General features: G+C 40.4%; 3 protein-coding genes across 4 annotated transcripts; 1 reads left to right on the plus strand and 2 right to left on the minus strand.

Annotated features, from left to right (window-relative positions):
* The first annotated feature begins 3,931 nt into the window (after positions 1-3,931).
* On the plus strand, positions 3,932-6,329 carry lgsn (lengsin, lens protein with glutamine synthetase domain). 2 transcript variants are annotated; one of them, XM_072660190.1, is made up of 4 exons: positions 3,932-3,965; positions 4,079-4,694; positions 4,782-4,944; positions 5,106-6,329. In XM_072660190.1, the coding sequence occupies exons 1-4, from the start codon at positions 3,932-3,934 to the stop codon at positions 6,288-6,290; spliced, it is 1,998 nt and encodes a 665-aa protein (XP_072516291.1). In that variant the 3' UTR covers positions 6,291-6,329. The 2 variants fall into 2 exon arrangements, with proteins under 2 accessions (XP_072516291.1, XP_072516290.1); XM_072660189.1 differs by having other exon boundaries at positions 3,932-3,961; positions 4,060-4,690; positions 4,775-4,944.
* A 624-nt stretch (positions 6,330-6,953) lies between these two features.
* On the minus strand, positions 6,954-28,570 carry myom2a (myomesin 2a). The gene is made up of 39 exons (XM_072661125.1): positions 28,521-28,570; positions 28,327-28,431; positions 27,260-27,352; positions 26,784-26,919; positions 26,212-26,363; positions 25,938-26,030; positions 23,089-23,177; positions 22,956-22,997; positions 22,335-22,499; positions 22,057-22,218; positions 21,266-21,407; positions 19,952-20,145; positions 19,222-19,278; positions 16,439-16,566; positions 15,836-16,019; positions 15,551-15,568; positions 14,899-15,073; positions 14,653-14,774; positions 14,301-14,318; positions 13,788-13,975; positions 13,500-13,626; positions 13,151-13,329; positions 12,880-12,994; positions 12,565-12,724; positions 12,101-12,207; positions 11,965-12,009; positions 11,722-11,858; positions 11,395-11,539; positions 11,215-11,274; positions 10,774-10,841; positions 10,515-10,628; positions 10,011-10,098; positions 9,881-9,919; positions 9,468-9,573; positions 9,030-9,193; positions 8,787-8,823; positions 8,659-8,681; positions 8,393-8,448; positions 6,954-7,460 (listed from the first exon to the last, which is right to left on the minus strand). Exons 1-39 carry the CDS (start codon positions 28,568-28,570, stop codon positions 6,954-6,956), a joined length of 4,590 nt encoding a protein of 1,529 aa, XP_072517226.1.
* Positions 28,571-31,269: 2,699 nt separating this feature from the next.
* On the minus strand, positions 31,270-59,644 carry ly75 (lymphocyte antigen 75). Its single transcript, XM_072660806.1, has 35 exons — positions 59,294-59,644; positions 57,519-57,887; positions 55,467-55,640; positions 54,604-54,759; positions 53,875-53,991; positions 50,504-50,647; positions 50,208-50,408; positions 48,756-48,910; positions 48,339-48,446; positions 48,141-48,229; positions 47,606-47,775; positions 46,318-46,523; positions 46,060-46,202; positions 44,628-44,709; positions 44,459-44,530; positions 41,953-42,076; positions 41,670-41,705; positions 41,375-41,544; positions 40,828-40,895; positions 40,654-40,730; positions 40,369-40,505; positions 40,170-40,275; positions 39,664-39,818; positions 37,815-37,944; positions 37,485-37,708; positions 37,179-37,338; positions 35,951-36,109; positions 35,662-35,784; positions 35,313-35,498; positions 34,991-35,217; positions 34,618-34,798; positions 34,158-34,316; positions 33,865-33,978; positions 33,345-33,500; positions 31,270-33,030 (listed from the first exon to the last, which is right to left on the minus strand). Exons 1-35 carry the CDS (start codon positions 59,391-59,393, stop codon positions 32,855-32,857), a joined length of 5,154 nt encoding a protein of 1,717 aa, XP_072516907.1. The 5' UTR covers positions 59,394-59,644; the 3' UTR covers positions 31,270-32,854.
* Positions 59,645-60,403: the final 759 nt, after the last annotated feature.

Genomic DNA, 60,403 nt, shown 5'->3' on the forward strand with positions numbered 1-60,403 from the left:
ATGTGAGAGACTTTGCTGCGAAATTGCCATTTTGAAACGGCTGAGAAGGTGGAAATCAGCCTGAATGATCATTTTACATTCAGAAAACAGTAAAGCCACTTCATTCCACCAAGGCGTTGATATTTTCCTACTTTAGGGCAGATGGTCAGTCTTGCAGATTGAAACTTGGTATGATTTTATTCTCGCATTTCAACGTTTGTAGCTAACAATTTGTAGGAGATGCTGAGCCAAGTTAGCTAGGGAATTCTCAAATGAACGTAGCTAGCCATGTGTTCATAGAAACTAGACAGTTAGCTAGCTGTGAACTGTGTGTGACTTAGACAAAGGGCAGAGCTCGCAAGCCAGCTAACCTCACTCACAAAAGACACAAGAGCCGTAGGAAGAATTCGCTAACCCAGATTTGTGAATGCGGCAACAAGGCTAGCAACCTGTCGGCCTGATACGGGTGACGACCGACGATACTTAGCTAGAACCATAGCTAGCTAAAATATAACTATATATAAATTACATCACACTACTCATTACTTTAATAGAGCAGGTTCTCATTTAAAAGCTAGACTAACAACAATTAAACAACACGTTTACCCTATATTACTGCTTCGGCGCTCGCTAGCACTAGCTAGCTAGCTAATCTTGGCTAAAGTAGGCTAAAGCACAAAGCTTGCTAGCTAGCTAGCGCTATAGCAGAATACCGCGGCTCTAAACGAGATAATAAATACGACTCGCTGTTACAGAAAATACAGAGATATAGCTAGCTAACCAAGACTGGATCAAGTTAGAAAGTTTAGAAACCGCCAACACATTTCACACTCGTCTTTTCACGCCAGGGTCGCGAAGCTAGCTGGCTAGCATTCGGGCTAACACAATGACCTCGTTTCGAAAACCATTTCGCAAAACCTAAAAGGCAGAAAACATGACGGAATATGTCATGGATAAAAGCACCGTATTTAAATAGTGTCGTTTTGTACTTACTGGAATATGCTTACTCATTGAAGATTGTAGCTTAACCATAAAGCCGGTCCCAAGAAAGCCGTAAAATATCTGAAGTGGGTTTTCACCATACAGCCGCAGCGAGAGCGTCGTGTCTAATAAGCGGCTCTCGGCTTTAACCAGTTACAGCTAGCCTGGGTCGTGCTTGCAGTAACCGCACCCTGGATCTAGGGGAGGGACGCATTTCACAAAATCAGGTCACATCGCTACTGTAGCGACTTTCTCTGCGTAGGAAAGAGCAGAGTGGGTTTGATGTGCATTTCACTTCATTCAACCTTCATTCTTTCACGTTCAGGTGGATCAACATCATCTTTTTCACGACTGAAATGAAAACAGTGGCGCAAAAGCCCGAGCATCGCTGAGACTGGCATCCAGTGCCAGACAATAATGTGGCACAGCGAGGAGGAGAGTGGCCACTGTGCCACAAGTTCAGTCATGTGAAATATCATGTAAAATAATATGAATAAATCACTGCCTCGGATTAGATGGAAACTGACTGACTGCTATATCGAGGGGAATGATAGGAACGAATTATTATATCGAGGGGACGATTTGTCAAATGATGGGAACGAATTATTATATTGAGAGGACGATTTATCAAATGATGGGAACGAATTATTATATTGAGAGGACGATTTGTCAAATGATGGGAACGAATTATTATATCGAGGGGACGATTTGTCAAATGATGGGAACGAATTATAATATCGAGGGGACGATTTATCAAATGATGGGAACAAATTATTATATCGAATGGACGATTTATCGAAATGATGGGAACAAATTATTATATCGAGGGGACGATTTATCAAATGATGGGAACAAATTATTATATCGAGGGGACGATTTATCGAAATGATGGGAACAAATTATTATATCGAGGGGACGATTTGTCAAATGATGGGAACGAATTATTATATCGAGGGGACGATTTGTCAAATGATGGGAACGAATTATATCGAGGGGACGATTTGTCAAATGATGGGAACGAATTATAATATCGAGGGGACAATTTATCAAATGATGGGAACAAATTATATCGAGGGGACGATTTGTCAAATGATGGGAATGAATTATAATATCGAGGGGACGATTTATCGAAATGATGGGAACGAATTATATCGAGGGGACGATTTGTCAAATGATGGGAATGAATTATTATATCGAGGGGACGATTTGTCAAATGATGGGAACGAATTATAATATCGAGGGGACGATTTATCAAATGATGGGAACAAATTATTATATCGAATGGACGATTTATCGAAATGATGGGAACAAATTATTATATCGAGGAGACGATTTGTCAAATGATGGGAATGAATTATTATATCGAGGGGACGATTTGTCAAATGATGGGAATGAATTATTATATCGAATGGACGATTTATCGAAATGATGGGAACAAATTATTATATCGAGGGGACGATTTGTCAAATGATGGGAATGAATTATTATATCGAGGGGACGATTTGTCAAATGATGGGAACGAATTATAATATCGAGGGGACGATTTATCGAAATGATGGGAACAAATTATATCGAGGGGACGATTTGTCAAATGATGGGAATGAATTATAATATCGAGGGGACGATTTATCGAAATGATGGGAACGAATTATATCGAGGGGACGATTTGTCAAATGATGGGAATGAATTATTATATCGAGGGGACGATTTGTCAAATGATGGGAACGAATTATAATATCGAGGGGACGATTTATCAAATGATGGGAACAAATTATTATATCGAATGGACGATTTATCGAAATGATGGGAACATTATTATATCGAGGGGACGATTTATCAAATGATGGGAACAAATTATTATTTTGAGGGGACGATTTATCGAAATGATGGGAACAAATTATTATATCGAGGGGACGATTTGTCAAATGATGGGAACAAATTATAATATCGAGGGGAAGATTTATCAAATGATGGGAGAAAATTATTATATCGAATGGACGATTTATCAAATGATGGGAACGAATTATTATATTGAGAGGACGATTTATCGAAATGATGGGAACGAATTATATCGAGGGGACGATTTATCAAATGATGGGAATGAATTATTATATCGAGGGGACGATTTGTCAAATGATGGGAACGAATTATAATATCGAGGGGATGATTTATCAAATGATGGGAACAAATTATTATATCGAATGGACGATTTATCGAAATGATGGGAACAAATGATTATATCGAGAAAACGATTTATCAAATGATGGGAACTAATTATTATATTGTGGGGACGATTTATCAAATGATGGGAACAAATTATTATATCAAGGGGAATGATCGGAACGAATTATTTTATCAAGGGGCGATTTATCGAAATGATGAGAACAAATTATTATATCGAGGGAACGATTTATCAAATGATGGGAATGAACTATTATATCGAGAGAACGATTTATTAAGTTAGGAGAATGCTATTTCAAATACTGGGAATACTATATTTTCCTAATTTGACACTCCATAGTAATCAAAACACATCATATGCATTTACAGTAAGGTAATGTGCATCGTGCATATGAAGCCTGAATCACAGACAAGACAATGACTGTGATTTATTTTCTTTCTCTTTGCTTTTAAATGCATCTTTCTAGAAGTTTGACAAGCGGTGTTTTGTGGCCTGTGCAAAAAAAGCTGATCACAGCATTGTTTTCACTGGTGCACGCCTACACAATAGATCAGTGAACAGCCTAGACAGCTCACAGGCCTGGCCAATGAGAGGGAGAGTGTATTTCAGGCATAGGTTGTTAGTTGTGTAAACCACTCTACTGTGGATACACTGGGGGCCACAGAGGGAATGTTCCAATCAGTCAGCATTGTACTGGCGGCCTATAAAAGATGCGCTCGGCCATAGCTCTTGTTTCAACTTAGAGCTCACAAAATTTGAAACCACTGGCTTAAAGGAACTGAAGAGACGATGCAAAAATCTGAAGAGTCTACAGAGAAAGTACGGTCTTTCAGATTTCTTTGCGAAAACAGAATGCTGTGCTAGGTTTTTGCTGATTTCTGCATGTTTCTAACTATGAATCATTTCTGTTCATCTAGGAGACAGCCTCTACAGATTCAGACCAAGTAGATGGAGGCAATGTGAGCCACAGCAGAAAGAAGGGGGTGAAGGTTAGTGGTAAACACGTAGCCTCTTCAGACTGGGACAGAAAAGGGACCCCTGTGCCCATAGCCCAGACAACTTTTTCCACTCCAAGTCCTGCTGACAATCCCACAATCATTTCTATTGGGCCACACTTTCGGCCCACTGTCTCCACTGAATCCCAGGACCAGGACTATGCCAGTAATGATGAATGGGGTAGAGAAGGCCACCAGGGCCGTCCACCCGTCACAGAAGGAGGTGTTTCTAGACAAACAGTGGAGGAACTGAAGAATCTTTTAAGAGAGAGCTCCTTGCTAAGGGACGAAGGTCGGCCAGTTAGTCCCCACAGCCACACGCCCGGACAGAGGGTGGATTGCAGACCAGATGAGGTACCATCTAAGTCCTTTTCAACATTCAAACCTATTCTTGCAAGTAGCAGAAGAGCCTCAAGACCACGAGAAGGTGCTTCGTCTGGCTGGGATTCTGGTGGGTCGTCTGGGACCGACAGTCATACAAGCAGGACGTCTGGTATTAGGTCCCCCACCAGTGATAGAACCCACTCTAGAGACACATGGTCATCACAGTCAGGTCAGTGTGCATCTATTGTACCTCTACACTATCTGTGTTTTACTGAAGCGTTTTTAATGCTTTTAATTTTTATATGCTTCTTAGATAACAGGGACAATTCCCAGACAGAAGCTCATGGATCTCAAAACTTCATTTCTGAGCTTGAACAGATAAAGCAGCAGATCTCCAGGGAAAACATTGGCTTTGTCCGCTTTGAAGCAACAGATCTCCATGGTGTGTCTAGATCCAAGATGGTCCCAACTCGCTTCTTTCATGTAAATACCTCCCTGCTTAATTGATACTATTGATTGTATGACCTGTTTTTCAGTGTACATTAATGGAAGAAACTGATAGCTTACGTTTCCTATACCCTATTTACATTATGTGGATAAATGTAAGTTTGAGCATATTAATGATTCTGTTATTGGCAATGCAGGAAAAAGCTGTGTATGGTGTGCCCATGCCCAGAAGCTACCTGGAGCTGACACTGAGCCCAAAAGACAATGAGGTTGATCATTCAACTGCTGCCAATTTTAGCAGTGATGTACTTCTGGTCCCTGATCTCTCCACCTTCCGGGTCCTCCCCTGGACTGAACACACTGCTCGTATCATTTGTGATCCCTGCACTATCACTGGAATGCCACTGCGCACCTCTCCTCGTCTTATTGCTAAGCTGATGCTTGGTCAGCTTCAAAGCATGGGGTTCTCCTTCTATTCCTCCTTCACATATGAATGCTGCATCTTGGGAGCGCCAGAACGTTTGGGCCCCAAAGTCATATTCTTTCCTGCCACTACTTTGCTGAGCAATCATGACCTGCCCTTCCTACAGCAGCTGGTGAGAGGGATGTACCACATGGGCACTGATGTGGACAGCTTTGCCTCTGCCAGCGGTCCTGGACAGATGGAGATCTGCTTCAAGCCTAAGTTTGGAATCGAAGCTGCTGACAGTGCCTTCACCTTTCGGACTGGAATTAAAGAGATGGCCAGGAAGCATAACTACATTGCCACCTTCCTCACTGATGACACCATCTACAACTCAGGACTACTCTCCCACAGCTTATGGGACGCCAATGGCAGGAAAAGTCTTTTCCACTCAGGCGCTGGGGAGCTGTCTGATATTGGCAAGAAATGGCTCGGGGGGCTTCTCCACCACTCACCAGCTTTGAGTTGCCTGCTGGCGCCAGGGATTGGCTGCCGCAGTCAGTTTACTAAAGGCAAAGATTCGAAGCACCCCTTCTACGCCACATGCGGCTGCAATGACAACAGTTGTGCCTTTAATGTGAAGATTCATGGTGGGCGGGAAATGCACATTGACAACAGGCTTGGCTCAGCGATGGCAAACCCTTACATAGTTATGGCAGCCACCGTAGCAGCTGGACTGGATGGTATTAAGCGGAACCTAAGCATAGAACAGAGTCTTAACAGAGCTCCAAACCAGCAGAAACAGTTCACGATCCCGGTTAAACTGGAGGATGCTTTAGACGCCCTTGCAGAAGACGCTGTGATCCGTGGGTCATTGGGTGAGCCGTTTGTGCAGTATTTCATCGCCATGAAACGCCTTGAGATTGAGACAGAGGAGCTTGATGCAGACAGGAACAAAGGCCTGGAATATTTCATCTAGATAGATTTTCTATTTCATGTAGAAGTAGTACATGTAGAAGGAGAACAACTTGCACTCAAAATTATATCATATGAATGAATTGAAGGTCCATTTATTTACACAATGAAGACAAATAAAAGCTTCTGTTGATCCATATGGAAGAACTGTGTTTTCTGTTGTTTAGGAAAGCTCTCTAAAGATGCACAGACCACAGACATTCAGCAGAGAGAAGTTGATCACTGGTTTTTATTTGGCAACACAAAGCAATAGGAAGCTACAGAACAAGATGAGACAGGTAATGATGCCATTTCCAAAGATGGTGTCTGTTTTTAGTAAACAGCACTTTTTAGTGTCAACTTCATAACCTTTATATTTTTAGTTTGGAGAGTGTAACATATAAGAACACAAACTTGCAAGCTATGCTGGCCATTTACCTTGAGGGTGAAGACCATGTTTTGAGTTCTAAGCTGATCAAACAATCTACTCGAACCCATCAAACATGGCAAAAATGCAAACATGCATAAATGCAAAGGTCAATGGGTTAATGAGTAAGAGATCATTTGATTCATAAGTCAATGTAAGAAGACAAACTATATGGATATCAACGTTTCTAATGCAGTAAGCAATCTGTAAATGTTTGCAGTATCAGCATTTGAAACAACCTGGGCAGCAAAAGCATTTTGTTTACTTCTTAGTGGGGGTGGGGGACCTCATAAACCTGGGTGGGGTGGGGGATTTGGCACTCCTGGGTGGGGTTGGGGATTTTGGAGCTGGGGTGGGAGACTTTACGGATGGAGGTGGAGTGGGGGTTGGAGACTTAACAGAGGGGGGTGGAGTAGGAGTGGGGGTCTTCCTGGATGGTGCAGGAGTTTGGGGTTTGGAGGGTGGTGCAGGAGACTTGGGTACTGGGGTAGGCCTAGACATCTGTCCCAGTTTGGGTTCAGGGATCTCCTCACCCTGCTTGTAGACGCTGACAGTGATCTCCACAAACTCACCGCCGTATTTGTTCCGCACGTTGATGCTGTACTTGCCAGAGTCGTCCACGGTGACTGAATTGATGGTCAGGCTGGCAAACTTGCCACTCTCAAAGGTGATCTTGTTGTGGCCATCGGACAAGACTTCCTGCTCATTCTTAAACCAGGTGACCTCAGGCTGGGGGTCGCCCCACACTGTACATGTCAAGCTCAGGGTCTGCAAAAATGTGTTGACAATGTTACAAGGCTGAGTAAGGGCTGTGTACATGTGCCTTTTTAAATGACTAGAAAATGCATTCTGTATGCACATGACAAGGATGCAAAGTCTACAAAATTATAATGCATTGCAGAAGTGATAACATTAAGGGGCTTAGTTTTATTTAAATGTCAGACTGTATTTTCCTTGGCATAGTTTGGTACATGGAGATAACCATCCAGCATAATCAAAACAGGGCTGGAAAACGGGCCAATTCCAAAAACCCAGTAACAGTAACAGTCTTGACATGCCATATTTATGTCCCAAACATTTACATACACCCACCCCAGCTGAATACCAAACTGGAGCTAAACACAAAAAGGGAAAGTATTGGCATATTTTATTAATGGCAAGACTCAGATAAGTAAATGGGGGCAAGGCCAAAATCTGTTCAGCTTACAGAACATCATGCTATCTGGTAATTACAGTGTTTTGGTTACAGTGTTAACACTATGCTATAATGTGCAGCTTCTGTGAGCCTGTCATAGTGCTATAAACTAGCCAATAAATTAAGAGTTTATCATTTTTTCCACAAACCCTTAGTAAATCAATGTGTTTATTTTGAGGCATAACAGGGTTGTAGTAAATAGACTGTCGCATGTGTACTCACATGCTTACTGTTTATACAGCATAGAACAACTTTACCCTTTAATGCAGAAAGGCTTATTACACACTAAGGCATATTATTCAGTAACTACAGGCACTTCTGTACAAACTGGTACAAGCTATTCTGTGGTAATAGAAGTTTCTTGGCGGGCCATAGGCTGTTTAAGGGGTTAAAGTGTTCAATAAATGCAGTCTTTGGCACCACTGATATAACATATACCTTCAAATTAATGTACAGACTATGGTTACATTACTTTATTACTGTATTACCTAATACTAAGTATTACCTTATACTCCATAATGGTCACAACATCTGGCAGTCCACCCACTACTCTGCCACGATCTATAGAGAATGCGGGGAAGAGACATTTTTCGACACATATACATTGCAGTGTTGCAAAAAGCACATTAGATCAATAAATGCTATGTTCAGCTGAATATAAAAACACAAGCTGTGCAATATCACAGCCACCAAGATGGCCAGGCATCAGCTGGTTTAAGCACACCCTAAAATAGTACTTAAGATTAGTACTACACACTGAACAGTACTCACTCTTCTCAGCAAAGGCAGCAGCCCTGAAAAGAAGAAATCAGAGCTCATTAGCAACAACTCTGGCAAATGAATCTTGAATAGGCAAATAAATATCCAGCAAATTTTATATGTATGAATACTGCTCTTACTTTAGTCTCTGGAATTCTGCATAGGCATCATTGTAAGCTGGATGAAAGAAGAGAGTCAATAATTTTTTATTATTTACTCCAGTATTTTCAGTACGTTCACAATGTGTATTAAAAATGAGACAAGGACTTTTAGGAGTCTGAACTGAACGTACTGTATTGAATAAACAAAAGATAAACGAAGGGAGGTAGAGGCAGGCATTTAAGGTCAATACATAAAGCTGTAATGTAGTAATGTAGACTTGCCTTGTCCAGAGAGGTCGAAGGTACGAGTGTGGGAAGCTTTGCCGTCATTGATCTCAATAGTGTAATGGCCCTTCTCCCTATCAGTTGGCTCACAGATCTGCATCCAGGCCATCTCAGATGTGCCTCCAATCCTCATCTTTTCTGAGGAGGCGATCTTGCTCTCTCTAAAACCCAGAACAACACCTTTACTTAATTAAATCTTTTCTTTAAAAATTTTCTGTATAATTAATCTGACTGCTGTGAGGCAGTACAGCTTCATTTTGCTCATACATTAATAAGGGGAAGACTCCTCTGATATATTGAGCAATGTTTATGTAACATCTTGAAGTGGATTTATTTGTAATACACAGCGATTAAGCTATTAATACATTATAAATGACATGTCACAACAACATAAATAGATAGTGATGCAAATAAACTTGGAAAACAAGGGCATACTTGTGGAACCAGCTGGTCTTCATCTCCTCAGTGTAATACTTCATGTAGCACTGCAGTCTGATGCCCTCTGGAGTGCACTGCAACATCAGGTCAGAGGCAGACGAGCCTGCAACAAACCACAAAGTGTTTAGTAAATAGAGCCAGTGGACAGTGCACTGCATGATGGGTCAAAAATAGCCCTGTGTATATGTCTCGCATATGGACTTACCCAACACTCACTAAACATTCATTAAAAGTTTGAAACTGCATTCTCACAACACTGGTGTTAGATTGCTACAAACATTTGCTTTTTAAATGGTCATTTTAATACCAGATTAATACAAATAAGTTCATGTACACAGATGTACTATACTTGATGCTGATTTTATTAAAGATGCTAATATCCTTGCATGTGACTAAAAAAAACAACATACCAGCAATGTGTGCAATGGCATTGATAATATCTTCAAACACTGCAAAACAGGGAAAGAAACAATGAATTATTAATTGTATTCTCATTTTTATAACAGCAAATGCTGGGCTTTACAAATGTAAACATATTACCTTGTCCAGAAATGTCATAAACAGAGGTATCTTTTCCACGATCGTCGCCCAGTACAGCTTTGTAGATTCCCTGGTCTTTTCTGGAGAACTGTGTAACAGATCAAATGCAGTGGTCGAGGAGGAATTGTCATATCAAAGATACATTCAGAGTCATGTAAAAGATAAGTCATGTTGGTGTCAGTTGGTGTAGCATAGTGGATAAGAACGCCGCTTTCCTCATGGTACAGCAGGGTTCGATTCTCTGGCCAGGCAAGGACACAACACTACACTATTAAGAATTCTTGGGCAAGACTCCTAACTCTACATTTGCTTGTGTAACATGATTCAAATGTGAGGTGCTCTGGATAAGACCGTCAGTCCGTCAGCCAAATGCTGTAAATTAAATGTTACATGAAACCCAGAACAACCCTCTGAATCAGTAGATCTGAGATAAAAATAGAGTGCATGGACAAAATTCAAGGATTCTTCAAGGGTTCAAACTCCCCTTTTGAAAAAGCTGCTTACCAGGGGGATAGGAAGAGCACAGGATCCAGACATTGGGTTAGGTGGTACATCAAGAACAATTTCTTCATCATCTTTAAACCATGCAAATGTGGTCTCTTTCTTCACATTGGCCAACTACAAAACAAGCACATGAACAGCCCGCTCATTCTTTTCTGGTTCAGCAGTACATGTATTTTTAGCACCATAATGAACTTAATGTTTGTGACACATAGACCTTTATGTAAGAAAACAATTATCCTTTGTTTAAAGGTGTTTTTACCTTGCAAACAAGCATAACAGTGCACTCCTCATCCACATGGAAGGTCAGGTATTCTGAGAAATGGGGACCTGGGCAAAGCAAAATCAACAGAAGTTCAGGACTGTCAGAATTTTGACAAAAAAAATGTTGTTTGACAGCTTATATTAATCTAATGTTATACAACATATATAACTTTGTATTAGGTTACCAGAATTACATGGTAATATATCATCACTGTCAGATACAAACCCTTGTATCTTGGAGAAGAAAAAACGCCTTCATAAGTTTCAATGGAAATCAAAGTACAAAAGATTGTATTCCAAGACATTTTGGAGCATTTCTATTGGTCCATTCATCATGTAATTATAACACAATGTAAAGAACAGCTATGAGATGTAAAGTAAATTTAAATGTAAAAAACAATGTTGTATTGTGGGTAGGTGTGTATGCATCCTTTATAACCTTGTTTCCTAATATGTTCCTTTCTCTGGAATTCAGCCTCCTTCAGTGCAGCCTTGAAGACTGAAATCAAACAAATGAAAGCACTATTCACTCAGTGACACCTGCAAGGACACTTAGATAACATGCTTTATCACCAAAGCTTCAATGACAACCAGACAGTTTATTAACGCAAGCTCTCACCATCTCCCACCAGCACCAGAGAGCTTTGATTCTTGGCTTTTCCATCGTGGATCTGAAGAGTGTAGGTGCCCTCATTGGCCCTGGTGAAATGTTCAATGGTCATCTGAATAACTCCTGAGGAAGCGTCGTGGCTAATCTTGTGACCCTAAACACATACACACAAACAACATTTGCTATAAACTCTGCTTAAACACTGGTGAAGGAACTTCATCTTGATATGCACGTATATTTCCACATTTTCCACACAAAAATTTGAACAGTTGTTCTGTAGCATCACACAGTCACAGACAGCTTGAGATAAGATGAGGTCATGGAATTTGTCTGTACCTCACCACTGGTGACCTCTTTATCATTGACGATGAACCTATAAGACACAGCAGGGGACATCTTCTGGGCCTGCAGCCAGAAACGCACATGGCCCTTCTCCAGAACCTCATAGCTCAGCTCTGTCTTCAGGGGAACAACTGAAATTTAAAAGGAACAAGTCATTGTTAAAGACAGAATGTTTGTGCACCAGGCTAGAAATAAAAAGAGCAAAAAAAAACCCAAAACACAGATATCAGGGCTTACTTGGATGTCTGATGTTGTAACTGAGTTCAAGCATTTTGTTGAGTTCTAGAAAGAAAGGACAGTAGTTGACGTGGTTATTGACAAACACTGAATGAGCATTAAAGTGGATACACCACCATGTGACTGTGTCACATACCTTCCTCACTAATAGTGTGACTGGCTGATACTCCATTTGTGTCACTCACAGCCACAGAGTAGATGCCCAAATCTTCCTTCTCAGGGTTCACAAATGTCAGCCTGGAACTGGAGGCAACATAATCACAATCGGTGGTTAACCTCTGAGTTTGTTTGAAGACCTTGTGCCTTAGAAGGTCCAGTTATGGCTAATAATAGAACGTTATTAGTTTAATGATGCTTAGTTTAATGCTTTTGGGCTCCCCCTACAGTTGTGAAGTGTAATTTACTTTTTATACCGATGTTCACAAAGCTCCAAGTTACATAGTGCAGTAGCAGCTCTCTGAGCCTCCACATTCTCCCTATTACAAGTCAGTGGAGCATTTAAATATTTTACAGCTGTTATTTTAAGGTGACATTACTACACAATGCTGCTTTAACATAGTTAAGACATTTTAAAGAGATGTACAGTTAAAGGCAAGATACCGTCTTCCAGCAGCTGAAACAGTCATCCTGTTGGACTCAGTGATTTCTTTGTAGGATTTTGACCAAGTAAACTTTGAGTGCTCGGAAATCTCAGAAGCCTCAAAAGACAAGAAAACATCCCCAGTCTCTTCATCCACACCATATTCAATCTCCTTGGTATCTTTGAGGAAAGATTACAGAGAGGAAATAAATCAATGTGATTATATTGGCACAAGTCTTTCAAACATTTTTAACATTTTAAAAGCATAAAACAGGTTAATTTGTTGCTAAAATGAAAACTAATAAAGTGTTACAGCAGTCTATCTAAACAACTACCTGGCAGAGCCTTTACACACACAGCGTCAGACACATCGGAGGCCTTTCCTTTTCCTGATGCATTCACTGCACGTACTTTAAACACATACAAAGCTCCAGTCTCAAGACCAGTTACCTACAGGAGAAAAGGCAAAATACAATTATTATTTGTCAGTGTAAACTTAACACTAAGAGTGTTGATTTAACACTGGCAAATTTGCAGTGTAGGATATTGGTTCGTATAACATTACAGTAATATGAAACAAAGATGTTGAAAAAAGCTGTTCCTTACCTTCAGGTAACGATGGCTCACAGGTTCAGCATTCACTGTAACAAAATCAGAGGATCCTTTCTTGGCCATTTCCACAAAGTAACCAGTGATGGGGCTTTCACCGTTATACACTGGGGCCCTCCACTGCAGCAGGAGAGAGCTATCCCGCACCTCCCAGAAACTGATATCGTATGCAGGGCCTAAAGACATGAAAGAGCACAGAGGACACTTACTTGTATCAGTATCTTCTAATTAGTAAAATCATCATTTAATTTAATAGTTTACACTGGATTTAACTTGTTTTTCTCAAACAAACAACAAATGGGGAGCCTAACTCTGATGATATTGCTACAAGGCCACAGATACTCACCTGGCTCAGGCATGGTCCACGCCTCACAGGCAAAAGCCTTGCTGGGTTCGGATGCTAGACCAACACCAGCCAGATTGCCAGCCTGGACCTTAAACTCATAGAACACTCCAGCAGTCAGGTTCTCCACCTGTGTACAAAGAGTCAACAGAAACGTTACCTCAAGAGAAATCTGAGAAACTCATATTTACTAATTCCACTAAAGTATCTTTAGTGTTGCAAAACTTTGAATAACTGATACAGGATGATCTGATCTCTTTTCTGAAAGTCATAATGCCACAATGTGCTTACCTTATACACCCTGCTAGTGGCAGGACTGTGGCTGACCTCTTTCCAGTTCAGAGAGCCTGCCTCTCGTTTGTCCAAATAGTAAGAGGTGATCCTGGTGCCACCAGTGTTTTTGGGGCGTTTCCAGGCCAGGGTCATTGAGGATCCATCACAGCTGAGCAGAGAGATGCCATATGGAGCAGAAGGAGCAGCTGGAGAACAGAAACACAGTTTTAGTTTATGGAGCAATGGGAAGACTACATGCTATGGATGTGGAGTGTGTTAAGAGTGCAGTACTGTATCACAATGTGGGGCAAAACAAAGGGTATAATAATAAGATTAGGATTCAGTGACTGTAGCTGACCATTGCTGAGACAAGAGTGAATATGAGTTGGTCACAATTAGAGCAGTGCCACACCTCAATTCTTTATTGTGAACTATGACAATATTTGGTTCATAGGTGAGGAAATAGGGTTACTGAGGTCATTATTAACTCTACTACAGTTTAATTATGCTCTGTGACTAAAAAGTACATACCATAATCGACTCCTCCATCTAAATGAGATAACACAAGGATTTATATTTATCTCTACTTAATGATTGTGTTCTATCTATAGATTAGTTTTAAGCTGAAATCTGAACAATATTTGAAAATTGAACAATTATTATGAATTGAGCTTAAACTGATGACATTATTTTGGCAATTAAGTGTCAGCACTACATTTTTACACATGGTAACCAAGGTAGGATCAATATAACACACTGATCCTACCTTGACTGTAATTACATACAGAAGGATATCTGCTGATTCCCCCCCCCCCCCCCCCCCCCCTCTGGATCTACAGGATACTTGACATAGAAATACCACCAGATCTAGATGTAAACTTACTAAGAGCAGCATCAATGAAGAGGGGAGCAGACTCCTGAGACTCCTCACTCAGACCATAGGCATTCACTGCCTGGACGCGGAAGATATAGGTTTCACCTGGAATCAGGCCGTGGACCACAAACCTGTCCAGACAGTGGCAGGGTTAATGTTGAGCTGTTTACGCACTAAGTAAGCATCACAGCCTTCATGCATTACAAAATCCACAGGCTGCTTAGCCTTAATAACACAAATTTGTGATCTTAATACCTGGTGTGCTTGTAGGGTCTATGATTACAGGGCATCCAGACTTTGGATCCAACCACACAGCAATCCACATAGTAGCCCATGAGGTTTTTGAGGTTTTTGGGGGCTTCCCACTGCACAAACGCAGACGTTTTGGTGTTCCTGGAAGCTATCACCTGACCTGGAGCCGAGGGAACTCCTGCACAAAAGCCAAACATTATTTAGAACCTCAGAATTTACTCAGAAACTCAGACAAGTACAAAAATTCTTCTGCTTGCTCGTTTTGCTTTGTTTGACTTACCTTTTGTCCAAAAAAAAAAACAAGAAAACAAACAAACAGTAAATGACAAGGAAAGACTATCACACATTTTAATGCAAAAAAATATTGTGCACTGAAACAAACTTTTTAGAGGATGATGGCAGATGCTTTTAGAAGTTGTGGGAGAAAACAGTGACTGGAAATATCTCTGTGTTGTTCTCAAGCTGTCAAAGAAGTGTCTGTGTTAGGCAACAAACACCATATGAGTTTAGTTGCAGGTGACACTGCTAAGTTGTCACAGTTCTACTAACATAACTGTCTAAAGTAAGTTGTGATGTTCTTCCTCTCCAGAACTGAAGAGGAATGGGGAAAATTGGTGGAGATGTTATTGCAATTGATCCAAACATTCATACATACCAATGTTTGGGATGGAAGCTGAAAAACATGGCATGGGACACGTTTATCAAAGAAGCCGTTGAAGTTTCAGCAGGTAAAATCTTAGACTTCTACAGATCACATTTATGAAACTTTACAGAAGAGCCTTTTTAGGCTCTTAGAGGAGGTAGCTCATACATGGCTGGGTTTTCTCTATGCCTATTCACCTCATTATAAAATACTACGTTTTTTTTGGCCCACCAATGCAGTTTTATTTGCAATGCGTCAAGGTTTACGGGGTGGTTTTGATTGAGGAAACCTGCTTACCATAAGGATCCACTTTCTGGATGAGATCCGAGGGCTCTGATGGCTCACTCGGGCCGTACTTGTTGACTGCGATAACGCGGAAACGGTACTGTTTCTTGTCCTCCAGGTCATAAATGGGGTAACGGGGTGAGCGGATCTGCACACCTGTGTTGACTCTCTGCCACAAGTAACTGTCACCTACCGACTGAGAGGCAGGGACCAAGACAGCCAGAGTGAAGAGCACGTCAGCAAAAAGGAGGATTATTCCTGCAGGCTGTCAGCTGTGTAAACCACTTCAAACACACTCGAGCCCGAATTAGGTTCATAAAGCCGGTTAAAATTAATATGTGATAACTCGTGATTCCTTCCGACTGAAAGGCAAACTGTATATCAGATCTTAATAAATGAGTTTAGATGTCAAATACAGGGCATGGTGAGCATAATAACATTAAAGCAAATGATTTGTTAAAGAGGTGAAGGGTGGTACTAGTCCAGCCATCATATGATGATCTTTGGATTCTTTGTTGGGAGACTAGGTTAGTACTTTATGGAATTATAGTTTAAGTTACTGTATTACACACTCCATTCTTGTTACAGACTGAAAAGCTAAATATCCAAACACACCTTCTCGATGAGGTACCACAGCGGTGCCCGTCCACGGAGGCTAGGCGGTTTCCAGCTCAGAACAACATATGTTTGATTTATTTCTGTGGCATGCACTTCAGTTGGAGGCTCCGCCAACGTAACATACACTACATAAGGACACATCAAGGATTTACTTAAATATTTACATTTTACATACATATCTTACTTACACATTATGTACATCCAGATAAGACAAGGTGAATATTTGGTAAGAATTACTACTACATCAGTATGTTTAATCATATAACAATATCAATAATATAATAATGGAAATAAACCTGTTACACAGGCTTCAGTTGCAGTCAGAAGTTTACATGAACTCATCATGGACATTAACGTCATGGCAATATTGGCAAGATCTAAGATCTTAGAATGATTATCATAGATCGTCTTTCGAAGCCATTTCTAAACAGCTGTAGATTCTAAGATCTGTACACATGCTCACAAGTTCTAAGGAAGTGTAGCCACGCTGCTATGTTCTGAAAGAAGACCCAACCCAACCCTCTCAGATAATAAATGGAAATTGGTTCAGATGGTTGGGAACAACCCAAAAATCTGTCATGAGCTGCTGGAACAAGGGTGTCACTGTCTACAGTCAAGTGAGTTTTACATTACCATAGACTGAGAGACAGCTGACTAAGAAAGAAACCACTGCCCCAAAAACATCTTTAAACTTGACTAAGGTTTTGCAGCTGAGCACATGGACAAAGAAAAAGCAATGAAATGTAATGGCCAAATGAGACAACCATTGAGTTGTGTTGTGAGAGGTTATTTTGGAGGAGTAAAAATGTCATTCAACCCCAGGAACTGGTTATGGTTGCACCATGCTCTGGAACTGGTACACTGCACAAAGTGGATGGAATAATAAAGGTGGAGGACCTCAAACTTATGCCGCATAACCTCAAACCATCAGCTATATGGTTGAAACTTGGACTCAAAAGTTCCAACAGGACAGTGACCCCAAGCACACATCAAAGGAAGATGTGGAACAGATAAAGCAGGATAACATGCCTTTTAACTTTTGCCCAAAGTCCTTTTTTAACTCAACCTAACTAAAAAAATAAGTTGACTGCTTAAAAGTTGGTTGAACCAGGAAATCAACACATTTAATGAAACTCTCAATTGGTCATATATTGAACCAGAATTCTTGCAGAAGTTTATTAATAGGTAACAAAGTGGTCAGGGTACAACTTGCTAAGAGACATTTGGCCACATATTAGGTGTGTGGTGTGTCTTATTTGACCATGTTTATAATTTTCATCCCACAATTTTAACCTTGTGAAGAAAAAGAAAAATTAAACGATATAAGCCCAGAACTGACCATGATAAGTGCATATAAACCTCTAACCACAAATGTAAATTAAAATGTAGATTAAATGACTAAAACTGAGGCTGTGGAGCCACTGATACATATACCTCACCTACCTACAACGTACAGTGTAAGTTGAGAGGCATTTTAAAAATCAGTGATTCAAGTAAAACTGTAATCTCTGAAACTACCAACAAACATTCACCTTGTTACAATCTGGTATTTCATTTCTTTTAGGTAATGTTATTAAAGTGACTGCACTGCAACACAGTTTTTAAAAAACAGTTTTATTATGAGGATTAAATTAAAAAAGAGTTAACGTGTATTAAAAACATCTGGTAGTCTGCATAGTGGGTTCTTTATTGTTAGTTAGGGAATATGATGATTAGCTTTAAAAAAGAGATAGTTCTGAAAGTTCTGAAAGGAACAATCCTCAGACCAGCCAAGACTTTCTACAGATGCCTCCTGTCTTTGTATATTCTGTATTTTGTGTATATTTTGTATTTACTTAATACAATTTTTATATAACTTTATTTGAAAATGTTTAGTATGTATATGGTTTTGTCCTCCTGTAGAGCATCAATTTGAGACTCACCACAAGCATTTCAATGCATAAATGTCCTGACATGTTGTGCAACTGACAAATAAACCTGAAACTTTTATATTATATTTTATAAAATAAGAGACTGCATTTGTAAAATGAACCTGCATTTGCGGACATCTTTCCTTCAAGTGCTTCTTTGATGTGTGAGGTGATATTATTATTGGGTAAAATTAAACCCCACTAACATGTTTCAGAGAGGGGCAGTGAATTCAGTGAAATAATATGTATGTGATTTTAAACTTGAGATTTTAAAATGAGATTTTGACAGTAAGCATGCATGCCATCAGTGGTGTTGTTTAACTTACTTAACCAAAAAGTAAGAATGCACCAATACAGATTTTGGGCATTAAAGATAATTCTTCTACCGATGGAAATTCCAACACTGATATCCACTTGCCATTAAGTAATATTAATTTGTGCAGGGCTACAAATGCAGTAAGTAATAAAATGCAGAAATTCCAGCAGAGCAGCTCAGCATCACCTAAATGCTCTGCCTATCCAAAATACAATAAATGCGTCAAATAAAAGTTTTAGTCAATTATCTGCTGATACCAAGACCATTGTGCAGCCCTACAGAAAAGACATTCTTGCCTTAATAAATAGAGGCCTATAGACCTACCTACAGTCTATGCAATTGTGCTATGACAACAATAGGTACTGACTGACTGATCCTTAAGCTATCCAGAGGAGATTATGTATGTTAAAGTGATTAGTGTTACATAACATTATTTAAAAGTTTTAATGTACATGCGGGTCAGGATGGAGAAGATGGAAATGAAAAAGGATGGGAAGATTTGTCATTAGTACTTCTATGGGGATAAGTGAGTTGACATCACCAGCATAAGGTACCTCCTTGCAGTTCCTCCTGTCGAACCACAATATCATATTTCCCCTCGATTTTAATCACTGTTGTGACAATAAAGATCATCTGTAACATTTCCATAGATCAATCTGGCTAGAAGTCTATAATATAGTAAACTATACACAACTGCATTTCATTTTATCAGAATGATCACATAAGGATCATGATCACTGTTTTGAATTGAAGTGTGATGGAAAATAAACATTAATAATATTTTTGGATTATTTCAGGTCGAACTGAAATAATATATGCTTAAATATATGTCTGATGAAGTAACAAAACTATCTCTGACCACAAAATGCTGAAACACACTCTATCTATGTTTTTTGAATACAGCAAGCCTGCCACTTTAATAAATGCTGTGTAAAACTGTTTATCCTACATTTACACAAATACAGAAAAATGTATACATTATAAAAAGATTTCACTTGCTGTCCATCCTTTGGACACAACGAGTATAGAAATATGACGATCAAATTCCAAATTATTAAGTCCACATTTCCAACTTCTGTACAGTGGAAATGTGTGATTGTGTGTTTCTTGCATACTTCACTAATTGTTCTATTGCTTATATATGCCTGTATTTTTGAATGGATAAGTGCAGGCTTAACTTTAGTCCATCCCTAACAACCCAGTGGAGTGGACATAAAAATGAATCAGTTGAATGGACTAAATACCTGACAGATGGTTTGGTTGCTTAATGACATTAGGTCCTACCTTCTACATCGCTTTCCACCTCTGCAGCAGTCACTCCATAGGACTCCCTGGAGGGCAGGCTGATTCCTGCGCTGTTCACAGCCCGGACTCGGAAGTGATAGGAAGCCCCCTCTGTGAGCCCATGCACAGGCAGTTTGCACACTTTTACTGGTGTACTATTGCACTGGACCCAGTCTTTAGTTCCAGACTTGCGTCTGAAAAGGATAATGGGAAATGTAGTATGTCATCTGTGTCACACGAAAACACCGGTATCTTCACAGAAGTAACAGGAGAAGAAAAAAAGACTATAATATATTATTTAATTTTGTATTAAATAAAAAAGCTGGTACTAAAAGCTGGTAAAGAAATTTCTGTTAGACATTTTCTGATAATGCTCTACCAGTCTTCGACATCAATTGTGTGAACGTTTTCCCATTCCTCCATGCAGATTTTTTCAGCTGTGTAGCTTTAGTTTTTGGCAGATGGCAGATCATTTCCCTCAAGCACCCTCTGATACAATAAAGTAGTCCTAGTGGTTTTTTTGTTAGAGAGCTCTCCCGGCTCTACTACAGACCTTTTCCCACCTCCATGCTTTACCGTTTATATATATGTCCTGTGTCCAAATACTTCAACTTTGGATTTATTTGTCCAAAGCACATAGTTCCACATGTCCTGGTGTTGGTCTTGGTCCAGGTGTTCTCTTAAGTTTTGCTCTGATGGTTTTTGTCAGTAAGAGTTTTCTCCTTGCACGCCTCCCATTCAAATCAAATGTGTGTGTTGTCTTTCTAATGGTAGATGCTGCACTTTGAGTTCAGCTATGGCAAGAGCTACTTGTAGATCCTGTGATGAAATTTTGGTTGGTGTTGGAGACTTTTTGTGGCACTGCTGTTGGACTAAACTTGCTAGGATGGTCTGACCTGGCCATGTTGCCAGTTGTTGCATTTGTAAATTATTTAGCGGACAGTGGAACAACTGATTTCTAAGGGTTCTGAGATCATTTTTAATCTCTTCCTAGATGTTTTTTGAAGAGCAAGCCTGACTAAATGTATGAGGTTTAAATAAAATCCCTTCTAATGATGTTCCAATCAGCTGTAGCTAATGTGGTGCACCTGATTCTAATTCTAGGCATTTAAAGTAGTAAGAAATGTGGGAGTGTCCACATTAAATGATCGTTAAAGGACATTTCTTCAGTTTTATATGTTTAGTACCTCCATCTTACAATACTGTTTAAGTAAAGAACAAATGTTCATATGTTTAAATATATTATATTACTTTTTCACATGACTTTACATATATATATATGCAGTATAGTACAACAAATAGTACAATACTAACCTGTCCACAAAGTAACCAGTGATGAGAGGTTCATTGGTGGTGTTGGGAGGTTTCCAGGAGACCAGAACATAATCCTTATTGGCATCAGAGACCGTGACATCCATGGGAGCTCCAGGGGCCCCGGCCACTGAGGGAGTAGCATCTGTGAAACAAATGGTGCCACTTTAGAAATAATAGAATACCAGAAACATGACTGTGGTATTGGATCACAGTTAGGGATATATTGAATATGTACTTTCAGTTTCAGAGTTCAAACTCAATATGGAACTATGTAAAAGATTTGTGATTTGTGTTTGCAATATAAAATAGCAAAACATCAGAAATTTGTCTATTTTATAGAGGAATTTTAATCTGACAATCTTACAAAAACACTTACAAAAATACAACTTGGGTTCCAGGTATGCAGGAGCTCTGGGTGGATTTGTAGATTTTTTCTGAGATTTTTTTTTTTACTGGGACCCAGCTGGGCTTCACAAATGGGCCCCAGTGTTACAGCTCATCCTTAATCTCACATGAGTCCCATCTAAGCTCTGTATGCAGTGTACAACCCTGATGGGGCCCATACTTAACCCCTCCTGGCCCCATCAGTGACCCTGGTGGGCATACATATATGGGGCCAACATGAAACCCAAGAATAAGACCTTCTGGTTTCCAGTTGGGCTACCCATATTGGGGCCTACATGGATATGTTAGCTGGGCTCAAGTAGTCCATGGTGGACATTATTCTTTTCACTGATGGTTGATCAGTCCACATACAGTAATACATATGATAAAACATGTCTTTAACAAACCTTTGACAAACAGGTAAGCACTGTGCTCAGTGGTTCCATCCTTGGTCCAGATGCGGAGGGTGTACAGACCCTCATCATCCTTATTTAGGTGAGGAAGAGTGAGCTTGGCAGCACCACCACCAATAGACATCTCAGCCCATCTGGATGGCTTCAGTAGAGTATCTACACATGCACAGACAGACTCACAGTTCTGTGGTTTCTCTTACAAGATGTGAAATACAGCAAAAATGCCAGAGAATGTTCAGCACATACAAACAAACAAAGAGTTGGTCTCTTACCATCTCTATACCACATAGCCTCAGGTGGCAGGTTAGGAAGGTCAGGCACCACCACCAAGCTGGCCACCAGAGTTACTGACTCGCCTTCAGTGCCAAATGACACTCCAAACCTATCCACGAAGGTCACCTCCAACTTGCTACGATGGATACCACTCAGCAAGGGCACTACAGGGACACAAAATAAAACTGATTAGATCCTTACTCATACTATTAGGGAGATATTTCTTCCATAGTTTCAGTTGGCTTGAGGTCTGGATTTATGCCTTTGTAAAACAGTGCATTACTAGCCCTGTAGCCCAGGTCATCTACACAAGAAGCATATGATCACCCTTTAATCATCGTAAGCTTCATTATTTACATCATCTACCAGAATACTCTGATACATTAGGATGGGGGTAGGAGTAGGAGTTGGGGTAAACAGAGATGACGTGACATGTTGTTTGTTTAACAGAGTGTACTATCTCCACACAGAAAAACCTGGCATCCACTGTAGCTACAGCATAGTTTCCATAGCTCATGAAGCCCCCGTGATTGAGATAGAGTGTGTTATTTGTGGCTTATGATCTCAAGAAAAGTCCTTCAGACCTGAGTCTGAGCCAATGCCTTTCACCACCCTCTCACCTAGGCCTGGAAAATGAGCGCTCTCTGCTGCTCCGGCTGGTCCTGAAAGAAATAACAACCAAAGTTAGGATAAACAGTGATGAGATGTGGAATGTGCTAAGAAGTGGAGAAGATGATGAGGAGGGAAACTTACTTCTCACACACACTGTGGCTTTAGACTTGATTTTTCCTTCAGGGTTGGTAGCCACAGCACTATACACAGCAGAATCCGCTACTGAGCACCTAGAAAAAAAAACCCCAAAACACTGTAAATATCAATTAAATTCCTAACAAGAATTTATATACACACAGGAAAAATGGGGCATTATATGGTGATGATTTGAATGTAAAAAAAGTATTATTTTTTCACCAAGTATTTATTTGACTTGAATAAAACCAGTTAATACTAACTCTTAATACTTTAGCGGTTAAAAGGTGGTGAACCCCTTTCTCTTTAAATTCGCCTTCTGACAACAGACCTAAAGCACACCTCTAAAATCTCTTTTCCAGAAAGACTTATAATCTAGTCATCAAACTCCTGTGTCTAAGGTGAAATGTAACGGTATAAAAAAAGTCATGGGTTAGTTCGCACCACAGTTTGAACCTCACAGTTCAGTATGTGTTTGGTACAACAGGGAAGAAATAGCCCATAAGACTAACCCAGTGTTCCTTCATTTGAACAGACAGCTGTGTTCTATCTAGTGTCATATAGCAACCATATAAATTTGTCTGAAGGTGGTTCACCCAAAGTTTTAATTTTCTTAACTCTTTAATTGGTAAAGATTTATCTACTTGATCTGTAATGTAAAGACTCAAAGAGTGTATCATACTGATTTGTCCAGGAGGAACACCTCTAATTCTGCAACCGTCTTCATCCCCTTTGCGTATAATCACTCTCTCCATTTAGGAAAAGTGCTTTTAATGTTAACTTCGGATTAGCAGGTCTTTCTCCTTTTTTCAGTCATTCTTGTCATTAAGTTTTGGGCAGAACAGCATGTTTTCTTGCCCACAGCGATTACAGGATTTCTCCATGTTGTTTTAGAGAAGGGGTGGAGTAATGGGACGCTGAAGAGTGTCTAATGACACAGAATGACACTGACACAGACAAGGAGCCAATCCGGAGTCCTGTTATATATATTTATATATACATACATACATGCACACACATACATGTACATATATAAATACTATATGTTATATATTTCATTTGAATGTTATATATTTGTAGTGATATAGTTGATTCCATTGCTCAAATAATTAATCATTTACATGCTCTACACGTTTCACCAAGAAAGGGGAGAGAAAATATTTAAACTACTTTTTAACAGACTAAACATTTCCACAATGTATCCAGCAAAGCTGCATTAAATGCCAGTGTCCCTAGCTGGTAATCACAATGTTAACATTCTGTTTAAAAATATTCTGGGCCATATGGTATACTCATTCAGGTCAATGCTAGTGCCGTATCCACGTTAGTTAGGAGATATAGGCCTGGATCTTAATTTTAGGCATCAGTCAACCAAACATTGAAACTGTAATGAAAATCTAACATAGATGGACTAGTTTGTGGGAGGCAGAGTTAATTTGTATTCTGATAAACACTGGACTGCCTTATAGTTTTCAGTTCTTCTGTTGAAACACTACTGCAGATGACTTCATAAAGCTGATGAAAGAACCCCCCTCCCATAATCCTGACACCTCTCCAGTAAGACCGGACAGTGTTAACACAATGTTGCCTAGGTGCAAAGGGGAAACACAGCGCAGAACATGATCTCCCAGTACTGGATCGTCTTGGTCTGGGAGAGAGATCTAAGAAATGCAGTGCTGGTCTTGAAGGAGAGGCCAGGGAGTGAGAATAGAAGGAAGAAATGTGACCTTCAGCCTGCATGGACTATTTTAAAAGCCTCTCAAGTACCTTGACACCAAAATACGAACTGTCCCAAATGCACATGACAACCTTTCCTACATTTTTATGCCCCCCTTGCTCTTTTACAGAGGGTTACAGGAACAGAAAAAAGGGTACTGGAAAGTGAATGAGGGCTGATTTGGATTTAGAGCTATATCGCCAGTGACCTGGAGGGTTGGAGTCTCTTGCTACTGTAATGGTAGTGTTGGTGGGATTCAGATGGCAGGCATTCCAGCATCGAATGACACAGAGCTCAGCAGTACAGCACGAACAGCTGAGGCGTCTTGGAGATGAGGGCAGGCCCTCTTAAAGACTAAATAGGAAACTCTCACTGTCACAGGGACGCCATTCACTCTTACTGGCTAATGCAGAGCACGAGCTCCAGTCTAGGTAATATGGTCGCTTACTGTTCTGATCTCAAGTTGTATTTTGCAGGGGTGCCATAGTCACAGTGTGAAATTGTACAGAGTGGAGTGACTGACTAATAAACTCCCACGAACATACTGGAGGGTGTGGCTTCTTCAGACACTTTGGTATAAGTTGCAGTAAGGTTGAAAGTAATGTCTTGAAGTTTATGATATATTGGTAATTTTGGTAATTGCTATTTTGGTAAATATGGAGATATATTTTAACAATATGAGTATATTTTGGAGATATAAGTTGATAACGGGCATTTTTAAGTTTTTATATATTCTATTATATCTTCTATGTTCTATGTGTTTTCTTTCACTTATTGCGACAAAAATTAAATCCTTATATCTACACACAGTTAAATCCTTATATCTATACACAGCAGAAGAAAAGATTTTATTTCAACTCATGTTGGAGCATTTCTATTGGTCTATTCAATTGTGCAATTGTGACACAATATAAAAAACAACTGCCAGATTCAATTTATGTCAAAATGTGAAAAAAAAAAAAATTTGTGTGAAAGTGCTGATATATAATATATATAATTGCATTTTTTCCCAATATGAGGTTTGTTTTAGTAACACTTTGGTCAATAAAATGATTTTATGAAAATCAGAAAGATGTGTAAGGTTCTTGTGATGAGAAATTTTAAAGTTTCCTAAGAGTTTGTTGGGTTTAGTTCATACCTGCTAATAATCAGACTGTGAACTCCATATTTGCTCTCAATTTTGTACTTTCCAGGTGCACTCAGAGGGTCAATGGGGGCATCATTCTTAAACCTGCAACATAATAAAACAAAGACTTAGATTAAGAAAATGCATTAAAGTATTCATCAAAGGTTTTCAAGAATGTTCTACACAGAATAAAAAACACTGTGTTTCAATTTGTAAAAAATTGACTTAAGGTGACATGTCATTATGCCTGTTTGAGAAAGTGTGTTATAAGGGAACAAGCTCGAACCATTTGACAATGGGAGTTGGGGAGCCAGACACAGTGCAGAAGAGTTTAACTGGGGTCTTCTCCCATACAGTGTGAGACCTCAGACCCACAAGGAAGTCTGGAGCTTTGGGCGTGTCAGCATGAAACTCCTTCCTCATTGACATCTCCTTTACCTGTGACAGTATAAAGAGGGTGGAGCAGATTTCCAATTGAGAAGCCTTTTAGCATACACAGTGAATGGAAATTCTCCATTGCAGTGGACTTTAAGAGTCTAAAAGGAACATGGAACAGGACATACTATTTGTTTGTGATTTACATTGTCGGGTTTGTCATCAGCTGCCAGTGTCGTGAAGTTGGCAAGTCTTATAATTAGTACAGCTTGCAGATTTTTGGGTCACTTCCACAATAAATTAGTGATGAGCTTTGAATTTACATGGTTTAAATGTGAGCAATTACTGTCTATCATTTGCATATTTGGAATAATGGAAATTCATAACGTACTGCAGACAAATGTAGCATAATGTGGAGAAGGAAGTCGTCCTGAAAGAAAGTTTAGCCTATAAATGGATCTATGTGAAGAAAATGATGTTCACCTCTCTTGTAATCTCAATGTTTTCCACTTGTTCATGAGTGGCCACCTTAATCCTGTGCAGCTCCTGCTGCAGGCTATTCAGATCTCTCCCAAAATGAGCAGCCATGCGCTGATACTCCTGCATTCCTTCAGGTTCCCTACAAAACGCACACATACATACAGGTGGTCTGAAACGTGGGTTGGATTTGACATTTGAAAGGGTTTGTCCATGTGACTCCCAGTCTTAAACTAACACATCAGGCAGAATAAATTAATCATGTTATCAAGTCATTATTATTCAATTTCTTTAAAAAAAAAAAATGAACATGAACAGGGGCCAAATAGATCCATATCAATAGGTCTGAAACCGAGGACCTTACAGTGCAGCAGGACTATCGTTTTTACCTACAGTGGATGGGAATACTGATTCAGGTACTCTCTTACACTCTTACACATCTTAAAATAGCTCGCTGACTATGTCAACCCACAGAGTCTTACCTCTGCCTGAAAGCTGGCACCTTGTAGGCTGGTTCCGCCATAGCCTCAGTGGCCTCGACCTGCTCCTTCTTCACTGACTTCGAAACCGATTTCCTGTCCAAAAACAAATAAACAGTCAGAAGAAAAGCGTACATGCCTCATAATACTAGTCTAGACATGAATGAATTAAAAATCAAGATTCATAATTAATAATCATGGAGGCTTAAAAGGATGAAAAATTAAATCCTTACCTCAAACATATTCAATTGCATTTGCTAAGATTTGTTTGTTGACTAAAGTTTTTTTTTTGCAGCTAAAAAGTAATGAAAGTCAATGGAAATGGAAAATGCAGATCCAGTGCAAAGCTAAGGAAGAACATTTTTGATACCAGACAGATTGTGGCTGATTGACTATGTTGAGGGATTATTGGAAATAGAAAAAAACATTTCTTTTTATTTCAATTCATTTTAATTGAGATTCTAAATTAGTCCAAAAACAAGTCCTTAAAAACATCAGGTCATGTGATTTGGCAATCAGGGTCGATCCAAAACTGCTGAAGAAAACAGTAAACATCTCCCATTCCATTTAACCCACAAACCCTTTTTTAATGAAGTTGATTAGACAAATTTTGCTGACAGTTTGCCATTTACTTCTGCATTAGTCCCGAAAAGGCTTGCCTCAAAATCAGTAATCAGTAATAAGCAGACAGTGTTAGTTTACTCGGTTTATCTAAACATAGATTTTCTCAGCGACAAACATCTAGAACATCTAGAACATCTAGGACATCTAGCATCTAGGACAGACCTAAAGTGCCACAGCACAATGATTCATCCTTTCACACCAGGATGCTGACGAGTCTAGAGCCTTTTGAAAAGCAGGAAAGCATGTAGGGCCTTTTTTCTTTCAACAAGAGCCAGCAAGCTTACAGACACTTGCCAAGTCAATGGGCCTCAGACAGGAGCAGAATTAGAGAAAGCCAGAGCTGCAGGAGGTTCACGCCTGGGCCTCCCGCAACATCTGTGGCAGGTTTGCGCGCTGCCCGTCTACACAACTGGAGCATTCGGTTAAAGCCAGAAAATGTCCCGTACCTTGACGAGATCTGCTGGACAACATGTTGTGAGCTGTGATATTCTTGGCTGACCTTCTTTTGTTTCTGCTGATAAACCGGCATGGCCCTCGTATGTTGAGGAAAACTTCAGGAGACACCCGACAGTCACACCATGTTTCATTTAGTCAAAGTCAACATGTACAGTCATGAAATGCTGATTGTGACACAAATTACGTAGACACACGTACACTGGTGTTACTGGTGTTACTGGTAATAGGGGTCATTACAAGTCTATTAACCAACTGGTGACAACTGCTTTCAGTGGAATTCTAATTAGCCCCCATTAGTTACACTTGAGGCAATACAATTAGCTATGGTAATTAGCTAGCTATCTACATGTGGGGGGTTAACTGGTGGTGGTGGGGGGTGGGGGGTCAAAACAGAAAGGCTCCCAGGGGCATTGCTTCATCAAGAGAAAGTGTCCAAAAAGCCCACCCAAGAAGGCCAAGAAGGAATGGCCCAGTAGCCTAAAAACAGCAACGGAGGAGTGAGGAAAAGTGCAAGCGAGACAAATGAATCCCTGACCTTTGAATTCCAGAAATAGACTAGGCTTCACACAGGGAGGGTGTCTCTTGTTAACTTTTATATATATATATATATACATATTTTTATTTACACAGAAATAAATAAATTAATTAATTATTAATAATAATAATAATAATAAATAAGCAGGCCAAACCTTCTAACAAGTACAAAATAGGTTCTAAAAGAAATAGCTTCCCAACTTCCCGAGCACGTTAGCCAATTTTCCCACCTAGACTAAGGTAGCCTCGCTGGCTCCCCAGCACAAACACAGTCCTCTGGGTGGAACGTGGACACCTGTCCCACAGCCACCCTCACAATGTCTTCATTTCTTTCCCCACGTAGGTTACCTATCATTAAAAGTGCTCCCTGTGGCCGAAGACACACCGGGGGAGCTTCAGTAAGCAGAAACGTTGACGGAATAATGAATATAAACTGCGACTTACCCCAAGAGAAATGAACAGCGTTGAGCGTTGGAAGACCAGCCCGAGAGCACTTGGAAGGCTCTTGCTGATGGTCACAAAAATAATGCCCTCACTTAGGGAATGCCTTCTCCCTCTCCCACCCCATGTATGGAGACCCTTAAGACTATATATAGCATTTACCTCAGTTTTCAAACTCATTCTGCCCAGTTTGCAAAGGGATGAGAAGAAACGGGGTATTCTAAAGAGGAAATAACTTAGGTTTGGGGTTTGGGGGGTTAGCCAGGGGTTGTTTTTGCATGGAATTTGACCAGATTCGGTGGAAACAGGACGTTTCTGACTTGTGTAGCTAACAGTCAGGTGAAAAGGCTGAAAGTTTGAAGTACAACACTTTCTTGGATGTAGCGAAATTCTGTCAGAGGTTCAGCATATCAGCCTTTTATACACCGATGGCACATGTACATATTAAACAACAACAACAAAAAGCATTATTTAATCTATATAACTTATATCATTTTTTTAGCAATTATTTATTTTATTGCATTTTAAAAAGCTACTTTCACGTAAAATAGTATTACATCTTGCTCTGAAGTCCTTTTTAGGGTTCTTTGATTCACCCTCCCTCTTGCAGCAGTTGCCAAGGACTATTTTTAACACGAGATCAAAGTTTCAGACCCAGACAGAGCACGATATCCTCATCAGTGCAGTTCCATTACAGATATAGTGGAGGAATAAGGTCTAATAAATCTAATGCATAATCCCGTGGACCTGTAGTTCATCTAATTCTTCTAATCATCTAAATTCATCTAATCTAATTACGCTACGGGGAAGAATCGGACTAACGTACGCAGTTAAGAGGGAAACTGGCGGCTGCTGGTCTTTGCTCTTTCCAATATGACGAATCTGGCAGCGTTAATCATCTGAACGAGGCGCAGGTTCAGTGTTAGGCCAGTCATTATAAGACTCCCAATTCAACCCAAATCTGAAGAGTTATTCAGTTATTTGAGACTTTTTTATTTTATTTTAATAATGCATGTTTTGGGCGGTTTACATATAGGTTAGGTTTTGCATAACCCAATAGCTTCTCTTGGCCCCCTCCGCAGGAGTCACAGGACAGCCTTCTCCCATGACTGAACCCTGGGCTAAACGGTTTTAGGAAATTAATGTTTTTTTTTTCTCTTCTTTTTTTAGTCTTTTACTCAAGATTAGTTTAAACGGACTAAATTGTAAAAAAGAAAAAAGAAAAAAAAAAAAAAAAGAACATGAGGCCTTATGAGGCCACTTGCATCACTCTCTTTAATGGTGATCTCACTCACAGTCAATGGACAATCTGAACAGTCTAGTTATGTCATATAAACAGAGAGGTGTCGCCCTCTAGCGGCGAAGAGCCCCGTTAGTCTGTCTGATCGGCTAGTATTGTGTGTAGCATTTCTCAGAGATGCATTAAATGTGATGCATTTACACACACACATATTTTAAATATAATATAGATGCGTGTTATCATCTATTTATTTAAATTAAAATGTCTGTGTGACTATGTCGTACAGATAAAGATTTGAGTTCTTGACAATGGTGGTAATGGGAACTAGGAGTCAACACAACTATGGCCATAGTATGCCTAATCCAAATGTCCCCTGAAACTGCATGCCTGCATTTTGTATGTAATAACAAGCTTAAAAAAATGTTTTCAGCCAAAACCTTTTCTCAAAACTATCATGAAACTAGATTTCAACGTATCAGACAATGTATTTGTAGCCACTTTATGCCCTAGCTTTTCTTCATGAGAACTTACAGAGGCATTAAATGCTCCAGACGCATGTTTTCATTTACCATTAGTTGCTCTAGTACGCCACCTTTCATCAGATCATTGATTCATCGAACCACTCTGGATAACTGTGTATAAATGCTAACTATAGAATCAAGCCCCTTTAAAAGACTTGCTGCATTCATTTATAAACATGACACAGAACACCTTAGACTTCAGACCATGGTGACAGCGTTTTATTGAGCAGTGATCAGTTTCTTCCACAGACAGAAACAAATGGATTCAGGAACTATAAATGTTAACCAAAGATAAACTAGACATTCCCTTTGGTTAATTGTTTTGATTGGGGCGAATCTGACAAATCTGAACTGGAATGGGGGATCATAATCAATTACTATCAAACAATTTCAGAACAGTCTTTGGTTTACATATCTAAAATATCAATCAGTCAACATCACTAAAGCATAAAAGATATTTACAAAAAGCACACACACACACACACACACACACACACACACACACACACACACACACACACACACACACACACACACACACACACACACACACACACACACACACACACACACACACACAGCACCCAGCGCAGTGCTGTTGAAGTGTTGTATAGGGTTGCATATTTTCTCAAAAACACCTCAGAACTTCCTCCCATTGTGCTTGAACAATCCAAAAGCAGTTAATTGGGAAAACAGTGCTTTAAAGTGCTTTACATATCAGTAGTTTGAGTGCATAGAACAGGAGAGGTAAACTCAATCACCTTCAGCGTAATAACTCACATTAACACAGGTCCCACTTCACTTCAGGCGTTTCATACATCCAAGTCGTTTATAAAAAAAAAAAAAAAAAAGATGTTACTCGTACTGCAAATACTGTAATAGACTGTAACAAATTGGCTTGGAGTGGTGGTGCATTACAATGCAACAATGTCTAATATTCCTTCAGAGTATGATGTGCTTTTGTTGACATAATTGATGGAAGCCCATAATTAAGTGGGACCTTGTCACCTGCGGGGTACAAGTGTATAAGCAGTCACCAGAGTTTTGGCCAGCTTGATGACTAAAGTTTGGTTCAGAAAAGCAGCTGCTTCTATGTACACTAGTTTGAGGATCCTGCCAAAAATCTACACCATTACTAGGAGTTAAAAGGAGAAGTAAACAGTGAACAGGACAGACCCAGCAAAAACAGTAAGAATCTGTCAGAGCAGACTGCACAATAGAAATTGTTATGCAGAAAGTGCATCAATTCAGTATCTGATGAACATTCAAATCTAACATTCAGATCTTAATTAGATGGAGAACAAAAATAAACTTTAAACTTAAAAATGATCCCAGTTTTAGTATTAAAAAAAAGTAACAGTAAGAAATCAGTGCTAGCTTACAAGAAACCCTGTCCAAAAAACAAAACAAAACCCAATCATCCAGCACTGCCACAGTACCCAGAACAACACACAAATACCTTAAATACTGCAGCATGTTTTGGCAGTATTCTCATTTAAAAACATACCAAAACCATTAAGACACATTAAATTAAAAATAAAACCACCACATTTAGGTAAATCTACAAAACCATTGGCATTCCTTCAGTATATTAATTAGAAAAGCAAAACCCGTAAAGCCTGTCAAACCGCGGGACTGAGGAGTACTGAGACTGAAATAATAAATTAAACGCTGTCGTTGGAACACTTGCTTGGCTGTTTCCTGTTGTGGTATAGTGGAGTGTTTACACCGAAAGGCACATAAACATCTCGTTTTTTTTTTTTTTTTGGTTTTCTGCAACTTTCACTCAGTCTCAGAAATCATACTGGTGCTGTCTGCTTCATCAAAGTTCCTCTGGTAGCGCACGGTGGAGAAGAAGCGGTGCCTGTTCCTCTTATACATGATGAAGATCACCACGCTGACAAGGCAGAGGAGCACAATGATGAAAAAAGCCAAGGCCACAGGTGCACCCCCCGATTCTGAAACGAAGGAGACATTAACATGGGGTAAATATGAGTCTACTGTTTTAACTTTACTGCCATAAACACACATTGACAGACAACTAATTTTATGTTACATCACCTTAAGGTCACATGACATATAAAAAACATACAATTCATAACTTAATGTCTGTTTTTGCCAAATTCTTGCCATGAAATGTTTAGAGAATCTTTCTGGAATCTTCGCTTTTCAAATAGAGTAAAAAAGGAAAATGAACAAAAGAAAAACAACAAACAAAACAATCAGGTTATGAAAATGTGTCTCAGATGATAAAGCTATGCAGGGCACTTACTGGCAGGAGTCTTGCAGACGACACGGCTGCGGCTATTAGTGCAGCTGGCGTTGCTCCAAGTTCCATTCACGGACACCAAGACCGCGCAACCAGACTGAGGCTTAATGTGTCCCCAGTTAGAGAAGTCCAGTGCACTTCCATCCAACCAGCCAGCACCTGCAGCGTAGGATTTTACAGAACTGCCGTCAGTGATCTTAGACTACACTCTTTCAAGGAAAGGTGCTACAAAAGGTTCTATGAGCGACGCAACAGAAGAACCATTTTTGGTTCCATAACAAACATTTTAGGTGTGAAGGTTCTTAACAACGTTAAAAAAAATTTTTTATGCTCACATCTCCTTTATGGAAATCTCAAAGAACCCATTGGAGCACCTTTATTGTTAAGAGTGTACTGCTTTATTAATTTCCCCATTTGATGCAATAATTTCATGTACAAAGCAACACCGCAAACTAGTAATACTAGTCTGACAAAGGGGAAAGCATTGATTCACAATGGCAACTCACTACTGCTCCTACTGTACCTGATTTGAGGCCCAGCCAGACACGGCTGGTGACGAGAGGATTGTCAGCAATGTGCTGCGAGACGAAATCATTTTCTTCCTTACTTCTAATGGTCAAAAGCTGGGAGGAGGGATCTGGTAATCATACAAGACAAATAATACAAATGTGATTACAATGTCTGTACATTACTGAATGACAATCAAACACAATCATTTATACATGGTGCCATAAGGCTGCTTCAACACCGTAGGAATCAAATTCATTTTATGAAGACTAAATAGGCTTTAATGCAAACTATGACAAACATGCATACCTAGTTTTTCACAGATACTCTTAGCATCCTCCATGGTGTAAACAGAGTAGTTGTAGAGGGTCATATTGATGGCATAACAGTGGTTTTCAAACTGGATCCAGGAAGCTTGCCCATTGCTCTTTGGACAGTTATCACTTGTGTGAGGAGAAATCGGAGGCCCTGAAACAAAATAAACACATGTATGGAGTGCTTTTCTTTACCCTGTTTACTGCAAGACTCAATCATATTCTCCATCATAATGGGAATCCATGTTTCTCTGGTAAATTAAGAGACAAAAAAACATCTAAAACACTATGTACAGTCACATGCAAAAGCCATGAAGTTAAAGATGGAACATTCCTTGAAATGTTTTAAGCAAGATTACTTCTTAACATAACATTTCTCAATCCATCTGTGAGGCTGAAGTGTACAACCCCCACCGTCTCACAAAAGCAAATAAGTGTAAATGTATGCGCCTTACTCTGAAGGTTTCTGTAACAGATAGCTCCCTCTTGCTCAGCATGGCAGTTGACTGCAGACCAGCTTCCTTTAGTGTCTACATAGACACACTGTTCCTCAGATCCAGAGTTTGGGACCTCAAACCCTTGGGGTTGGAAGTGCAGTGATGTCCCATCTGACCACTCAAAGGGCCAACCACTGAACTATAGGAACAGATGAGTCAGTTAGCACCAGAACATACACAGCATCACATTTTCAGCATGAACAAAGAGCAAACACGGTCACTCAATATGACCTAAATTTTAACAAGACAACTGTGATTTGTTTGTACAATACCTAATCAATGACAAATGCTACAACTAGAAAAGCAAACTAGCCCAGATCGGATTACATACATCTTGTCTGGAGAGGCCGATCCAGTGTGGGAACCCGTCTCGTTTAGCGATCTGCATCATGTCATGGTTGGTGGTCTCATTATGAATGCTCACAAGATGTCCGCCATCATTGACACATTCCTCAAGGGCCTGATACCAGTTCAGTTTCTTGGAAATCAAGTAAAACATATAGCCAGGAGGAGCCTTCACATCAGTTGGGCTCAATCGATACTCTGTTTTAGAACCCTCTGGTGAAACAGAAATGGACATTCTCTCTCAGTGCCGGTCCAAAACATACATTGTTCCATTTTCCAAAAATTCAAACCACACATCGACGTCTTACCATTTTCAATCTTGCACACCACAATGGCACTCTGCTTGAAAGGTGAAAAGAAAGATGTGGACTGGATCAGGTCCCATTCTCCGTTCAGATTCAGGCCAGCCATGAAGGGCTCGGTGACATTTGGTCTTCCCTTTTTCCAGTTGGAGTACTGAACGTTGGTGTCATCGTACCATTTCAGCTGATTACCTGGAGGTAAGGTAGCAATGATCAGAACCACAGAAATAAACACCCCACTGAATGTATTCCACAGTATCTGTGGTTCTTTAAAAGTCAAACACAAATTATTGGGCTGTAACTTCTGAAGCTGACTGAAAACCAGAATCGCATCATCTTCTCACACTCACGCTACCTTCATTTTGTTTGTACATCCCCAACCACACAAACTTGGCCAAGTCTTTGAACGGCTGGAGCTGCGTCCTTATGAACTCATTCTCCTCCTCGGTTCGAATGGTCAGAACATCTCCCATTCCAGCTGTGGAGGGGATGGGTGCAAAAATCATCATAAAAAAAGCAGACAAATGGATCCTAAAGCATGTAAAAATCTAAAAATCACATTTAAGGAAGCTCAGCAGCTACAAAGCCAAACATCCTGTGAGAATGTTTAAAAAGACAGAGCATCAATTCAAGACTGGCCATACCAACAGCTGTGCACGTATTCCGGTCATTGCCCTTGTCGTGTTCTTGCCACCTCGCAGATGCCAGCAGAAAAGTGTAGCAGTTGTTTTGGAACGGGATCCAGTTGGCTCCATTGCCTTTGTGCGGACATTGCCCTGCATCCTCGGAAGGTCGGATGTTCTCTAAAAAAAAGGTAAAAAAGGTAAAGGTGCACGTATTTGTCACTCTACTATGTACAGCGAAATGTGTCCTCCGCATTTAACCCATCTGTGGTAGTGAACGACACACACACACACACACACACACACACACACACACACACACACACACACACACACACACACACACACACACACACACACACACACACACACACACACACACACACGAGGGGCAGTGAGTACACGCACACCCAGAGCGGCCAACTCCAGCGCCTGGGGAGCAGAGAGGGTAAAGGGCCTTGCTCAAGGGCCCAATAGTGGCAGCTTGCCGAGCCCGGGTATCACAACCCTGTTATCAATAGCCCGCCGCTCTAACTGCTGAGCCACCACTGCCCCTGCTCTACTTTATCATGTATATTTGTTCAATTTACAAGGACATTGTAAGAGCATAGCAGTGAACAATTGTGTGGTTCACAAAAACACCATTTTTGGACCACTTTAGGACTTTTCCCACGATCAAATTCAAGAAAGACATTAACGCCCAATGTGGCCCAAATATGTCTGATTCAGGAATAGCAGCCATAGCAGTTAAATAATAATAATAAATAAGTACTTGTCAGGATGCAAGGGCTTGCATTTTAACAGACATGTGTAACGACACCTGCGTGGACAGAAGCGCTTATAAAAATCCATCAACATTCTCAATGTGAACTGTCTAATACCAAGTAAACACTGCTCACTACAGGTGTAGTTTTTGCTCAAAGTTGTTCAGAAACAAAATAAATATAGATCAATATTTACAGAGATTCGTGCTCTGTCCAGCACTAGTTCCCAGCACAGGGGAGAAAGCCCGCTCAGAGCTTACAAACTCGACTGTAACTTTTGTTATTGTTTTGGATGATCATGTCGGGCTCAAGATTGTCTCATGCTCAAGATTTATCAATTAGATGACTACGATAGTTTGCAGACTGGGAATAGTGCATTGCTGAACCAATCACACAACAAAGCTGCAGCCCCAGAAACAGCTAACCTGCAACAGGAAAAACAGGACTAAAATCATATAGTTACCACTCAGCATTAAGGTTCATACCATGGGGGATGTGGCAGATAGCCCCTTCGAGCTGCATCCCACATTCTGTGGCCTTCCAAAAGCCATCAGTATCTAGGTACACACACCGGCCAGCAGTGGCTTCTTTGCCCCAGCGGCTGAACACAGTGTGGCTGTGATCCGTCCAGTGGTAGTGCTGCTCCTGCACAAGCATGAACACATTCACACAAGTCAGAAGTCCATGTGGTGACAAACTGCTTTTTGCTCTATTTACAGCTACAGGTGGTTATATAGAAGAATAAATTGGCAAACTATGTAGGAATAAGGTGACAATCAAGTGTGACTTACATCTTCACTGATCAGTCCAATCCAGAGGGGACTTCCCACATTGCTGACATTTACAGTAAGCACAGCCTGCAGGTATGCGTCGGCTACACTGGCCAGGTCCATGTTACTGTTCCTACACAACTCCCGAGCGTCATTCCAAGTCAGGTTCTTCTTGAGGACCACCTTAAACGTGTGATTGTTGACCATGAACTCAATCCCAGAGACAACAGGGGCATGCGGCTTGTCTGGCGAAATAAATAAATAAATAAACAAAACAGACAAACAAACTAAATTGGTTTACTAAATCAGTTTACTTAACCTTAAAGTCTTTAAAGAGTAAAGACTGGCTACCTGCGTAGTGCTGGCAGATGGTGACGCTCTGCTCATCAGAGCAGGATGTGTAGTCCCAAGTGCCCAGCATGTCTGAATGGGCATCGTTGAACATATAGGCACACAACTCCAATCCATCTTGCTCAAACGTCTGCCGCCCAAAATAAAGTAGTATTTAAGCATATGCAATGCTACAAGAGCCATTCTTGATCACTCCATATGTTTATAATAAATACTGTTGATGCTATATAGGCATAGACGTAATAATAAGCTGTGGAACTGTTACAGCTTATTAGGGAGGGACATTTTCAAACATTAGTAACAACTTCCTCACAGACACCGATTCATTAGGTTCAGGTGTAGAGTGTAAAAATCCAGGTCTGGAGTGTTACAATACAGTGCATTATAATGTATAGTTGAATATGAGCCTCTCAAGTGTACAAGTATCAGACAAATCAGCAAATAAAGAACTCTACCGCATAAAGTGAAAGAAAAATCACACAAGCCAGCCCACAATCAGGCAAGATCCCCTTGATACAACGTGATACTACTTTGACACTCAATGGGGTGTCGTAATTTGCAACAAGTTGATAAGTTGAGCCAGACCCCCCCCTTTGCTGGGCAGAGGTTGAGTATAAATGGACCATCTGGATGAACTGGGGTGGTGGAGGGGTGCGAATTTTCGGCACGAGAAGCAGAGGAGCAAGGAGCAGCTACATAGCACATAGTAACAAAGAGGAGGAGTTGGGGTGTGGTCCTTCTCCTGAACTTTTAGCTATTTTACAAAACTCGATTTAAACGGACTGTGGTTTTCGTTCCTGTTCTTGATTTTGATGAATCATGTTGAATTTCAAAAGGTGCCACGGAACATCAAGATGCAAACTGTGAAACAGGCCAGGCTTGACTATTTATATCCACGCCCCAACATTTACACTAGTGTTCTTGCCCAGACTGTTCAGTAAACCAAAAGGATAAGCAGCACTGCCCCGTAACACACAAAAAAAACAATCACACAATTGCGTATTTGAATAAAAGGTTTACATATTAAATGCAAAATTGTAAACAGGTGCACTACTGATGAAGGCAGGGGGGGCAGGTTCCTCCGACAGTTACTCAGAGCTTTCATGCAGGGACGTGTGATGTAATTTGAGCCGTACAGACCCTTGCGGCTTTGGCAGCGCATCAAGCATGAACCAGGCATTAAAGATGAATAAACAGTTATGATGATTTTACAGTTTGGTGCGGTCCATTGCCTAGAAAGGCGTCTGTGCGTTTTCTCAGCAGGTGCTTGCAAGTGCTGCTGTGGTACATCAAACCACCTTTTTGTTTTGTGCTCATTTCAGGTGATCTCATACTTTTGATGCCTTGGGTCTTTGAAAACTTTTAGAAAGCCTATTTTGCAACCAAATCAGACTCTGCTGCAGCCCCATTTTTAGTTTTTTTTTTTTATTTATCTGTAGCTTTAAATGAAGCAGACCAGACTGGAGTCAGAAACTACTGACCTCATGAAGCACAGATGTAGCGGTAATAAGGGAAAGCATTTGCTATTTAACCTGTTAAGTGTTTAGCCACCTAAAAAGCTAAAGAAAAATACAAGTAATGTTAAAACTAAGTGTTGGCTTAAAATAATGATTGAAACATTTTTAGCATTAACGTCATCGACTACAACGATTATTTGTCGCAGCCATCACGGTGCCTTACTGTAAACCGGCCAATCACAGCAGACCTCATCAAATTATTCATGAGCCCACTATAACAAGAACAGCATGTTCAACAGGGTAGTATATGGGTGAGTAAAAACCACTTCTGGACTAAATTTCACACTGCACCAAACTGTTACGGCCCATAACATGTGAGAAAGAACTCTTACGTTGATGTACATAGGTCGCAGCTGTCCATGGAGAAGGGGGTTAAAGTTAAGGTACGTGACATCTGATTTGTCCACCCACTGTGTGTCATGAAGCCTCAGTTTCAGACCAATCCAAAGCTTCTGTGGTTGCCCCGGAAGGAGAGTGGTGATGAAGTCTAAATGAAGAATGTGAGGTTGCAAAAAGAAAGACAGTCACAGAGACAGGTGTAAAAATATTCTGCCATACTGCCAGCTGACTCAACATATTGTTGAAGATAGAAGAAAAGTTACTGGAAATGTGATAACTTGATCTAACTGGAGAATGTTTTAACTAAGGGTGAAAGAAAATAATTGCTCAAGTATATCTTGAGTTAAAATAATGGATACATGGATGCCCAAGTGTTTGTTTCGTATCATCGTACTGACTATTTAGCATTTGCAACAGATTAAAAAAAGAATAATAATAAAAAAAAAGGAGTTTGATCCTTTTGTAAATGTTAATTCCTGTGATTTTCAGATCAACTTACCTTGCTCAGCTTGGTCTCTGATCGACAGAAGAGTACCCCTCAGGGTGTTACACTTCTCATTGGCATGTTTAAAGCTCATGTAGTCAGGCCTGATCACTGTGAAACACTGAGAACACAAAGACAAAGAAATTATCAGTGTCATCTCTCCTATGCAGTTATGTGACTGGAGCAAGGCTTCTATGCAGTAATCTGACCATACCTTGTCTCTGAAAGCCAGAGTTCCTTCCTCGCATGGCTTGGCAGGGGCCTGGGGGTCTGGGATTCCAGTTTCTGCAGATGTGACATTCAGGGTCTCGCACACGAAGGGCTGTTTGACATCACAGCTTATCCGGTAATCTGTACAAAGTGAACGTTACTGGTCAGCTTTCATCTTGAGTAGAATAGTAACAAACAAATCAATCATAAACTCTAAAGAGGACAACATGTAACATTACAAACATAAGATTACGACCAGTGGTGAAGAAGAAACAGTTCAGTACTGTACCTGGCATGAAGGAATCCGGGCTGATGGAGGTACATCTGCCCAAAAACGCAGAATGATAGAAATGCAGGCGAGAGAACCTGACGACACAGTTATGATTCGGGTACATTAGTTAAACATTGGTAAATTGTGTTTGTGTAGATTTTGGGGGGTGTGGGGGCAGAAGAGATAACTTACCTTAAGGGAAGAAGAGGGCCAGGCTGACGAAGATCCATCCACCAATTCACAATCTGTGAACCTGCGTTCTAGAGTGTTTACGGACATTGTACAACGTTAGGTAAACCTCAACAAACAGGAAAAAAAAAATCTGTGGTTTACTCTGTTACAGTCACAGCACTCTTATATTCTGACAACCTTTGGTTGGCTGTATGTGGTGTTCAAAGCTAATTGCACATGCTCTCATTTCTAAATGGAGATGACTGGACTGGTTTTACTTTCATTTACTATTCATTACAGATCACCGCCCCACACCTGAACTACTAAGATGGTACATTTCTCTTAACTGCATTCAGATTGACTGAATACACAACTCAGTCTCGAGTATTTTATAAACCTTACAAACGTAGCAGCCAAACAGGTTAAAATAAACAAAAGTATGGACAGAGTAAAAAAAAACAAAAAAACAACGACAAAAAACAAAACAAAAAAAACAACACAACTGACGTATGCAAACATAACCCTGTACTGCTTGGAGACTGTAGTGTCTGGAGGGGAGGAGTGGTACCTTAAACAGGTGTTCCTGCAGATGTCTAGCAGCGTTGATGCTGTGAGGTGTGGCTAGTTTGCTGCTGTTGCTGCTGCAGTAGACACTGGCTTCCTCATAGGACAGCTGGGGCTGGGTCACAAACCAGAACTCCTGACCATCAATGAATACTGATGTGTTATGATGTCCATCTGTGGGGCATACATACACAGAGCACGCATATGTTAGCTTTCACAAAAAAATACAGTGCAAGAAGAGCATGAAAAGACCGGGGGGGGGGATTAAAGAAAAAAATATATCACATGCAGTACTCCACCTGGGTTATACCATTCAGGATTCTTCGGAGTCACTCCTGAAATGTAAATAAGAGAGCAAATGTACAATCAGGCAGAATGCATTTTTTTAAAAGATCATTTCCTGTGCTAAACTACTCCAAAAGTAACTGGTTTCATTAAGGCACAACTAGACTCTCCTAAATTTTAACAGAGTCCAGCATTTTCTGTATTTTAAAACTACCTGTAGAGACACGGACATAGGCAGCTGTTAAATATCAGGTAGATGTTTGTGTAAACAGTACGGTAAGTTTGTGGGTGCCTTACCTCGAGGGATCTGACACACCCACTCTAGCTTAGCATCACAATGGAAGGCGCTGGAGTAAAACGGGCGCACAGGGACATCATGTAGCAGGAAGAAGAACAAGAGCTTGAAGCTTCCTTTCAGTGACTGGTTATGAAAGACAGGATGGGTGAAATTACTCAACACCATTAACGTTTTAGGCTAGGCTGCCAAATGATCACAGGTTTAATGCACAACAGTCATGCGGGTTGTTTTGACTTCAGTTCAGACATTGTATGAATTCACCACTTACTGTCTCCACCCCTGAACAGAGGTGCTTCAAGGGTACTTTAACCAAGGTAAAAATTCCCTATTAAACCACACAGACTCAAAAGAACTACATAAATGTATAAAAGGGGACTCTTGTCACGAATAAGGCACCACATTCGGTTCAAAGAACCTCTTTTTAGAACTTCAACCCTTTTCTTAATTTCCTTTCATCATATACAAGTAAAAAACCCTGTTAATTGTTCTGTTTAGCCCCAAAAAGGGATCCACTATTAGGAATTAAAATAATAAAATAATAATAGATTTTTCAAGCATTGTTATTAGGATTTGGTTGCATCCAGTGACAAGAACTGAGGTTACTGAGGTCAGTATGCTGGATGATAACCACCCCACATCAATTCCAATTCCTAAAGCATCCCAAAATTATTGGATGGAGCATCATCATTTCAGAGAACACAATTACACTGCTTAATGCAGTGGAGTTGGGGTTGGTATACACCCCTGTTGCACATGTCTGGCATTAGGCATGGTGCCAATAGGTTCAGGTTTATCTGCTTATCTAGTTCTGTTTTATTGGCAACACTTCTCTACAGGTACTAGCTGTGTGCGTCAGCAACGGGTACAACGTAAAGCAGCTGAATGCATTCATTAGATGGGGTGTCCACAAACATTTGGACATAGTGTATAGAGACCTGTGTGTTCATATACAAGAAAAATGTCTGTTTATGGTTCTTAAAAATACATAAACATCCACGGCTTTCAAGTTGTTTGACATGTTTCCATCTCTAATTTGAAGTATGTTACAACATGTGCTCAGTTTGCTTCCCCAATTTCCACACGCCTGAATTAATTGCCTTGTTTAGTAGGTGTGCTGGAAACCAGCTCTTTGTTCCCCAACCCAGCGCTATTTACATAAAAACGGCACGAAGTTCACTCTTCACACAGTATGTGGAGTGTAAATTTGATTTGAAACTGATTGATCACAATAGCTCTAACAGCTCATCAGCTTATCCTCAATTACTGTGTTAGATGTTGAGTTACACCCTGATGTGTACAGTGCACTGTTTTTTATTTTTTTATTCAAACACAAATGTTATTACGTTTGTTGTACAATTAGGACATCTGTACAGGCACGAAATTGAATCCAGACTCGTACTTGCAAGTCTGAGATCCGACCAGCCAGGTCAGACCAGGCCCGACCAGTATGGTAAGTTGTAAAACTCAAACATGCTACTGCAAATGCTTAGATACCCTCTAAACAAAAATGGTTCTTTGACTCAAGTGTTGATAGTGTAACAACAGCCTTTTAGCACAGCCCAGAGCCATTTTTTCCAGACGTCTAAATGGTTGAAACTCATTCTTTAGAGGGTAGATTTAAATAGATATATGCAATATTACCAGTACAAGTTCTAGGTGGATTTAGGCCCAAATTTAGTCCGGTATCGGCATGTGCAAAAACTATGAAAAATACTGGAATCAGAATCAACCCACAATTCCCATATTAGTGCCTCCCAGAAGAAAACAAAATGCAAAGGTCCCATTTAAAGGCCTCCTGCCTTTTAGGAAGGTTACAAAACTGAATGCTTTGCATGCACCTTGCCTATTCATGTCACGGTTATAAAGAAACGTTTCAGGTTAGACTGCTTTTTAAAAGAGCCACAACACAAGGCAGCCGATCGGAACAGAGGTAATTTACATTAGTCTTTTTGAAGTGACAGAAAAGGAAAGAGTTGGAAAATGGCAGAGACAAAATTAACGACATGACAAGTTTTTGTGCCTAAAACCACTCAAACCTTAAGCAGGCATCAGGGGAATAATGTAAAACACCACTTTTTACTCTATTCCACTGGAATGTCTGTGTAATGAGGCCCACCCGGACGTAAGCATATGTTCTGATCCACTCCATGGCGTATTTGCATAACCACCCACTCCCAGTTGAGATTTAATGCTAGGCATGGAATGACTAAGCCAGAGCTCTGAGCATTGATTGGCTGACATTTGCTGTGGGCGAGCAATTGATTCATAGCTATTATGCTCATAAGCCAAAAATCTAACTGGAAACTAGTACAAACTATCTGGACACTAGCAACACGGACATCCACCATCTTAGCCCACACTAAAGGTGTGTAAACATAAGCTGCCTCGGTTTTTCACAGCGCACTTCTGTATATTAACAATGAATCTGTAACCATTAGGGTAACAAAGGGGGCTCTTTAACACTGGTTAGAGAGAGAGAGTTTTAAACCTACAGATGGAGATTACCTTAAATGCAGCACAGTCTCGGTTATAATCGTCATCTTCATGAAACTCTTGGGGAAAAATCGTCATGGACACCTGTTACAGAGCAAAAAGGGAATAGAAAAATAAAATACTGCACATACAGAAACAGACAGCAAATAGGGAGTGTTTAGCAGAGTTCCTGTTAACTCACAGGTCGGCCGTCACTCCACTCCCAGCCATTGTCGTTGTTTGGATTTCGTCGATTTAATCCAACCCAGAAGAAACGATCATCACTGCACATCACAAAAATAAAACAATACCATGAGTCACTCTGATAGTGTTAGAACCTTCCTCATACTGTCTGAAATCTGAATACAAATCAGAACACAGTTGAAAACATTTATGGTTGACTGCAGTGTATTAAAGGAACTGGGAGCTGAATGGTCAGGGAGGAGAGTCAATGTGTATTATAAGATATTAATCACACTATAAAACAATTATTTTAAGAAAAGTCTCTGCTAAACTATCAATCGTACTGTAATGGTACTGAAAACGGTACAAAAATTACTCTGACTTTAAACTCTGAGTTAAACTGTGTGACTGTATTATTCATACAAACAAAAAGATTGGCTCAGATCAATAATTCATAAAGCTGAAGCATCAGCTAACCAAATATCCTAAATTCCACTTCAATAATGCATTATTCAATTTATATAAGTATATTATTCATATGTATAATTATTTACAGATTATATCAAATAAATACATTTCAACCATCTGATGTTTTTTTTAAGACCATAGGTAGATATGTACTTAAAAAAATTACTATGTTTTTTTATTGATTGCCTAGTTTTTATTCTGTGCAATTAGAATGAAATGAAATTGCCCCTCATTTAGAGTGTGTTTGAGTTTTTGAGCTGGTACATAAGCAGCTCTGTAGCAGACTGGTTAAATCCCCTGCTCTGAATATGAAAGGACATCACTGCTCTATTATTAGACACGGCTCTGAGATATAACATGATCCATTATGCCATTGCAACACTTACAGAAATATTCAGATTTTTAGCTTTTAAAAAAATGTGACCTGCATTGTTTTCAGTCAGTTTGTCTCTCTGTCAGCTACACAAGTGTGTTATGCGGTCCAATAATTGTGTTAAGCCCATTTCATACCAGATGTGGTAACCGCTGTAAATGACGCTGCACAAGCAACATCCTCCTAATCTAGTCAATGTAGTCTTGCACACCGGTCACGTGGTAATAGGAGCATGAACTGCAAAAATAGACTATGGGTTCATGTTTTACAAACTATCGACAAATCAGAAATTGAAAACCCTTCTGACATTCAACATTGCACTTTTTCACATCATTCCCCATTTGTTTAAAGAACTTCATGATACACATAGAACTTATGAAATGAAAATACCAGCCAAAACAGAAACCAACAGTGGGAAATAACACGCACCTCGTTGCTTCTGGTGTGAAATGGGCTTTTTTGTCATTTATCAAATGTTTCTAGAGTTCCTCTAGGACTCGATTAGTGAAATATAAACCTGACCCTATGAATATTTCCTAATAATGTCCAAACATGATGGATCCTGACTACTCAACATTTTAAGCTAGTATATGTGTTTGGTGACTGGTACCTAATGGAGTCTCTCATAATGTTATGGAGTGCTGTCATCTCGTCCACTTCAGTAAAGCTTGGAAGGTGTGCTCCCAGTGCTTCACAGAACCGCTCGGCTTCTTCCCACGATCGCTTACGACTCAGCCTCTCCTCATGAAAGACCTGTATGTGTACACATCCGTGAAGGCATGCAATAACACGCTCAAGCATTCTGTGTGATAAAGGTGTGTGGGATTTACCCTCCCACTTTTACAAAGGCATAGACACACCCACCCACCTTGTAGCAGTACTTCATTCCCTCTTTGGAGACCCATCCTTGGGGGCAGCTGGCGTTGAGATCAGGCTCGGCCGGAGTTGGTGTAAGTGGGGCAGTTGATATAACTTTTTTACAGATACTCCCAGCTTTAAACACAGTGCAGTTCTTGACAAACCACTGACCTAGTGGGCTTGCTGTGGACATCACTGCACATCCTCCTGAATTAGCTGCAATACAACACATTAACACACATTTAGGAAAAGCTGACAACCACTGACCAAGTTCTGACGCACATAGACAACTATAAATAACACAGCAAATACAGCTTATGGAAGCAAAGACGCTTATGCGGTGAGCAATGAATAGAACCTAATAGCTACAAACAAGAATATACACCATATGGACAAAGGTTTTGAGACACCTACACAATGCACCTACAGGAGATTTTATGACATCCCATTCTAAACTCACAGACATTAATATGAGGATGGTACCACTTGTGCAGCTAAAGCAGGAGAAGAAAATTACTTCCCCAAACTGTTTCCACAAAGTTGAAAGCATGTGATTGTGTAAATGTGCTTCAGCATTAAGACTTCCCTTCACTGGAACTAAGGGGCCTAGGAAAACCCCTGAAACGCATAGCATTATCCCTCTCCCACCAAACTTTACACCAGCACAATGCAGTCAGGTCAATGCACGGCAGGTAATAATCTTCTGGTGTTCACCAATCCCAGACTGGTCCACCAGACTGCCAGACAAATGGGATCAGTAACTCCACAGAACACGTTTCCGCTGCTCCAAAGTACAGTGGCAGCATGCTTTACACCACTTCATCCAATGCTCCGCATTGTGCTTTGTAACATAAGGTGAGCATGTAGCTGCTCAGCCATGGAAACAAGTCATGTGATAAAACTCCAGACACACAGGTTTTGTGCTGATGTTGATGCGGAGAGGAGGCAACACAGCTCTGTGCCTTTATGGGGTCTGCCACATCATGCCTGAGCTGCTGTGGTTCCTAAATACATATCACAGACGTGACATGCTGCAATGGTGGGGTCCTATTACAGTAGCACACAAATTCAGTGAGCTCTTTAGAAAGACCCATTCATTCACTAATGTTTGGCAGAGCAGACTGCGAGGCTAGGACATTTAACCTGCAGCAATGGGACTGAATGAAACGCCTGCATTTATGATTAAAAGGTGTCTCTCAATACTTTTGTCCATATAGAGTAGCAGGTCAAATCTAGGTTCATTTCAACCTGTAGTAGTGTATATTCTGTATAATTGATAGTGGGTAAGCATGTTTAACCTGGTTCTTGCCATTTCCAGTTGGTATACGTGACTTTGTCTTCTTGTTCAGACTGACTGAACCACTGGTATTCTCCTGTGCCTTTAGAGTCCTGTAGCCCCGTCCAGAAGAACAGCGCCTGACTGCTGATACGCTCCTTCAGAAGACTATTAATGAATGCCTGCTCAAATCTACACACAAACACAGAACATAGAACCATTAGAGGCTATTTACCAGCATTTCTACACTGCCAAACAATAAAAAAGTAGTTTATCAGCTATTAAATATCTATTTAGGCCTGTACATGCTGCCAGAAACAGAAGAGATGAGATGAAAAAGTAATAGCTGATTAAGAGGAAGACTGGAGTGAAGGAGATGCAGTGAACAAATGAAAGTGAAAGAATGAAAGACCAAAACATGCACAAACAAGTGAGCGAGAAGGAGGGAGAGAGTGTGAGAGATACAGGAAGAGAGAGAAAGCTTGAGAGATTGAGTTTGATGAATTATGTGAACTGAGTAAATGTGTTCAATCTGTCCTAAATGTTTGCCCTTTCACCTGTTATTGATGGTAAGTTTACAGCTGTTCTTGTAGGAGACCTCCCGGGAGTCAATTTTATAACAAGCGTTCCCATGCCTCCTCCAACCCTGCACAAACCAAACACAGTGGAAGACTCGTTATCTCTCCGTATCACTTACTGTTTACTCATAAAGCCGTGGCTTTTGCTCCGGGTCAGACTCCGAGATAGTGACTCACCCCATCCTGTGGGCAGCCTTCATCTGCAGCACTCTCATTCACAGTGCCATTCTTCTTACAAAGGAAGGGACTCTGTGAGTTGCAATTTGCCACAAACCATACATGTTCCTGTTAGTGTTGGTGGTGGTGGTGGTGGTGGTGGGTGGGAGTGCATAAGGGTGAGAGAATAGAAAAGATTCGTGCTTAGTGCAAGTAAATTCTTACATTCTTACAAGTATTCCTGCCATTTTTTTTCTCATTCCAAAAACATCTCAAAATATCAAGGATCTCAAAATGAAGAGAAAAACGCTCTTTTTAGACCCAAGATGAGACATACCAACAGACTTAATAATAATAAATAAATAAGCAAACAAACAGGGCTTCCATAATGTATTGCACCACTCTACAAAGCTGAAGAACAGCAGAGCAGCCTTTTACCGCTTCAAAGGTCATCACACAGCTGCTGGTGCTGGGGGTCAGCAGTGGTGGTTGGGTACGTCCCCAGTATGTAAATGACACATCTGTCCCGTCCTCCCACTTAAAGAGATCAGTTTTGGAAGTGGCCTTTAGACCTATCCAAATATGAGAAATTGCTGCAAGAGAGCGAGAAAAAGAGCGAGATTGATTTACCCACACATCAATGGCAAAGCATCAGACTCTGGCAAGTTATGTCAACAAACAAAAACAAATACATAATTAGAACACTAGTTAGCATTTCAGAAATGCCAAAATAAAAAAAAAATTAAAAAACCTTTCCACACACCGGTTCCACATCCACAAAGACTAGCATTTTTTTTTATGTTGTAAGGCTGCAAATGCATTAAATAAATAAAGTGGAGGTTTTATCATAGCAGTCCAGTGTGATTTGGAATCACTGTGCATTTCTAGATATAGAATTTAACTGCTTATAGAACGTAGAAATGTAATAAGATTGTCTATAATACTGAAGCAGCTTAATGCGATCAAACAAGTGTTTCATAAATTCTATATCTATGTTTCATGAATGAAATACAATTCTAAGTCATTCTACATCTAGTGTCTCCAAACCTTATACTTCAAGTTTCCAGTTTTAGTGAAACTACTAGTGCTATACTGGCTGACAATCAGTTATTAATAGTCAGACTTCTTCAGTAACTGCTGCAGTCACGCAAAAGCCTCATATTTCCAAAATAACTTAACAGGATGAGGAAGAAACCCAAAACCAGCATAGATTTCCACTGAACGTCAACATAATTTTTTTTTTTTTTTTGCAGATGCCAAAAAACCCCCCCAAAAAAAACAACTCACTGATTCTGGCCAACTGACATTTCTGTTGGACTATTAAAAACAACTGAGGTCTTTGAGGGTTCTGTAGTTAAAAGTTAAACGACTACTCAAAAAACATTTGGCTGCTAAAGTGGTTCTTTTACTGGTTAAACGGTACTTGAGATATTAGCAAGATGGTCTGTGACACAATCTGTGACTGTGCTTCAGCCAAAGATGTTACAGTGTGTGCAAATACAGTTTTGTTGTTTAACATTAAACCCCAACCAAAAAAAAAAAAAGCTTAATATGCACAGACAATACTGAAGCAGCTGAAGTTTAACAATGCTACATAAATGTTACACATCCAGCTCTCGATGCAAAAACCTCCATCCATTATTCTTGCTTTGATTCTCTGAACAAAATATTCAGCTGATGGAAGCTGAGTGTACAGTTTCCACCCCGAGTCATGCATTATTTAGAGTGTGCGTTGTTCAGACATAGGAGAAGTTACATTAAGTGGGAGATTGGCTCTGATATTGATTATGGTTTTCGTAATCCAATCTAGAATGACTACTCATGCAACCACCTTACCCTGGTGTTTAGTCTGTGTTTGTGTGTTGTGCGAGTGTGTGCGCACATGTGTACCATTGTTGAATTCAGTGTTGAGCAGCTCAATGTCCTCCAGGCTGTGGATGCTGGCCAGTTGAGCTCCATTCTCCAAACACACCTTCTGGGCATCTGCATAAGTCTTAAACATCCTGGTGTCATTTCCATACAGCTTATAGCAAAACCCCCCACGTGGTATCCAACCGCTCTCACACACTGTGGGTTTGTACACCCTTTCGTCTGCAAAAAAAAAAAAAAAACATCACACAATATTGAGTTTGATCTATACATCACATTCCTCAGAGAGTGCTGAGACAGAAGTGTCTATGCCCTACCTGCAGCCTTAGTCTGTGTGTGGTTCTCCATCTTCTCACAGATGTATGGCAGCTTCATCTCGCACGCTTCGCTGCTGAAGCGCATATTGGGGTGCATAACTCCGCAGTCTGATGCCAGCAGGAATGACTCGGCTCCAGATGACGCTAACAAATAACAAAACACAGTTTCCACACTGAATTGTTCTGGACGGGTAAGCAATAGGATAAAAAGAACACATTAAGATACTTGATGTGAACCATGAACTACATTGTGAGAAATAGCAGTACAGCACTTCACCGACCTGAAACCATATTGCACCTGCTTTATTAAGCCTATTTCAGGTTAATTTAGGTCTTTGGTAATATTAAGTGCAATCCATTGTGTTGTGTCAATCAAAAGAAGTAGTGTACTGACGGCTGTCTGCCTCTAAACTCCTTCTTATGTTTGATTAAACCAGCATGTACCACTGGTGGGGAAAAATTACATGAACCCAAAACTATCCAAAACAGCTGTAAAACAGGCCCATTCCGAAACCTTAAAACTGTTACATAACAGTCTTGGCCTAGACCCAGCCTGCTAGCGAAAGCCTTTTCACATCAAAGCTGCAGCACACACAATCACAGCCACTTCGAGAGAACATGGTGTTGATGCTTGTAACACCGGAGAGCAGGACATCACTTTCAAGCTCCGTGGAATATATGCTAGGCTAAATCCCTAGCTGGCCAGTTAGGACACTTAAACACTACACCGAGAACAGACCAACAAATTTTGTAAGTACAAAAAAATAATTACAAACGTTAACCATACAGTTTTAAAAAACTGAGAGACAATGCAATTAACTTAACCACCCAATCAAAGCAGAGCTTATTGAGAAAACTCAATAACAACTTCAATTAAATACTCAATAAATGCATTCTACGGCTCAATAGTAGGCATGACATTCTTGGGGGGAAAAAAATAGCTGTTATAATACATCATACTGCACTTCCATTTTCCACAAAAGCAGTTAGCATAAGGAACGAAACAAACAGACTTTTACATAAAATAGCATATTGCACCATTACCAATTCTTGAGTAATTACACAAACAGACCAAAATAAAAAAAATAAAAAACTAATTTCAAGACATGGTATCCTGTCACCCCTGTTGCCCTTTACAAAAAATATAAATAAATAAATAAATAGATAGATAATGAGTCACTCCCTTACAGATGTATAAAGGCCCCACTGAAACAGCTGACTTGTTATTCAAACACAGAGACACTCTACATGCAGACAGATAAATGCATACACGCGTCCAAATCAACAGTGACCTTGCCGCTAACAGTAGCCCATTGTCTTTTGGGACAGAATGCCACACTCGCACCACAAAAAGATGGTGGGGCTGCTCCACCTCAGGCCTTAAACAATGAAAGGTTCTGTCTGCTGTTTAACAATAGCTTACGATAACATAGCATGGCAGCACCAATTCAACAACTATACATGCTACAGCAGTTAGTTTCTTTTGTATGTTGTGGACAATGATTAGACTGCTGAATCTATGCCTTGTTTCAGTTTCTTCAATTCAGGATTCAAATGTAGAAAGCAGCAGAATGTATTGGCTCGTAAGGCTGATGTAGATCTGATACAGCCCTGACTCTATTTGAATGTTTTGCAGCATATAGTAGTAAAGTGTGATCTGTTGTCTGGGCCTGTTGTTGCCATTCGGCCTTTCTAAATATTTTGTCACATCACAATTCTTGCATGATACATAATATGCTTTGTAATATTCAGCTTTCAAATAGGTTTCAGCCATGACACTAATGTGACTTTTTATATGCAACGTTGCTGAACGGAATCCAAACTATGCAGGTTAGGTAGGTAAACAGTCATGTGAACAGTGATGACTGGTTAAACATTTATAATTAAATCTAAATTACTTTATGACAAAACTTGACCCACTCCTACTAGTGTAACCCTGACACACCACCACGTCCTGGTCACTTCAGTACTGAAACCCACCACCCAAATAATACATGCTCTGTGGCGGTCCTGTGGGGTCCTGACCATTGATAAACAGGAGGCTAACAAAGTATGCAGAACTGATTCAATGAGCAGAGTGGACATAATATTCTAAAATATTTTTTTATATATTTTTTTATATACTATTTATTTATTTTTGCCTCAAACATCTCCACACAACCACCAATAATTACGAAGTCAAAACAGGTTTTTAGAAAATATGCAATTTCATTTTACTGAAAACAACAGGGTATTTAGTGGTTGCGTATCTGTAGGCACCCTTAGTCTAATAATTGGCTGATGGACCATGAGAATTACAGCTTCAAGGTGTCTTGGGAAAGAAAATACAAGCTTGACACGCCCATTTCTGGACATTTTTTGCCCATTCCTCTTGGCATATCCTTGCTAGGTCCATTAGGTTGGATGGGGAATGTCAATACACAGCCATTTTCAGCTTCTTCCACATATGAGCTCTGGCTGGGTCACTCAAGGACACGCACAGACTTTTTTTTGAAGCCACTTCTTTGTTCTATTGGCTGTGCGCTTTGGGTCTTTGTCATGTTGGAAGGTAAACCTTCGTCCCAGCCTGAGGTCCAGGGCAATCTAGAGCAGATTTTCCTTCAAGGATCTCAGTATACTTTGATTTGATCTTTCCGTCTATTAGGACTAGTCGCCTAGCCCCGCTGCTGAAAAACACCCAGTATTGTGATACCGCCACCGCCATGCTTAACTTAGGAACAGCATTAGCCAGGTGAAGAGCAGTGCCTGGTCTTGTCCAGATGTGATGCTTTGTATTTAGGCCATAAAGTTAAATTTTTGTTTTATCAGAGCAGATAATCTTGTTTCTCGTGGTTTGAGAACCCTCCAGATGACTTTAGGCACTCCAAGAAGACGGTCACGTGCCTTTCACTAAGAAGTGGCTTCCGTCTGGCCACTTACCCCATAAAAGGTGTGGTTTACCACAGGTGGACTCAATGAAACAGAATCAGTCAAAACAAAATGCACCACAGCTCACTTTTGGATGGCATGTCAAAAGGTGTGCACACTTGTGTACATATTTTAATTTTAGATTTTTAATAAATTAGGACAAATGTCAAAATGCCTGCTTTCCCTGTGTTATGTCATGTGGGCTATTTTGTGTAGATTTTTGAGGCAAAAAATTAACTTAACCTATTGTAGAGAAAGTTTGTAAAGTACTAAAAACTTTTCCCGCTTAACTGTATATATTCCCACACACACTTTATATAATGATATGCTTAGTCATGGACAGGATGTTTTCATTTAAATTATTCAGTGATGGCAATTGCAATCCATTAGCACTTTCCAATACAAATCAGACACCCACCACCACCCAAACGTAGTCTCCAATGACACTTTTATGCTGCAAGTACCTGCATCCCATGGGATGTATGCTAGGGGTGATCCATCTGACCACTGCCAGCCCTGTAACCAGTCCAGACGGTTCAGCCCAATCCACTGCTTCTCCGGTAGTTCAGTTCCTGCTTTAACTGTTAAAACACATTACAGTTATTGTTGAGTTTAAGAAAGATCAATTATTAAAGAGAATGACTAATATGACGCAAAAGCAACATTTCAGTAGTAATCAAAATCAATATGAGAAGTTATGTTCCACTGATTTACAGAATTATGGAAGAATGTAAAAGAACTGTAGCTGAACACTAGCTTTTAGAATGCAAACACTACAAGATTGCAGCTACAGGTGGAGAAAACACATCAAAGCTAAACACCTAAAAATGCTGTGGCAAAACACAGGATGTTAGAAAAGCTCAGAAAAAGTTACGAGACAATGGCACTTGCTTACAACACTGAACTGTACAGCAAGTCAAAAAGAAAATGCAGAGACAACGAGGGAGTGTTGTGGCAGAAAACAGTATATGGAAATAGTTTGGTTTAGAATTGGTATTAATGACAAACACATCTTTGCTTTCGTTTTTGGACAAACCTGTAAGGCATCTGGTTAGAATATAATTGAATCTTTAAGCTTTTATATAAAAGATAAATATCCTACAGTTAGGCCACAGACATTGCACTGTGTTTGCAGCTCCAATCATGCATTGTGGACAGAGTGTCAGTGCAGTACATAATTAGTCTATATTTACAGATCCGCAGGTCCTCAGAACTGGATACACTGAGTAAGTCTCCACCCTGAGAACGGCAAGAATCCCGTGCCTCGTGCCAGGTTACCATTGCCGTGGAGATCACCTGGTAACAACGGCCATTCTTGGAGATGTTCCATAGAGCGCCGCACCCCTCCTCTGAGACAGAGAGACAGACCATTATTTTTAAAAAGCTTACAGTTCAGCTTAAATTTTACTTTTAAAAATTAAACCTTAAATAGTTTCCTGTTTGGAATTTTGATCATCTGAAATGTTTTATTTACTGTTGGTCTCCCATTAAAAAATAAATCAAATACTACTACAATGACGACGACACAACAGGTCACAACTGTGACAAATTCAGGAACTAAACCTCAGTTATGAGCTCTGGCAGCACAAAAAATTAAAATACTATATTAACGTTTGTGTGAATAATGACAAGAGTTACTGCTGTGCTGTATTTTGGGAAGATCTACCAAAATCCCCAATTCTCTCCAGCTAAATTCACTAAAATCTAAGGGCCAATTTTACATATTAAAATGACTCAAAACTATTTCTTAACATACTACACTAACTGTATCCTTCTCACATCTAACCACCCCAAATTTGCCCCCAGATCAGCAAAGCTCAAAACAAACAAACAAAAAAAAACACACACACACACACACACACACCAGCAAAGCTCAAAACAAACAAACAAAAAAAACCACACACACACACACACACACACACACACACACACACACACACACACACACACACACACACACACACACACACACAGATCAGCAAAGCTCAAAACAAACAAACAAAAAAAAACCACACACACACACACACACACACACACCTGAGTAAACAAAGCTCACCATATTTTAGACAGAGTCCCCACTTCGAATCCTCATTGTAATTTTCTGTCGTGGAACACCAGTCAGGAGGATGGATATCATCGGCAGGGAGACAACCGTGGTGCCATGTGCCGTTATACAGGAAGGGGAATTTGCAGGGTGCTCCATTAGAGTTACCACCGCTAGTGTGCATCACTGAGAACACAGACAAACATGAGTGTATTAGTGAAGAATGAGAGAGTGAGAGCGAGAGCACCATGTGGTGTCTGTGTACGTGTATAAAAAAAGACTGGCCTGCATATGTTAACAGCGGCGGAAGACTCTAGACTATTGTAGGAAGTGTCTGAGTACACTCTGAACTGAGTTATCAACCACCAACAACAGCAGATAAGGTTTAACTGCAGACAAACTACAGGCTTGTCAGGTACAGCCACAGGTTAACTACAGGTACAGCAGGAGAGGGGTACAGAAATGGTCAAAGTCCTGCTTTGATTACAGACCTTAATCCTATATAAGGTCACACAACTTCAGATTCAGGTCATTAAGACCTAATTTCAGTTTCTAAAAATAAACTTGGTTTGAAGATAAATAGGTCTGTGTGTCTCACTTTGCGAAACGTGAGCTAGATGATTTCAATGTACCACATACCACCCTCCAGTGAATAATCCAAGATAAATACAATCAATTCAAACTGTAGCCACATTCTTAAAGCCCACATTTAACCTTGGTTTCACTTTTTACCCACCAACTTCCTATACTGCATCTACAGTTATAGTTATATACTATAGCTACATTACCAACTACATTACGACCTTGTGTGTGTGTGTGTGTGTGTGTATATATATATATATATATATATATATATATATATATATATATATATATATATATATATATAAATAAAAACACTATCTAAATGCACCACACACCAGCCACGCCACAAGAAAACTAAACTGTAACCGCACAACAAAGATAATCAAAGTTTCCGAGAAGTCAGAAAAAGCTGGCACAACAGATCAAAACGAAAGCAAATTAAACCTGGACTTTCCTGCAGTCCATAATTTGGTTTATGACTTATTGAAGGGGAATAAAATGTTGACGGATGAAAGGAATTCCCCATAAACTCCGCTACGAAAGGCAGATAGCAGAAGCAAAACTAGACTTTGAATTGAATCACACTTCCACATACTCCATAAGATGAGACTCTATATGTAAACAACTAAGGCCTAATCAGTTACAAAGAGGTAATAGCCATCAAATCAGCTAAACGACTAGCAAAGTGCTGATTTATAGAGTCATGTGAATCCCATTGGGGACTACATGACAAAAAATAAACAGCCTTTAACACAAACATCGACATCAGAGCAAAGCTAGTGAGCCTCTGTTAGGCCATTTTCATGACTACCACTACCAATAACACCAGCAATTGAAATAGGAATCTACTCCTTATTTCATTGTCCGAGTCTAATACTGAAAAAGACGTCAACTGAACATTAACATGCTGTCCATGATCTTTCAAACTTTTTTTTTTTTTAAAATGTCTTATGTAAAATGAATAAACCAGGAAGCCATAAATAAGTGGTGGCTCAGCGGTTAGAGCACCGGGCTATCGATAACAGGGTTGTGGGTTTGATTCCTGGGCTCGGCAAGCTGCCACTGTTGGGCTCTTGAGCAAGGCCCTGTACCCTCGCTGCTCCCTGGGCGCTGGAGTTGGCTGCCCACCGCTCTGGGTGTGTGTGTACTCACTGCCCCTAGTTTACTAGTGTGTGTGTGTGTGTGTGTGTGTGTGTGTGTGTGTGTGTTCACTACCACAGATGGGTTAAATGCGGAGGACACCTTTTTTGCATGTAATACAATATAACATGTATATTAAAAAGATCAGATTTCAGCGTCAAACAATTTTCATATCGCTACATCCCTTATAAATAATCCACTAACTAATCTTTGTTAATTCATTGAGAATGTATCTGAATGAACGTCCTAAAACCTTAACCAAATAATCACCTATATAGTCACCTTAACTGCGACACCTCTGTGCATGAGTATGCACACACATGCTTTGAATTCTCTTACTCTGATACATCTGCTGACAGATGTTTTCAGATGTGCCTCCTCTGATCCAGGAATCCGGTGCATCTCGCTTGGCCAACACCGTTCCGTTGGCGATCGCGCTTAGCCTCATCTGATAAGTGGTATAAATGGATCCTTCATAGCAGAACCACTGCAACTCAGGCTCTGCTGAACAGCTGGCGAGGGACAGCGTCTTGGTGGGTACGTCCATGGCCAGGCAGGCGGACGACCCTGTGTGGAAAAGCCGATGGCCTGAGCCCCACTTCCACAAACAGGATGGGTCTGCTGAACAGTTTCCTAGCTTTAGGGAGTTGTGCTGGGCCTGCAAACATTTGCCTGTGCCCTCATGCTGGATGGAGAAGGTGTCATCACCTGTGGGACAACAAAGAGAGAGAGAGAGAGAGAGAGAGAGAGGGGGGGGGGGGGGGGGGTTAAATCTTAAATCAATGCACAAAATAAAACGTGTGGACATTTTTCTGGTGCACTACAAGAAGGCGAGAGCTCTACGTAAACGTTTCATGACTTTACAAGGCGTATTCTGAGGGAAGCATTAAGATTACCAGCCCAATATTTCTCTCAGAGCAGAAATTCATCTTCAGCACTGGGAGGTCAATAAACGTACAATCTGAAAAGCTGCTACCTAAAAGACAAAAAAAGCCATTTCTAGCATTTCAGTAGATAGAAAACCGTATGTACTGAATCAAAGTTTGCTTGCCACAGCTAGAGGTCCTAAACTTAAACTGCAACTCTGATTTAATCTAGGAAAAATCTAATTATGCAGCTGTGCTGAATACCTCAGACTGAAGTGAAGTGAAGTGGAGCTCCCAGTTAACAGTCTCTTTCTATGGGCAATAACCTCCCTATGAACTCCCTTATTTTCCAACAGTGTGTGCAGTTCAGTTTGCAGAAATCAGGGGGGTGAGAATTATAGGCCTGGAGCTGTTTGGGTGGAGACCAAAGACCATTCTGAACATGGTTTATGGACAAGGAAGGAGAATTTAGGGATTAAATTTCCCCTTTTTCCCTTTTCTAAAGGCTTACCACGCCACACAATGACCGGATTCTCCTTCTCAAACTCAAAACAGATGCACAACAGGCCCTCTGGGTCGTGCAGTGTAAGATCTAAGTTAAAAGATATGCAAATAGTTTTAAGAGCTCATTTTTAATTCGCATGCTCGACACAGCATAACAGGCCCCATTATTCACTCGCTCGCGCACACGTTTTTAGCTGTTGTCTGAACACGCACACACGCACGCACGCGCGCGCGCGCGCAGGGGCGCGCACCCACAACCACGCCGCCTCGCCGAGTTTTGGGGACTTTCTGTCGTTGAAAAGCGCACAAAGCCTTAGAAAATGTCGAGAGCGGTCGGGAACACGGCTTTAGTTGGGTCCCAACAATGCGAAGTCATGCTGCTGTAACCTAAGCCTGACCCTACCCGACCCTACAGCCAGGCTAACGTTAACCTAACTCCGCACACTCCAACGTTTAGCTAGCTAACCACCAGAGACGAACTTCACGTCAACTGGCTAGCACCAGCTAACGTTAGCCAACTATCCGGAGAAGTGAAACTACACGAGCGATACTTGGTTTATTTCGTCCTAATTAGCTAGCACTAGTTGTCCAGCCTCAGACTTCCACCCCCCCACCAAGAACTAAAGAGCGCCAGGCTTCTGCCTGCCCAGCTTACTCAGTCTGAAGAGTCCGTCACCTAAAAAAAAGGCCAGAAATATGACTTGAGGTGCTGGTTAGGAGACGAACGCGACCGTAGCTACTTACCAGTGACTACAGTCGACGCGTAACTTCCCAAATGAACTGCGCTCTGTCCCAAAAGTAGACACAATAAAGTGCGCAGCAGCGTCTGCTCAGCCCAGTCCATGATTTCAAAACTTAAGGATACTGCTTTCAGTCATTCGACTCTTCAAAACTACCATAACACTTCAGGTTACGCCGCTACTCCTCTCACGCTGAGCCGCTCTGCCTTCCCCTCCCAACGACTCGCAGCTCCTGAACCATTTTCTGTTTCTGTTATTGCCCTCCTAAATGCAGCCTCCTGATTGGTCAACTGTCAAATGCGCAACTGGCCCAAAAGCCACGCCCCAACATGGCATGGCCTGTCGATTATTCTCGGCCCAGAGTGGGAGCTATTGACTGGCACGGGAACAATGTGCGACCCTCATCCCATTACAAACCGTGACACACATCTGATTGTTGTAGACACTATTTGTACGAGTGTGTACACCTTATCCAACGCTTCCTCTGAGACCAATTGTATTGATGGTAACACTGTCCCTGTTTGCTGCAGTAAAAGCCTCTACTTTTATGGGGTTTCTACAGAATGAAAAGAAGTCTTACTGGGCGAGGGAGTGGGATTTTTTTGTGGCAGGTCAAGTCAAATTTAGAGCATCTTAAAGTAGCGGATTTTCCTAATTAGAAGGCATACCTTCCATATTACAATACATCATTGGGAATATGCATTGAGAAGTGAGAAATCAAGCATCTGTATTCAGTTTCTGTTGCATTAAGAAAATCTCAATACACTTCCTTTTTTAAGATAAATACTTTTAGATGATATACTCACCGAGAAAAAGTGAGTGAAAAAAAAGTGAGTAAAACTACTAAAGCCTGAGTAGACTGGTAAATCACTGTGCTGATCAGTTATTTATCTCAGTGTTACTGAGCTCTACTAAAGCCTGAGTAGACTGATAAATCACTGTGCTGATCAGTTATTTATCTCAGTGTTACTGAGCTCTACTAAAGCCTGAGTAGACTGATAAATCACTGTGCTGATCAGTTATTTATCTCAGTGTTACTGAGGTCTGATGAAGCATGAGTAGACTGATAAATCACTGTGCTGATCAGTTAGTATCTCAGTGTTACTGAACTCTA

Source organism: Salminus brasiliensis, chromosome 17 (genome assembly GCF_030463535.1).
Source record: "Salminus brasiliensis chromosome 17, fSalBra1.hap2, whole genome shotgun sequence".
Classification (NCBI taxonomy): domain Eukaryota; kingdom Metazoa; phylum Chordata; class Actinopteri; order Characiformes; family Bryconidae; genus Salminus; species Salminus brasiliensis.

What these genes read in the sequence shown, in the direction of transcription:
- lgsn (XM_072660189.1), top strand. Translation starts at nt 3,932, where the DNA reads ATGCAAAAATCTGAAGAGTCTACAGAGAAA. An exon ending in CTGAAGAGTCTACAGAGAAA is followed by an intron (nt 3,962 to 4,059) that starts GTACGGTCTTTC and finishes CTGTTCATCTAG; the next exon opens with GAGACAGCCTCTACAGATTC. An exon ending in CACATGGTCATCACAGTCAG is followed by an intron (nt 4,691 to 4,774) that starts GTCAGTGTGCAT and finishes TATGCTTCTTAG; the next exon opens with ATAACAGGGACAATTCCCAG.
- myom2a (XM_072661125.1), bottom strand. Translation starts at nt 28,570, where the DNA reads ATGACCCCTATTACCAGTAACACCAGTAACACCAGTGTACGTGTGTCT. An exon ending in ACAGGAGGAACTGCAAGGAG is followed by an intron (nt 16,567 to 19,221) that starts GTACCTTATGCT and finishes GTCCTTATGTAG; the next exon opens with TGTATGTTACGTTGGCGGAG. An exon ending in TGCCATTGCACACATTGCTG is followed by an intron (nt 9,574 to 9,880) that starts GTATGTTGTTTT and finishes GGTTTGTTGCAG; the next exon opens with GCTCGTCTGCCTCTGACCTG.
- ly75 (XM_072660806.1), bottom strand. Translation starts at nt 59,393, where the DNA reads ATGGACTGGGCTGAGCAGACGCTGCTGCGCACTTTATTGTGTCTACTT. An exon ending in TCCTGAATGGTATAACCCAG is followed by an intron (nt 41,545 to 41,669) that starts GTGGAGTACTGC and finishes TATGCCCCACAG; the next exon opens with ATGGACATCATAACACATCA. An exon ending in TGCGACCTATGTACATCAAC is followed by an intron (nt 37,945 to 39,663) that starts GTAAGAGTTCTT and finishes TTTGGGCGGCAG; the next exon opens with ACGTTTGAGCAAGATGGATT.